This window comes from Nicotiana tabacum, chromosome 16, assembly GCF_000715075.1.
Source record: "Nicotiana tabacum cultivar K326 chromosome 16, ASM71507v2, whole genome shotgun sequence".
Lineage (NCBI taxonomy): Eukaryota > Viridiplantae > Streptophyta > Magnoliopsida > Solanales > Solanaceae > Nicotiana > Nicotiana tabacum.
Window position 1 is genome coordinate 92053367 of NC_134095.1, and position 72089 is coordinate 92125455.

Consider the following 72089-nt stretch of genomic DNA (forward strand, 5'->3'; position numbering starts at 1 on the left):
GGAAGTGACCGTTATGAAATTTAGGTATGCTTTCAAGTTCAATAATTTAAGCCCAACACTGATCAAATATGCCAAGTACAACTACCATGAGGAATGTTACATCTCTATGCCTACATGTCAAATATGCATGTCAAATGTAATGTATCACAGTGATAATCCCAAGTACTCACATAATCAGAGTACTCAATCTGTCTATCTCATTACCCACTCATCATACATAATCACTCGACACTATACGGGTGCTGGGAATCAATGCCCCTCACCAAAGCACGTGTATATAAATCATTGTGTCTGCGTCCACTGCTAGTATGTCAGACTTCGAAGGGATGGATCCTGCCCAAGCACTAATATAAAGCTTATAAGTCCTACTACAGTGTCCAGCCCTGTCACGCCCCGACCTCAGGGAGCGCGACCGGCGCTCAACCAAGACACCCTGGTCGAGCAATCCTGCACAATGTCGTCTACCCAATTCACCTATAAATAAAAGAAAGATACATTTCATTAATTAGACAGTGAGAAGTCATATGAATAACACCAGTTTATTTAATATGAATAACACCAGTTTATTTCCGTCAAGTCTCCAAAATAATACACTATGCATTTGTAGTTGAAGTGGTACAATGATACAATTACAGCACTTTCAATTTAACTTTCCCAAAACTAAATACAACCCACACTATGTCTACGGAGCCTCTAACATAAACAAAAGAGTGCTACAACAGTGCTGGAAACAAGGCCCCAACTATACTTCAAAATATTATGTACAAAGGACAAGAGAAACAGGACCCCAAAATGAAGTGGATCTCACCAAGTCAGCTGAGGAGAGGGTATGCTGCTATCACGGATCAACACCACTTGCTATGGAACCATCAGCATCCTTTAAAGATGCAGTGCCCCCGAAAAAAAGGGACGTTAGTACATATGGAATAGTACTAGTATGTAAAACTAAACACCCTCTCAATATAACGAGTAACAGTAAATGGAGAAGGAAACATGAAATCAATAAGAAACTCATATAGTACCAAGGTGTCAATTTAGGGGAAAAGTAAATTTCAATTAAGTTTCAATATTTTTAAGTTGGGAGATCTTTAGCACCGATACACCACCGTATTTTTAGCATGGAGTCCGATCTTCAGCCCGACCGGTTAAGTCATCTCACCCCGAGACATCCACTCACAATACCACCATATGCGCGTCATGGCATCCGATCTCGGCCCGATCGGCTAAGCCGTCTCACCATAATGTTGTGTGGGTCAACATCCACCACATCTCGCTAGCAATAATCTCATCCCATTTAAGGGAAAACATCTCAACACATCAATCTCATCCCATATAAGGGGAAACAACCTCACCACATTAACACGGGATTTCACCCCTCAATAACTCTTACACTGGTACGTGTAGTTTCAGGGTTAGGTTATTTAGACCTACCCTTCCTTGGTGACTAAACGATTCTCCCAAAACAATTATTATTTAAAGGGATTTACCACTCATTTCATCATCCTTTACATGCCTCTTTGTTCCATTGGCACTAATGGCCCTAAAATGTAATATCATTCTTGGCACGTTAGCCGTATTTCATATTTCATGCTTATAGTTTCACTTTTAACATCATCATGGATCGTCAACAACAAACATTTGTATTCAAGGCTTTAAGTGCACATTTGAGCAATGAAGGGTCTTAGGCACATGTGATTTCTTACACAATTCGACATGATAGCTTTCATTAGAACCACATTTTTAAGTCATAACATATTAACACATAGCCCATACTTAAATCACATTCTCAAATCGTAACACAACATAACAAGAACATTTGGAATACATATTGAACACATATATCTTTTGACACAACTCACAAGGCTTGTTCAGAAGAATCAATTTATAATGAGCACACAGGATTCACAAGGACATTGCGGGGTTCAATTCTAAAAGAGGAGTCTAGACAACATACCTCACTTTGAGCTTCCTTAAATTACAACAATGTTCAGAAATCTTAGCCACTTCGATCTATTTAGAGATATAACAAAATTAAACACAAATTAGGAAGGAGTTCATGGTTCCAGCTCATTTAAGCATTTTATCAAACACTATGTGTATATTATATTTTCTAGCTTCTCCTATGGTGGATTTCCCTTACCCCACAACCCAAGGTCTACAAAGGTAGACCTTTCCCTATCCTATGTGTACATAACAAAGAAAACCAAACAAAGATAGTTAGCATAGATAGGAGTTTATCTCCAGTAGGCATCGGAGTAGATCTACACTAAAAAAACACCAGACATGAAAACAAATGTCTCAAGACACTTATTGAAACCTTCTAAAACTAAAAAAAGTCGACGGACTCTTTTAGTTTTCTCGGGCACCAAGGAAGATTGCCTCCACGATCAGTGCCTGCTACTCCTGGCGTAGTCCCTAGAGTCTTTCTTCTAGTTCCCGAATTCTTTGACGGCTTGCTTCCATTTGGGCTCAACTACCTTCCCAAACTCATGATTATACATGCATGCATAGATACACTCTCATACCCATGAATTGCTTGCCTTATTACCTATTTTTAGTTAAATCGCAAAATTGAGGGTTATGGTGTAAAATCTTACCTCTAGGAAGAAAACCTTGTGACTCTTTCTTTGAATTCTTCAAGACTTGAGCCAAAATTAGTAAACCATCAGTTTAGGCACCACGAAACCCCGGGTTTTAGGTGAAATTTTACGGGGCCTTACAATCCCGATTCACAATAATGAATAAGCCAATAAGGCCTACTGCGGAGCACAACCCGATCCACAATAACACTCACAATCCGCATCTCAGACCCAACTCAATCATCAATCTCTCCAGTCTCACGGCTCACAAGTCTCATACTACCCATCCCAAACAATGATAACATGATACATCAGTAAATGATAATAGAGACTGAGATATGATATGCATATGAATAAACATGACTGGGCACATAATTGCAGTTTAGGAAAATAACTCAATAGTATAAATGACCTCAGTGGGTCCCAACAAAATAAGCACATTGCTTGAACATGATTTCTAACATGAATTACAGCTCAATTACTTTAATACGTAGGGATTACACTGATAAAATAAGACTAGATAACTACACAGTACCACGGAATCAACCGAGTCATAATTTCAACAGTGCAGGCCCACACGCCGGTCACCTAGCATGTGCCTCAGCTCAATACCAACTATATAATACGTATTTCAGGGATTCATACCTCAATACCAAGTTTAGAGTGTTACTTACCTCAAAGTGCGCAACTCAATGCTCCAACAAAAATTGAGTACTATTTAGGCTAAATAACCAAAATACCTTAGCAAGTAAAGGAAGCTAAGTAGACCAAAATTATAAGACTAGCCTAAAAAACTAAATTGCTAAAATAGCCTTCTTGATCTTGACTCCTCTAAAGCACTCCAATGCTATGATGTTTACTTGGAAATCATCCTCGTTAGGTATGCTCAACTCGTGTGTATCACAAGACTTCCTATTATGGAACTAATCTTTAATTTTTGAAATTAATATTTACTAGAATAAATTACGAATTATTCCACTAAAAATTCATAATTCCTTATTCAATTTCAAAATTCACCCATTAAATCTTATTTAATTCCCCATATTAAGCTTCAAATACTAATCAATTAAATTAGTGACAGTTTAATTTATTGATTATTTTCTTTAGACTTTTGCTTAATTTATTTCATGTGTTGGATACAAAATTCACCGATTGGGTTTACACATAAAAACTTATAAGCTTTCATAAAGGTGTATCATCAATCTCTAAATCGAGTCATGGATTTCATCAAATAACTATTACTTCGTCAATATACATTATTATTATCCAATTTACCAGGCATATTATCATATGAAAGAATCTCGCCTTTTAATAAATCAAAATAATAATAATAATAATAATAATAATAATAATAATAATAATAATAATAATAATAATAATAATAATAATATAGAGGAATTAATGTCTAGATAATTTATTTTATTAAGTCAGTATAAAATAATTATCTTTACTTGGTCCATTCAATACATACAAAATGTACTAGCACAAGAAGTTAGAATTAAATCATTCTCATAATCAAGATATATTTAATCTTTTTGTACAATCATGTTTACCTTGAATCTTAGATTTGATTTTGTGGTTCTAAAAATATGCGATCTATTTTTATGCTAGTTGTTAGGCAATAGATGCTAATTGGAAGACTGGAAAATAAGATAAGAGCTTGTAGATAATGTAATAACCAAACCGAATGATCAGAAATCGGGGCCTTCAGCTAACGTATACGGGGCCTCGAGGTCCAATCGGATGCCCGGCTAAAGGCAATCGAGGGAGGGCTAATAGTTATGAGAGCTACGATGGAAGCTCTTTATGATCAATAATGAGCAATAAATGAAGAATAATAAATTGATCACTATGAATATAATCAGTAAATGTAAGTAAAGAAATCAAGAGAATATGTTAGAAAGCAGAGAGAATGTTCTTGTACATTCTATATTGTGTATCAAATCCCCTACAAAATGACAAGGATCCCCTTTATATATGAGGGGGATCCCAACAAAGGACAAGTGAATTTATTATAAAGATATGGGGCTGGTACATCCATTTAATGTCATGATACAGGTTTTGACTAGCCTACTAGACTCTGTCAGCTCTAGCCACGCGCCTTGAGAACTTCATACTTTTTACCATAACTATCGATCTGCACTGCTCCAAGGTTGGACATCGATAAACCCTCGGGTGTGAATCTCGAACATAGCCTCGAACCTTTGGAAACGCACTTATGAAGCGTCGTAATGGCCGAAAATTGGACCATCCAATTTTACCGTATACAGATAGTCCCTGCGTTTCTTAGATAAAAATGATAAGAAATGGTTCTGATACCGATCTCCTCGAGCCTCTTGTGATGATGTCATGTATATGACATTAGCTTTTGTGATAACTAAGATGTCCCATCGATACGTCTTTCCTAGGAACATTCATTACATTGTCAGTTTATTTTTTCAAAGTAATAACGTCGCCGCCTATCCGTCTCCCAAAAAGTATTGATTGTGCATGTTGATACGTTTCCCAAAGGCGTTGACTGCGCTGTTGCTTACACTACCCTCCCTCTATAAATGGAATCTTTCTTAAACCAAACTTTGCTCAATCATTGTTCACCATTTTCCAACTCCTTTCTTCTCATCGTCCTCAACCAATTTTATTTCTCATGTTTAAAGCCTATGGTCGTAAGGTTACACGGCAGCGCTCTCGCCAGTTATGCTATGTCTCTTTCTCAGAGCTCTCTTCCTCCGAGCGAGATTGCACCGATTTGTTGTTATTGTTGTTGTTGGCTCGAGATAATGAGATAGGGGTGCTAATTTCTTCCTACTGAGGAAGGTATTCGAACTTTACACCGCTGCTCAGGAGGATGTTCGAACTATACACCGCTGCTCACCTCCCTACTTTGGCCTGGTGTGGCACTTGATCCCTTTTTCTTTCCAGGGGGTGAAGCGGCACTACCGGCTGCTAACTTGCATAGCATAATGTCCCAAGAAGTGGACTCAAAGTAGCCGTGCAGGTAAGGCCTACGCTCGCCAAGTCTTCAATCGGGCTGTAATTTTCTCGGCCTGGTAAAAACTTTTGCTCTTTAGCGGGCTACGACTTTTTCTTTATCTTTTTCTGCTTCTTCCTCATCCTTGAAGATGCCGTTGGGAAGGCCGAGATGAGGCCCCGAAGAAATTATTCTCGAAGGCATTGCTCCCGAGGATGTATCCACGAGAGTAGATTAGGCTTTTAGCTGTTACTTTTGTTTCTTTATTTCTATGTAAGGACCCTTCGTGGGCTTTTGTAATCATGTGTTTGCTAATGAAAAAGTGTTTCTTTAATTTTGTACATGATTTATGCCGGATTTCTTTTTATTTGCATTTGTGAAGAATTTGAGTGCATAACTCTATCGATCGGTCCGAATACCGAGCCCGGGTTGACTTGATGCAAACTTGGGTCATTTGGACTGATGACTTCGAATTGAGTGAAGGTGAGGCCTTGATTTTTAAAACCTAGGCCCTTTAGACCCCGTCGATGATCCTTGAGAGATAATTCGCTTGGGCTTTTGAGAATAAAAATAGCCTTTAGGTTTCAGCAGATAGTCCCCGGGCGAGAATTCGTTCGAGCACGGGCGACCTGAAAACTTGTTTTGAATTGAGAGTAAAGATAGCCTCAAGGGGTTATAGATAGACCCAGATGAGGGTATGCCCGGATTCGGATAGCCCCTAGGTTAAAGTAACTGAGAGAACGTTTAACTTGATTCGAAGGCGAAAGATAGCCCTAAGGCTTTATTGGTAGTTTTTGAGTGGAAGTTGGCTCGGGCTTAGGTAGCTTGAGGGCCGGAGGATTGGGTAAATGACCCGCACTTGCAATAGCAGATATCCTCAGGGTAGGGTACCACCTCGAGGTCAAGCCCATTAGAGTAGGTTTTTAGAACTTATCTTCTTTTTGAGAGAGGACCTCAAGATCGGGTACCATTTCGAGGCTTGTAATGATATCAATGGCTCCTTAGAGCCTATCTTCTTCTTGACAGAGGTCCTCCAGGTTGGGGACCATCTCGAGGCTTGTAATGATATTAATGGCTCCTTAGAGCCTATCTTCTTTTTGGCAAAGGTCCTCAAGATCGGGTACCATCTCGAGGCTTGTAATGATATTAATGGCTCCTTAGATCCTATCTTCTTTTTGGCAAAAGACCTCGAGATCGGGTACCATCTCGAGGCTTGTAATGGTATTAATGGCTCCTTAGAGCCTATCTTCATTTTGGCAAAGGTCCTCAAGATCGGGTACCATCTTGAGGCTTGTAATGATATTAATGGCTCCTTAGAGCCTATCTTCTTTTTGGCAAAGGTCCTCGAGATCGGGTATCATCTCAAGGCTTGTCGATGAGGGGGTCTCCTGACCCCCGAAATGTCGTACGGCAGCATTAATTGTATGACATGGTTATGAAGCGGCCGAGGCGATCGCGTCGGTACATCTTCCCAAAGCGATATGTATATATATATATGGGTTTGTCTCAATCAGTATTTTTAACTAGCATTTGAGGTAGATGGATAGTCATCGCTTTCTCTCTCTCTCTCTCTCTCTCTCTCTCTCTCTCTCATATATATATATATATATATATATATATATATATATATATATATATATATATATATATATATATATATATATATATGGGTTTGCGTCCCTCCTTTGAAGATCCCACTATTCTGAGTAGCTATCCTCCTTCGCAGAGTTCTTCTTTCCCGCGTTAGGTCCCTCACCACTTTAACTTTGAAACCCTTGCTCAAATTCCCGCGCCAATTCCCTGATTTCACTACAGTTATGGATGCTATTCCAGGATTCGTTCAGCAGGGATGAGGAAGTTCCGCCTCTAGCTCTTGCTTGATTGGTGGAGCACCGCTGATTCCAGGTGAGCCAACCTCAGGGCATTTTGCTTCGAGCGAGGACTTTTTGTCAGAAAAACCTCCCAATGTCCAGGGTCATCGGAAGTATGCTTTGAAGTTTATTTCTTTAATAGGAGAGGGGCACCTTGAGTTAGTGAGGAAAGATTGTGGATGGGGGGAAAAGGTGGTATTGCGGGTACCTTCGATTGGGGATGGATGAGTCGATTCATCCGAGTATGGACTATTGATATTATTCCTGTGGAGTTTCTGCCATTTCCTGAGGAATGGAATTTTGCACGTAAGTGGTACACTTGTGCCTTCGTAGTTTTGCTTGTGGTGGAGGCGAGCTCCTTAAATGTGCCTTTCTTTTCCTTTCTGCAGCGATTCCATGGATGTCGTACGAGGTCCCTAACCTGACGGATTGGGATTGGAAGTTGACGACCCACTCGACTTATAATGAGCGTAAGTGGCGAGCCTTGTCTAAGAGCAGATGGGAGACGAAACACCATGGTACATGCTATGTGATTTGCTCCTTTTTTTGAAAGGCACTTTCTTTTTATGCGTACTAACTCCATCATCGTAGGCATTGGGGAGTTCGTTGAGTCGAGATTGTGCCCTCTCAAAGAGGGAGAAGTATCGTCAGCTTTGGGGTCGGGTGATAATAATATAATAACAATCAGAAAGGGCCTTCGTGGGGCGACGACGATTATAGCAAGACGAGTCCAGCCCGGAGGCTTAGAGAGGGTGTATCAACTGAGCCCACAGCACCCCAGATCTCTAGCTTTAGAAAAATGATCCTCCCTCTGCTGTCGTCTTCTTTTTTCGTCGAAGGTACTTCGAGGAGCGAGGGTTCTCCGCCACCGACTTCTTCTCCTGTCTAAAGCACTTCGAGGGACGTTCGAAGCTAGGGGCCACATATATTGGGCAATCGTATCCCAACTCGGGGCAGTTCTATCGGGGTTGATGGACCTAGACTAGTAGTTATGCGCTCAACTTTCGAGAAAGCTCAACGGCTCTACTCTAAGGTGAGTTTTGGCCGATCATATTGGTTTTACAGTTTTTGCAATCTTTACTCTCTTATCAGGTTTCCCCTTCATAGGCTTTTAACAAACACAAGTCTGAGTTGCTTTATCGTGAGGCTAGGGTGCGAAAAGCCGTGGATGGGGAAAAATCCCTCAAACTTCTTTGCGATGAAAGGGAAGATGAGTTGGCACACTTGCGGTGAGAGGCGAGTCGAAGCCTAAACTACGAAAGCTACCTCGAGGAGCAGGTAATTTTTGTTTCAAGGGAACGCGTGTTTCTTCTTGTATCTTCTAAGGCTAACGTTTTGTTTACTTTAGTTGCAGAAAAAGGCGGAGGACCTGAAACGCCTTCAAAGCGAAGTTGGTCAAGCCAAGTGTGAGCGTGATGAGCTAAAGGGAGTCCCCAAGGGGGACGTAGATTAGGCCTTTCTTTTCTTATTTTGTGTATAGTGCTTTCAAAGAACTTTTTAAATGAAGCTTGTATTCTCTCACATATATGTATAAAAGGAAGCCTCGCGGTTTCATTTTTCATGCACTTCCATTTGCCTTGATGTTTGTTAGTTGTTATCCAGATGAATTGGTTTTCGAGTTAAAAAGAATCCTCAAATTCATAGTATGGCCCTGGGGCTCATTAGGCTGGCCCGCAGGCTCTTACGCGCTTGGTCGGTATGACCTTTTAGTATAAGCCGGCGTTTGAGCTCTTCAGCTTTTGCTCTTAGGCATATTGAGTTAACTGTTTCTGGTTCAGTCTCCAAGTCGGGTTTCAACTCGAGCTCATTTACCCTTAAGTTTTTGAATTTAAAGTTGGTCCTTAGGCTCTTACGTGTTTGGTCGGTACAACCTTTTATATGGGCTAGCGGCAGTGGCTCTTACACATTGGGTCGGTATGACCTTTTATATGGGCCGGCAGTAGTGGCTCTTATGCATTGGGTCGGTATGACCTTTTATATGAGCTGGCGACAGTAGCTCTTATGCATTGGGTCGATATGACCTTTTATATAGGCTTTATTTTTCCCTCGTTAAGGACCTTTTTGAAATTGTGTTTGCCCGACTCTTTCGACGGTTCGATAGAAACCTCGATTGTGAGTCGTTATATGGTGATGATCGAGCACCTCGGGAGGTTTTACTCGGTGGTTGAATGTTTCGAAGCCTATAGTATGGAGCTGACATGGTCGAAACTCTTTTGCCTGTATCGAGGGTAGCCTATTTACCCGGTTCTCTTCGAAGTACATTCGAAGTAATTGAAGGCCTGTGATTTTATAGTGACGGTCAGGCGTCCCCGAGTCGCGTTAGTTTGGCCGGTACAGCCTTGTGACCGTAGTCATTGTATTTGATCAAAGCCTTTCAGTCCCCGAGTGAAGTAGTTTCGGCGTCTACATCGAGGGTATGCTTTGTTAGGGATCTTACAAGTTCGATATACAGCCTTAACTTTAAGATCGGGATTATGCCTTTCGTAAGGTCTTATAAATTTTTGCATGCCTTTGAGGTCTTATAGTTTTGGTTACTTGGTACAAGTATGGTTCATGCCTTGTTTGAGGTCTTACAGTTTTGATTACTTGGTACAAGTATGGTTCATGCCTTACTTGAGGTCTTACAGTTTTGATGTTGCCTTATGAAGGTCTTACGCGCTGGAGGTTGCTCGCATGGGGCCGTATAGCCTCAGATCGATGGGGGCGATAGTTGGCGGCAGTCCCCGAGTCATAGAAATTTTCTTGGCTCAGGATCCATTCCTTTTAAACTTGGTATTGCCTCATTGAGGGCTTACGAGTTTGGAGTTTTCGACCCGGAGGTCATGTGGCCTTGAGTTTTCGATGCCAGTCCCCGAGTGTTCGGGACTTTTTTGGCTTCTAGAGCCATTTTTGTAACTTGATGTTGCCTTATTGAGGGCTTACGAGTTTGAAGCTCCGACCCGGAGGTCATACGGCTTCGAGTTATTGACGTCAGTCCCCGAGTGTTCGGGACATTTTTGGCTCTGAAGCCGTTTTGTGGACTTGATGTTGCCTCATTGAGGGCTTACGAGTTTGAAGCTCCGACCTGGAGGTCATACGACTTCGAGTTGTTGATGCCAGTCCCCGAGTGTTCGAGATGTTTTTGGCTCTGGAGCCATTTTTGCAAAAAAATACCGAACTCCTTAGAAATACGAAATGCTTTGATGGATGGGAAAGTATTCTTTGATTACTTGGTACAAGTATACATGTTTTTGCTGTTAAGGGCTCGGTTATTCTATACGGACACGGTTCGTTTGACCGTTTGGCCTGGTAAGTCATTTTCCTATCGAGACCCCATTTAGTGTATCTTGGCTTCTCCGGGGAGGTGTCATTCCAGGGGGAGGATGCCCCCTAGTATTCGAGGTTGATTAAAAAAGAAGCCTTGAATACTTGTTGGTTCTTCCTTAGGTAGCATATAAATGTTGCCTCATTAAAAACCTTGCTAGTAAACCCTTCTTGGGATAAAAACCTGATCGAAGGAAAAGAGTGCAACGTATGCTTTTGGAACCTAAGGCCTTCGAGTCGGAAAACGCTTCGGCCGTTTCGATCAGATACCTACACTTAGGTTAGTATAAAATGTAACTGAAAAAGGGAGATGATCATACCTTAGTGCTGACGACGCTTTGAACCTTGATATGATTCAATCTTTGTTATGAGGACTCGGTACGGTCCTTCATTTTGTTTAGTCAGGCATAGCCGAGAATGTAGTTTGTTATCACTATATTACTGTTTGCTTATCCTTCGGCTCCTTCGATGGTGGATGTATTGGTGTCGGTGCGACATCGTGCACCGCAAACATCTCTTTTGCTGCATGCTGTTCCCCGTAGACGATTTTTATCCCATCCTTTGTCGAGAATTTCATCATTTGATGGAGGGTGGATGGTATTGCTCTCATACAGTGTATCTATGGCCTCCCAAACAAGGCGTTGTACCTCATGTCTCATTCGATGAAATGGAATTTGGCTTTTTGGGTTGTGCTGACCACGTTGACTGGGAGGGTAATTTCCTCTTTCGTTGTTTCGCTCACCATGTTGAACCCATTGAGGACTCGAGAGGCAGGCACGATTTGGTCAAGCAGTTCGAGCTGCTCTACCACCCTCGACCTGATAATATTGGCCAAGCTACCTGGATCCATAAGTACACATTTCATTTGAAATGTATTTACAAGAAAAGAAATTACCAGTGCGTCGTTATGGGGCTAAGATAGAGCCTCGATGTCTTCATCGCTGAATGTGAGGGCGTCCTCGGGTATGTAGCCTCGAGTTCATTTTTCCTTGGTGATGGATATTTTTGTTCTCCTGACCATGGGTTCCTATGGAGCATCGATACCTCCAAATATCATGTGGATGACATGTTATGGCTTGTATGTTTCATTCTTCTTGGTCGTCTCTCTTTCCCGGAACTAATTTTTGGCCCGGTCGCTAAGGAATTCTCGGAGGTGACCTTTGCTGAGTAGTTGGGCTACCTCTTCGCGGAGCTGCCAACAATCCTCGGTCCTATGACCGTGTGTGTTGTGAAATTCACACACTAAGTTATGGTTCATTTGCGAGGGGTCTGATTGTACAAGCCTTGGCCACCTAGTGTCTCTGATTTTACCGATGGCGAATACGATGTCTGAAACATCGACGTTGAAGTTGTATTCCGACAAGCGGGGCGCCTCCGTCGGCCTTGTGTGCCTATCGAATCCAGCTCTGTTGACAACTCCCCAAGGATTCTGGCCTCGATCCATCCTTCGGTCATTGCGAGGTATGTTGCGCCTTGGGGCATTTTTTCTATCTTCAGTGTATAGTTGGTATTTATCTTTATTTGGCTTTGACTCCTTAGCGGGAAGCCTGCTAGGATATACCAAGCCCGAGGGGACTCCTAGTTGGTCGTCTTCGACCTTGATCTTTTATTGGTATCGGTTATGGACATCCGACCAGGTCACGATGGGATACTCGACTAAGTTAACTTCAGTTGTTCCGAAGCTACCGAGCTTCGCTCGTTCAAACCTTGAGTGAAGGCCTACACCACCCAATTGCCAGAGACTGGTGGTAGTTCCATTCGTTCCATTTGAAAGCGAGATATGAACTCTTGCAGCATCTTGTTCTCCCTTTGCTTGATTTTGAAGACGTCGGATTTCCTTGTAGCTACTTTGATGGCACCAGTATGTGCCTTTATGAAAGAATCTGCCAGCATGGTAAATGAATCTATCGAGTTTGGGGCCAGGTTGTGATACCACATCATTGCCCCTTTTGAAAGTGTCTCTCCAAACTTTTTCAGTAGAACGGACTCGATCTCATCGTCCTTTAGGTTGTTGCCCTTCACTGCACAAGTGTAAGCACTGACGTGCTTGTTGGGGTCCGAGGTTCCATTGTACTTCGGAAGGTCGGGCATTTCGAACTTCTTTGGAATGGTTTTTGGGGCTGCTTCCTATGGGAACGACTTTTGTATGAACTTCTTCGAATCTACACCTTTCAGAATCGGGGGTGCGCCCGAAATTTGATCGACCCTAGAATTATAGGTCTCTACCTTCTTGTCGTTGGCTTCTATCTTCTTCTCGCCCAACTCGATCCTCTTTGTGAGGTCCTCGAGCATCTTTATGATAGCGGGGTCGGCTGCCGACCCGTTGTTGCTTGATCTTTCTAGTACCTGCTCGGCTCGGGGAGCCGTTTCGGAGCTACCGTGCTGGGAGTCTTTTGGTGGCTTTGCAGCTGAGCAATCGCCAGCTATTTTGCTTGTAACATTTCGAAGATGACGTGAAGGCTAACCCCTTGTTCTTCCTGAGCCGAGGTTTTTTGAGCTTCTTGGTGATCTTCCTGGTGTATGCTCCTGTTGGTGTGGGAGCTTATTTCGACGTGTTGAGCGTTGGGCGAGACCACGTCCACGGGAATTGGTTTTGGTGCATTCTCAGGGTTTCGTGGTGGTACACCAACACCTGGAACATCCATGCCATTCTCTCCATAGTCCTCAAGATTGTTGTTTTCACGTGCGTTTACCGAGTTAGACATTTTGACCTGGAATCAAAGATCTTGGACAAGAAAAAGTGTGAAAGATAACTTGCGTTATGTAGTAAACCAGCAAAAAAATAATCACTATTATTTTTAGCCCCACGGTAGGCACCAAACTATATACCTTGAAAATGGTAATTACAATTAGATTTAATTTTGTGGTTCTAAAAATATGCGATCTATATTTATGCTAGTTGTTAGGCAATAGATGCTAAGTGGAAAACTGGAAAATAAGATAAGAACTTGTAGATAATGTAATAACCAAACCGAATGGTCAGAAATCGGGGCCTCGAGGTCGAATCGGATGCGCGGCTTAGGGTTCGAGGGAGGACTAATAGTTATGAGAGCTATGATGGAGGCTCTTTATGATCAATAATGAGCAATAAATGAAGAACAATAAATTGAACACTATGAATATAATCAATAAATGTAAGAAACGAAATCAAGAGAATATGTTAGAAAGCGGAGAAAATATTCTTGTATATTCAATATTGTGTATTAGATCCCCTACAAAATGACAAGGATTTTCCTTATATATGAGGGGGAATCCCAACAAAGTACAAGTGCATTTATTACAAAGATATGGGGCCGGTACAACCATTTAATGACATGATATGGGTTTCGATTAGCCTACTATACTCTGTCAGCTCTAGTCACGCGCCTTGGGAACTTCCCACTTTTTACCATAACTATTGATCTGCACTGTCACGAGGTTGGACATCGATAACCCCTCGGGTGTGAATCTCGAACATAGCCTCGAACCTTTGGAAACACGCTTATGAGGCGTCGTAATGACCGAAAATTGGATCCTCCGATTTTACCGTATACAAATCATTCCTGATGAGTTGTCCTATTCCATCATTAGATTGTGAACTCAAACTTTATATTTATAAAAATCGATAATTTAATCTTCCGTTTATAAGTTAAACCGTATACACTAAATCATCTATTATATAAGCAAAAGACACAAACTAGTATATGATTTATTTAAAATTCTATTAAAATTGAATAAATTATTCTTTCATAATAAATACTATATCCAAACAAAACTCATAGTCAATAGTATATACCCCAACATTGAGAACTATCAGCTCATTTTGATAGTCAATTCAAGAAGAAGTGAGATTACTGTTACTCTAAAACAATGAAGAAGGTACTCTATCCGTTTCAATTTATGTAGCACAGCTTGACTTTGGACGTAATTTAACAAGAAAAAAATAATTTTTAAAATTTGTGATTTTAGAGATGCCATAACATTTGCATGGGTACAGAATTTTTAAAACTTGGAATCTTAAATAGGTCATAATATTTTTGTTACTGTAAAAGCTTTTCATTATAGGATAAAATGAGAAGTTATATTAAATTTCTTTAAATATAAAAATTATATCATTCTTTTTGAAAAAGATAATAATAAGAAAGTATTATTACATATAATTGAAATGGATGGAATATTATTTTGTAAACCCAAAGGCTAAGTGGAATGTATTTTTCTTAATAAAGCAGAAAGAAACCAAAGGAAAAAGAAAAAGAAAAAACAACAACAAAGGAGATTGATCAGCACGTAGCATCAAACAGAGGGGACAATCCGTTTGACATGTCGCGAGTTGATTGGCCCCAACCATGTCAATTTCCTTGTACTCTTTCCCCGTGTTTTGGTTCCACCGCAGCTCTTCCCTTTTTTAGATCTACATATTCATATTATACTTATAAAAGGTTGAGTTGAAGAAGAGTCCCAATCACTTTCACATTCTACAAACAAAAATTCCTTAGTCAACTAATTGTATTGTATTATCGGTAAATAAAAATAGTGTTCAAGATCTCGTCTACTTGTTTGCTTCTTGATGAGGAGATGGGGAAAGGTTCAGTGATAATCTACATCACAATTGCTGTGCTCCTCCTACTCCTCATCTCTCAATCTCCTTCCAATAAAGCTGGTAAGCGACATGGGCATCGCCGCCTCAAGCTTCGCTCCAACTTCACTTTTGACCAACATATTCACCATGAACATGAACGCATTCCTTTTGACCCTTTAGTGGCTAAAATAGAGCGGCATCGTGAGGATAAGGAATGGGAGAAGCAGTACATTGACACCCACCATCCAGAATTACATCATGAACATGCTCCTGGTGAAGAATCCCAGCCTGAATGGGAAGACTTTATGGATGCTGAAGACTATCTTAATGATGAAGACAAGTTCAATGTCACTGATAGGCTTGTGTTGTTGTTCCCAAAGATTGATGTCGACCCATCTGATGGCTTCGTGAGTGAGCATGAGTTGACTGAGTGGAATCTTGAGCAGAGTAGGAAGGAGGTGTTGCATCGGACTGAGAGGGAGATGGAGGTTCATGACAAGAATCATGATGGTTTTGTCTCTTTTTCTGAGTATGAGCCGCCCAGTTGGGTTCGCAATTCAGGTCACTTTTTTTTTTTGCTTCTATTTTGTTCTCTTCTTTTTAATATCCTGCATTGCTTCTTATCGGTTTATTTTGCTGCTGTGTCATGTTACTGTTTGTATAACTATAAAGTCCTCGTATTTTGTCAAATCTTTACCTGTTTTTACAATAGGAAGGAACTCTAGTCTACTATTACAATAGGAAGGATGTCTAGTCTACTATCTTAGGAGGTTGTTAAAATTTGTATCAGTAACGGTCTCTCAATTGATTGTTTCCATCGTTGCTTATCTGAGACCTGGTGAAGCTGTTTCATAGGATATCAAAGTTAGATGTAAGGTCAGGGATGCGTGTGGCATGGCCGCATGGGGGGTGGGGGGCATTGGTCAAACGGTTTGAATAAAGGGCTCTGTGGATGCTAAGTATTTCACCTTCTTCAATTGATTTATGGCCTATATTTAAGGTCACAAGCATGATATAGGTCTACTGCCTCGAAGCAGCTACCCCTAAACCTGATGTGATCCATTAAATTTGTAGTAATAGCTTGCTGAACATGATAAATTGTACCATTCATGTTCCCCAAGTACTACTGCAGTTTACATTGATGAAGAAACTTTCTAGAAATTGTTTTAGGCTGTTGCTTGGATCTTTTGATATGATGAATACTTGAATGCTTACCTTTTCATGTAGAGCAATTGGTATGTCATTCTCTGGGCATCGTCTGAAACTTTGTTAGTTGGTAATTGTACTTTTTGGCACAAATCCTTGTTTCTTCAATCTTCATTTAACAAAGAATATAAGAACTTCAAGCCTTCTATTCCGCTCCTTTTACTTTATTTCCTTTGAGAAAGACTTGAAAACACTAGTTTAAATATAGATTCTTATTTTGTATTGCAGATTGTAGATTTTTGTTTTAATAAGCTTGATATTTCTTAACCCTTTCTTTGTTTTCTTCTTTGTGGCTGAATTAGATTCGGTCACATTTTCTCAGTTATATTCTTTCTTTTGGACTCCCTTCTCAGCAAAGTCCTATATTTGCTTTAGAAAAAGGGTAGCTCGGTGCATAAAGCATCCCACGTTCACGCAGGTTCTGGGGAATGACAACCTAAAGTCCTATATTTGCTTTATATCTCAGAAAGACAGAAAAGAGAGTTCTTCATTAGCTAATGGAAAAAGAGAAAGATGAGGATACTCATTGCTTGATTTGTTTGTTTTCTACACAGATTCAGTGTCCTGAATGACTCTTGAATACGTTACATGCTTGACTTATGTGGACATGCTGTTCACTTTCTTCTTTTTTGTTTTGGGTGCATTTAACATCAAGAGCACAAACAAGTTGCTTCTTATTTTGCTTCCCAAGTCTTTCTACTTAAACTTGAATCATTTCAGTCCATTCATGGGTTCCATTGTTTTGTGCTGTCTACGGCTAATAGGGTTTCATTACTTATAGAGAAGCCATTTTTTGGCCATTGATTTAGTAATTCATCACAATCACAGTGTTTGAAGTGCATATCTGTTCCCTTTCTAGATATATTTCATCCTCTCCCTTACACTTTGACAAATTTTGATGTGGTTATGCTGCAACAGATAACAGTTCTTTTGGATATGATATGGGCTGGTGGAAAGAAGATCATTTTAATGCATCAGATGTAGATGGAGATGGACTTCTGAACATTACAGAATTCAACGAGTAAGTTTCTACTAGGCCTGGAAAACCTTTTACTAACCTAAGCTCCTTTTCTTAATAGTTCTCTGAACTTCATTTGAGGATTTCATCTCATCCAATAACTTTTTGCTTTCTTGTGATGTCATAGCTTTCTACATCCCGCCGACACTAGCAACCCCAACCTACTCAACTGGCTATGCAAGGAGGAAATAAGGTTCAGCAAATTTGCTGCTTTAACATTTTTCTTAAATAAGAGCTTCAATCATTTTGCTGATTTTTTTTTCTCGTGTACAATGGTCTATTTTACCTGTTGTTAATGTGCCAATGCTATGTGTTGTACCTGCCATCAGTTGTTCTTTTCATTTGCTCTTTTGTTTGGTGTCATGATTTTTCGAGAGGGCTGGGAAAATTAAACAGAATGATATTTAGGAGCTTTCAGAAGAATCCATATCAAGCTCAACAAGGCATTTTGTATGTTCATTTCAACTGATCCGACCATTTTGACATCGAATAATCTTTAGATTCCAAGCGATAATTAGCGCCCCCCCCCCCCCCCCACACACACACACAGAAAAAATAAATAGATCTTTCCTTCCTTCCTGTACGCTATTCCTTTATCTCTGAAGTTCGAAGTCTTCTCTGCTCTAGTTTTTCACTTTTTTGGATAACTTGGACTTCCTTTCCCTGTACCTGGTGTTATTAAAACGTTGGTATGTAGGGATATCTTATCTGTCCCTCCAGGAAAATGGATATTTTCAAAAAAGATTTTAAGTTGAATTTGTTTTATTCATGCTCTTCTCAAGGACCCATTTTCTGGGGAAAAGAGTTGCCTGTATGACATTTGCCTTGATGACTCTCCATAAAGTGTTGGAAGAAAGCCATACTGACTCCTTCTGTGCTAGAAGGTAGGAGTTGGTCATATTATACCTACCTAATTAGCCAAACCCTTAGATCAACAGATCCTTCCTTCCTGATCCAGAGCAATAAAAGAGGCACTCAAGTTCTTCTTGGAGATCAGTTTCTGGCTCTGCCTTGATCCAGTATTTTGAGAACAAACTTTCTCGCTGAAAATTTCCTGTCATGCGCAAGAGGTTTGCCTTGTTATCTCCCTCTTTAACTGCATCCCTACTGTTGCTGTGTTTTTTGTTTCCTTACAATCACTTCTTACTTTGACTTTTCCTCCAACATATCCAATTGCCCTCCTTGCTGTGGAAGCATCAGTCTTTTATGTTAAAGTCATCTCTGTTAAACCTTGTTGTGTGCCATTTTTTCAGCTTCTTTTAGCAACTTCAATGTCCTCTTCGGAAGTTTGAAATTTGGATCTCATTACCTGTGATAATTATTTAATCTGCTCTGTGTTATTTTTTGTCTCTTTTGCCTGTATAATTTTATGACCTGATTTTATTGCCCTTTGACTCCCTGCTTTGGAAAGAAGGAAAGAAAGAAGGAAGAGAAAGGGTGAGAACAAAAAGAGAGAGAAAAAGTTGAAGGAAGGATGGAAGAAGCTCTTTAATGTTTAAAAAAAAGCATGGTAGCTATCAAGCATCTCGCAATGTAGTTCAAATGGGAAGTTATAAGTTTGTTTACTCAGTTGAAAAATGGGTACAGGTTTAGGTGGCCACGAGGCAGTTTTGCCAATTATATTAACTTATCTACATGCCAGAAATACTTTGAGCTTTTAAAGTGGCTTGAGAACCTAAACAGGTATCATCGAAGTGGATTCACCAATATTTTTGAGCAAAAAAAAAAAAGCGGATACTAAAGGAAGTTAAAGCATTTGGAAGTTTATGCACAACTCTGAAGGTTTTGCAGCTCTCAAGTACAAAAGAGGAAAAAAAACAAAAGCACCCTGCTAAAGTTTTTCACAACACTAGCAAAAGAGTTCTTCAAACTTACGCTAGAAGAATGTAAGATGAAAAGAAACCCCACCCACACGTTCTTTAATCCCGCAAGATTACAAGAAGCGTTGAATAAAGGAAGAACGATGAAATAAAAAGTAAATCACGTTTTGAAGCAAGAGTGTAGAAAAACTAATCACCAATGTTTATTGTGAGAAAGCATGAGAGAAAATATATTATTAATAATATGTTAAGTGTTTTACAATAGCCCTATTTATAATTATATACAACACATATTCTACTCTTATTCCATGTGGGACAATGGTTATTTAAATAACTATCTAACACTTCTCCTAAAGCCGGTACATACGAATCATATATACCGAGCTTGTTACATATGTAACTAATACGATGACCAGTGAAGGACTTGGTGAAAATATGTGCAAATCGATCATTCAACTTCACAAACGTTATAGCAATATCTCCTGAGTGTATCTTTTCTCTGACAAAGTGAGGGTCAATCTTAATGTATTTAGTTCTCTCACGGAACACCAGATTTGATGCAATATGAAGGACAACTTGATTATCACACACAAGTTCCATCTTGCTGATCTCACCAAATTTTAACTCCTTGAGCAAGTGTTTGATCCAAACTAGCTCACAGATTGCCACAACCATTGCTCGATATTTTGCTTCTGCACTAGATCGAGCAACCTCATTCAGTTTCTTGCTCTTCTAGGACGCCAAATTACCTCCTACTAAACACAATATCCAGGCGTAGAACGTCTATCAGAAGGTGATTCTATCAAGTTAGTATCTGAGTATCCAACAATTTGCTCATGGCCTCGATCTTCAAACAATAATCCTTTGCCTGGAGCTGATTTTATATACCGAATAATGCGGACAACTGCATCCCAATGACTATCACAGGGAGAATCCATAAACTGACCCACCACTCACAGGAAAGGAAATGTCAGGTCTAGTCATTGTGAGGTAATTTAATTTATCAACCAGCCGCCTATATATTGAAGGATTGCTAAGAAGCTGCCCTATCCTGGTAGAAGTTTCAAATTCGGATCCATAAGAGTGTCAACAGGTCTACAGTCTGTCATTCCTGTCTCCTCAAGAATGTCTAAGGCTTTCCGTTGTGAGATCACAATACCTGAGCTAGACTAAGAAACCTCAATACCCAGAAAATAATTTAATATGACCAGATCCTTAGTCTTAAAGTGCTGAAAGAGATATTGCTTCACCTTAGTAATACAATCCTGATCATTACCGATAATAACAATATCATCGACATAAACCGCTAGATAAATACAGAGATTTGAAGCAGAATGTCGATAAAACATAGAGTAATCCGCTTCACTACGAGTCATGCCAAACTCTTGAATAACCGTGCTGAACTTATCAAATCAGGCTCGAGAAGACTGCTTTATACCATAGAGAGACTGACGCAACCGACATACAAGGCCACTAGACTCCCCTTGAGCAACAAAAATAGGTGGTTGCTCTATATAAACCTCATCAGCAGACATAATGTACCGCTGGAGGTCAGGTGAATAGCATCGATATCCCTTTTGCGTTCTCGCGTAACCCAGAAATACACACTTAAGAGCATAAATAGTTAACTTATCTTTTCCTGGAGTAAGGTTATGAACAAAACACGTGCTCCCAAAGATACGGGGTGGAAGAGAAAACAAAGGTGAATGGGAAAACAAGACAGAGAATGGAACTTGATCCTGCATACCTGAGGATGACATACGATAAATAAGATAACAAGATGTGTAAACTGCATTCCCCCGAAAACCCAACGGAAGAAGAGATTGTATAAGTAGGATACGAGTAGTTTCAATTATAGGTGTCAAGGGGCCGGGCCGGTCGGGGGTAGGGAAAAAGGGAATCGGCCGGTTTCGTTACCAGGCCGGTGTCCGGTTATTTGTTATAGGGTTTGCCGATTTCGGGCTTTCCCAGTGCAAAATTTGATCGGAATGGTTCCGGACCTAATGGGTCGGGCAGGGCTAATTTAAATTTTTTTGTATTTTGTATAACAATCGTAATTTATATTAAGATAAAGTAAAAATGTAAAACACTAAAAAGTAACGTATAAAAAGAATGTTTTAATAAATTTCAAAGGCTTTAACAGCCTTATATTTGAAAAATTAATTACGAATTTAAGATAATACAATGAACATGAAACAAATATAACGTACAACTTGATATGTAAGGATCAAACTTGAAGGCTTTCATAATTTTCATTGCATAATAATACTTCAAATTAATCTAACAAACTAAAAACATTAACCTTAAATAAGTCTAATAATTTTAAAATAACACAAATTGTCTCAAATCAACTCAAATACGAATTTCTGGAGGATGCTCAAGACAACTCTTCATATGCCTCCTTAAACAGCCTGTGCCTTCCCACTTTTGATGAAAATTTAAGACTCGAGCACAGTTCTTGCACTTTACTTTGCGAACTTTTTCATTTTCTTCTACTACCTTAAAGTGTTCCCAAATATAAGCGCACTCTAAAAGCACGACGCATGATTTAACTTGAATTGAGAATTGAGGGATGAGTGAAGAAATGAAGGGGGAGGGTATATTTATAGTTTTTCAAAGGCCTAAATTAGTAAATATTAAAAGTGTTTTTTTGAAAAAAAAGCCCAAAAAGGGCTATTCTTGCAAAATAGCCGTTGGGCAACGATCAACTATATTTAAAAAAAAATTGTCGTTGCACCGGTCTGGGCCAGTCCGGTTAAACGACTATTTCTTGACTTGACAGTACCGGTTCTGACCGGTCCGGTTAACTAGTACCTCTATCCTACCCATCACATTCTGTTTCCCGTCCCAACCCAGCCCTGCCCGGCCCCTACCTACCGGTCCGGTCTAAAACTGGTTTGGGCCGGTCCGGAACCGGATCAACCCGGTTCGTTTGACACCCTTAGTTTCAATAAGATGTTTGTTCTTTCTTTCAGCTACCCCATTTTGTTGAGATGTGTATGGACAAAATGTTTGATGAATGATTCCATGAGAGTTCATAAACTACTGAAATTAGGACGAAATGTGCAGACAAAAACCTCACATTGATTTTGAATTTCAGCGTGGAAGGTCTGGAAAATAAAAAACAACTCAGATTGATTTTTCATCAAAAATATCCAAGTGCACCTGGAATAATCATCAATGAAACTGACAAAGTAGTGGAATCCCAAGGTAGAACTGACTCCACTAGGACCCCGAACATCTGAATGGACTAAACTGAAAGGTGACTCTGCTCGATTATTAGGACGCTGAGGGAAACGGGAGCGTTTATGCTTACCGAGATTACATGACTCACACTCTAAAGTGGATAAGTGAGATAAATCAGGTACCATTTTCTGAATCGGTAACAAGACAAGTTAGAAGGAAGACAAGATGTGAGTCCATGTGATTTTGCAAGGATAAGGTAATAAAGTCCATTTGATTCACGTTCGGTACCAATGATCCGCCTCGTACTCCGTTTCTGTATAAAAACAAGGTCATCATGAATAAGTGATTTGACTAAGTGACTAACGGCTATGAGATTAAAAGGACTATCGCGAACATAAAGAACTGAATCTAAAGGTAAGGAAAGAAGTGGACTTGCTAGAGTAAAGAAGGAAGTGTGACTTGTTTGACCTATTCCAGTTGCCACAGTTTGAGACCCATTGGCCATTGTGACTATTGGAAGAGATTGCGAACATGAAATAGTAGTGAAAAGAGATTTATTACCAGAAATGTGATCAAATGCACATGAACCAATGACCCAAGACTTAGAGGTTGAAGATTGGGAGACACAAGTCACGCTACTCCTGTTTGAACAGCGGAAGCTATGTCTGAAGATGTCTGTTTACATGCTTTATACTGAAGGAATTCAATATGATCCGGTAAAGAAACCATCTGGATTGGATTCATCTAGATTGATTGGGTATTTGATTTGGTTTTTGGGTTAGTCATATGTTTATAGTTTTATAAAGTATGATAACATTTTGCTATTAAACGAAATATCTTATGAAAAAGATATTAGGTGTCTGAAAAGAATTAAATTTTAGTAGTTTTTGTTCAATAACTTTAATTTATTGAAATATATACTTATGTATATGTTGTATATTCATTTGTTTGTTGTATCTTAGCACCCGTAGATGTACTCGGATGTGTACCCCCGAAACCTAAAATTTATGTGACGAAGAATTCAACTTCTAGATCCGCACCTGTATTCCGTATTGTATCCGGTACCCGCACCCGAATCCGGGCGACATAGCTCTGAAGCACCAAAATAAAAAAAGAATTGTAAACAGTGACTTTAGCAGCTCCAGCTTTTAGAAATAGCAATTGGATGTCAATTTAAACTTAAATATTCTAACAAGCTCCAGAGGCAAGCTCATGGCCTTTCTTAAGAACTTGTACTGTATCAGATGCAAGTATAGTTTTGTATAGGATAAATGTTACAGTTGTATATGTGCATTAAAATGTAGGTTTGGTATATTATGGGAGATTCTACTAGTTTTGAGTTTCAAATTATATTATGCCTTAAAATTGTTCTTCATGCTAATCTTTGGTTTATTAATGAACCTTAACGGATAATTTTCTGTAGCTAAGCTGTCTTTCCTAGGTGAACATTGTTTATAATCATTTCGTTTCTTTTTTTGGCTGTCATATAATTTCAGGGAGAGAGATAGTGACAAAGATGGTAAAGTTAACTTCAAAGAGTTCTTTCATGGGCTGTTTGACTTAGTGAGAAACTATGATGAAGAGAGTCATGATTCTTCTCATCATTCTGAGGATTCACAAGAGTCTCCGGCTAAAAAGTTGTTTACTGAGCTTGATAAAGATGGAGATGGGTAAGAAACTAGACTTCTCTTTCAATAATTGTCTCGAGTAAATCCATCAACAAATCCTTACATTTGATGTTTATGCAGATATTTGTCAGACGCTGAATTGCTACCTATAATTGGAAAGCTTCATCCATCAGAGCGTTATTATGCCAAACAACAAGCAGATTACATCATACAGCAGGTATTTTCACTCGATCCAAATGCCTATTCCAATAGAATGCTGAATTTGGTCATTACTGCTTGCTGTTACCAATAAGCACTTGCATGTCTGCCTTATATAAGCCTATAACCAAACTGCTGCTATTGATTTACTTTTTGCCTGTTGAGGAGCTATAGCTAGATTTTTGAAGGATAAAATTGCCTTCTTGTAATGCTGGCAAAATATATCTGAAGTACACTTATGTAGTTATGTGTTCCATCCAGTTCTTTCTGCATCTCTAAAAGTTACCTGATAATCTTTTCTGTATGACTATTGTTGAATAATGTCTGTCTGTTTTTTCTCAAAATTTATTGTCATCAAAAAACGTTTGTGCCTAATCAGGTATTCAGGTGCTATTTGCTTTTACTTTTTATGCTGTTTGCAAATTGTTGTGAACGGCATAACTTCCAAGTCATCCAGGATTAGGTGGTGAATTTAACAATTCAACAATTCCGTCTATTCTGTGATGTAATAATTCTCCTAAAGCTTAGGTTTTAATTGGATTGTACTAGGGGTCGCAAATGGACTGTTTGGGCTAGTCAAGATGAGCTGACTCATTAAATGGGTCATTGCCCAACCCTGCCCAAAGTTCACTTGGGCTGGTGAAATGAGTTTGGGTTAATTTTGCCACTCCTAGATTGTGCACTCTGTGGCCAATATTCTCAATTTCAGTATACATTAATAAATCTCGTGGAAAGTACTGGTCTCTTGTTATTGGTGAACATTACAATGTAGTGGTGCTCGTCTTCTTTTTTCTAATATGCGCGTTTAAAGGAGATTGCAAGGAGAAACTCTTACTCTTATTGGTTAAAATGGTTAAAATGAAGAATGTGAAATATATCGAGATAATTGCACTTTACAAGTTCCCCAGTTTTGTTCCTTTTGTGTACTAGTGAAGGAAAAAACCTTAATATGATTGGATCTTACTGTCACATGTAAAATGGAAATGTTCCAAAACAATATAGATTCAGAATGCACATTATTCTCTTCTTTGCTGATTGTGTCGTAAGAGTGTGAAATAGTGGTGTTAAATAATTCTGCTATGTTTTCTCTCAGGCTGATGCAGATAAAGATGGAAGGCTTACTCTAAAAGAGATGATTGATAGCCCATACGTGTTCTATAGTGCAATATTTAACGAGGATGACGAAGACTATGAATACCATGATGAGTTTCGCTAGTTCAGGGCTAGGTTAGGATGGCTTTTCTACTTTCTAACCCTAAGTTGTTAGGCAACATCCACTTCTAGTTATTTAAATTATGCCTTCAACAAGCCCTCTCACGTGCGGGCTTGAATTCTTTTTCATGAGTCGAGCACATAGAATGGGGTCACTAAGGGCAAACTGGATCATATGACTTGGACATCTCGAGAAACTTGTGGCTTTTTCTTTCTGCTTATTTACGTGCAAATATTTGCATTACTTTCTTAGTGGACTTTCTTTTTTTGTTTGCAGGATGGCTCAAGTTACTCGTATATCATACTTTTTAGTTTGGAAATTTTTATACATGTGGTGAGACATCAAAATTTTATTTATCAGATAGTTTTCTTTGTAATCGCCGTCTTGATCAAACCATTATCGACAATATAATCCTACTTCCATTATTTTGTAGAAGAATTCTAGTGGGACAAACTTTACATGCACAACATTTGTTTTAGCCATCCAATTTCTTTATTTTCAGTGTCCCAATTGTTTTTATGTTATACCTTTGCAATTCTATACATAATAATTATTTTTAATCCTACCATCGAAGCTGCGTGCCATCTTGTTGTTCAGTCTGGCATTTTTCAACTGACCCAAGTGATATGGTGTGTTGATATGAGTAAGTTTACTATTCGGGTAACGGATATTTGTTCTTGATACGAGTAAGCTTACTGTTCAAGAAACAGATTTTTGTTTTTGATTGGAAGTTAAGTCTTCCAATAAATTTATTGTCAAGAAAATAAACTCAACGATTTTTTCAGGCTTCACAAAAAATGAACAAGAGAATCAACTAGGTCTTGTTTCAAGTAGTTATTATTTTAAGCTGGGGCTTGTAATTGGATAACCTTTGTACAGGCATGGTATTCTCAAGTGTTAAATAGGTAGTACTTGTGAGCAAGTAGGCACGTACAAAAATTGTGAAATGGATAATTTAGATTGTAGTAATTGCACCTAAGTGTGTGGCCTAGTGGTCTATAAAAGAAAATATGAGATTTTAGGTTTAAATTTCAGTAGAAGCAAAAAATACTAGATGATTTCTTTACATGGAGCATTGTGTAGTTACTCAAGCTAAATCGGATGCCATCATCATTTAAAAAAAAAAACAAGAGATATTGATTGAAGTTAACCATACCAATTAGTTGTTATCATTAGCCTCCAGTAATAACTGTCATTTCATATTGGTGCTTCCTTGAATTCAAGCACTAGAGTTACTGGCTATGGAAAAAATTAGCACTAACGCACACTGTCTAGGGGATAATCCTTAAAAAACTCTGTTTAATTAAATCTCAGTGTGAAACCATGCCTATTCAGATAATCTGAATATTCATCTTTTCTCATTGGTTATTTCATTTCGCAAGAACTGATTGTTTATAATTGAGGGACATTTTGAGCAGTTTCAACACAATCCACCTGTGTTTTTAATTACAGCGATCGTATCTTCCATCATTGGACGATAATAGTGTGAAAGGCAAAGCCAAAAAAATATTCAATTAAACACTCAGCTCTTCATCGTAAATGAGTTTAAGTTCTACGTACAAAGGAGTTTATATATATACCTAGTTTTCTTTCTGGAAGTTATATTCGCATAACGTATTGCACAAAACTTTGCAAGTTTATCCGTTTTAGAATCAATTTCAGACTTGCGAGTCTGAAGCTAGAAAAATTCACGCCTGAAATTGCAAATTTTAGATGCACTTGAGACTGTTTTAATCTTAAGTGCAACTACTTTCTCCATTCACTTAAGACTTTTTTTAGTCTGAAATGCAAAAAAAAAAATGCATTTAAGATGCACTTAATTGGTCTGCAGGGCAGCTAATTTTTGCATGCACTTAAGACTTTTTAGTCTGAAGTGCAAATTGTCCAGAAACAGAAACTTGTTTTTCGAATTTCAACAATCCAACAAACGATTCAACATCCAAATCTACTCAAAAATGAGCTCAAAACTAAAATATAACTTTCAAATATCATAAAGAACCAACTCCAACCATCAATTTGTCAAAATAATAACAAATCTGACAAACTCATTTTGCAACTAAGAGGAAGAAGAAGAAGAAGAAGACACCAGCAATAGCAAAGAGAGGAGCGCCACATCACCACACTACCGTAAAACACTATAAACCACCTTAAAACTTGGTCGCAAACACCATGTAAATCCATCGTCACCTTCATTTTCACATCAACTAAGAATAAAGGTCTGAAATTATCTGTACTTTGGGTACTAATTAAACTTCTTTTAAAAAGTGAATACAAGTTAAATGGGGCCGACCAAATAGCGTGTCCCATGAAATTTTTTATTACGCATAGATCGTGTAAAATATTTACATAATCAGGTCATTTATTAGGCAATTACAAGTAAAATTCAAATAATTACTAATTGATAATTAGGTGAAACTTATAACTATGTTAAAATTCATTAATAGCATAAAAGAATTGTTACATCAATCCATGAAAATTATAGCTCTTTTCCATGTTATAGCCCCACTATTGTCGGTGCACACTAAGGGGTCGTTTGGTAGGATGCATTGGATAAGCTAATGCATGCATTAGCTTTGTGTATTAATAATACATTGTTTGGTAGACATTTTGAACCTATGCATTAGTTATGCAAGCATTAGTTATACATCCTATTTGGTATTATTCTATGCATAACTAATGCATAGAAAACAATGATATTAGCAATGCAATGGGTTTTAATGCATGCATTAGCTTAGTTAAAGACAAAATTGTCCTTCAAAATTTATGCTTGATTAAAATATGCTAGTTAGTATATTAATGCAAGTTCAAAATAATCCAAATAGTGAGAAATAAAATTATATCCCTAGTAAATAAATAAATACTTAACATATTTCCTTTTTTATAAATAAATATTAAATTTTATTTTACAATACAGGTAGACAAATAAAATAATTTTTTAAACTTTTTCACATAAAAACTTTTCTCAACATATGTTTCTTTTAAAAAGTTAGAGTGTGGATTAGTTTTGAGGGCATTATTGTAAACAAACAATTCTTTTAGAAACTGAGCAATGCTTTAATACATCAAACCAAACAATGGATAAGAAATATGTCAACATAACTAATACCAGCATAACTAATGCAAGCATAACTAATACCAGCATTACTAATACACCCTATTCAGCATTATACTTATGCACCCTACCAAACGACCCCTAAGATTTATAAGTATAAAACAAATACCATAAGCAGCCAGCCATGGATATCTCTCTTTGTTATATAGCAATATTGTGAACTGAAACAAGGTTGAAATGGTCACCTTATTTGCACTGGACCAGTCCCCTGTTCAACCAGAGAAAATATCTACGTACACAATTGAGGTTGAAAACATAAAAATCAGTGTACTGATGATGCCTAGGCATTTAAACATATTAGTAAAATATTTGATACGCTGTAAACAAAGCAGTAGATGTGAAAGTTAATGAACAATAACAGTAAAGTAAGAAGATACAGATGCCTAAAGCAATATATATAATAAAAAACAAGGTACTCCTGCTATTTATCACTAACAGTACATATGAGATTTTCTAACTAAATCCTCAGGCTACAAAACTAGCTTTAAGATATTCCATCAACAACACCAGTTATATAAATATTCAATCGGAACTTGTTCTATCATCCAAATGTTACAGGAGTACAATTGCTTTTAAGTTGAGAATTCCAGCGACCAGAAAATCATCCAAATATCAACACAGACCATTATGATGTTTGAACAACGGCAGGGTATTAAAAAGACAACCTCATATTCTAGGTTTCATCTATCAATATTAAAGGACAATCAGGATTACATTTTAACTTTTAGGGGAAGGTATATTACTAAGCCTAATAATGTAAACAAGCAACTTTGGTTAACAGTAAGCATAAACAAGTAGTATCAGCATAGCAATAAGAATGACAATAGATACAAGCGCTTACCAATTTCAAATCTAAACATCCAGCCACAATTCATCAATTAGAAGAAATAACAGAATGCATTCATTGCAAAGACTTTGTAAGTATCAAATATATGAGGCAACCACACCAGGTGAAAATAAAAAATACCACACACACTCATAAATCATTTCCGCTTAGCTGACATCATCCTCACTATTTTCATCTTCATCAGTGTCAGAGGGAGGTGAAGGGTCAAGCCTAGCAGCATCAATGGCCCACTTAATCACCTTCTCAACTTCATCGTCATCCTCTTCATTCTCCTCCGCAGCCTGTTGGTTAGCCGAAGAAGAATAAGCGGGAAGGGAGCTTTTGAGAGCTGCAAATCTGGGAAACAAGTTAACATCGGAAGCTGTAGAGGTTGAACATGGTTGTTGGGGAATAGGGTTTTTGGTTTTGGGGGTTTGCTTGAATTTGAGGGCACGGAAACGTTGATCGAGATCTGGATCGATGAATTGGGTGGAAGAACCACGAGCCATATGGGAATTGAGGCTGAGCTTGAGGAATACGTCATCCTCTGCCGCCCGCAGCAGCTCTTCAACCTCGTCGTCTTCCGCCTTCTTCTTCCTCCTATTGTTGTTGTCGATACCTCTGCTCATTCTCTTCCTGTTGATGACACGGTACCACACTTGGCCAATTCAAACTTCAAAGACAATAGACGATCAGGCTGTATCTGGTTGAAAGAAAGAAAATTACAAGTTCAATTTGTAAAAATAGTACTAATGTAGTATTTGGTTCTAATTGTGTTTGGATATGATTTTCCTGAAAAAACAAGGTTAGATATCTATAAATAAAAATTCTTATTTCATATTCAAAGAAGTGTTTAAATAATACCCTAAAATCCCCCTAAACTATCATATTTTTGTCAATTTCCTACTTAAACTATTCAGTGTCCCCAAAAACCTCCATGAACTATATTGCCCTTCATATTAAAAATCACTCATTGCATTCTTAGAGGTGCGTGTAGTACACTGTCCTATTTATTTAAAAAATGTGACATGTAGCACTACACGTGACTATTCAACTCAGCCTAAAACCCACCTAAACTTTCACCATTTTGTTAGTTACCTACTTAAACTATCTAGTATCCCCAAAACCCCCTGAACTATATTCCCCTATATATTAAAACCCCATGTTGCGTCTGTCTAACTATATTAACTTATGATTTTTAAAGAGTTTTTTATGCAGTTTACTCATGATGTATTATTCTGGGATGATTAATTAATTAATTTTATGAGTTTTGGCCAAAATAATAATTAATGCATTGTATTAATTTTATTTGTGATTATGCTTGATGCTAAACTTCAATTGAATAAGTCATTTATATTCACTTTGTACCACAGAAAAATATAAATAAAGACATATAGTGTTTCTTAAAAATCATCTTATATTACATAAAAAAGATTGCACAAAATAAAATTTCGCAAATAAAAAATCAATTGGCCAACAAATAAAATTATATTCTCTAATTCCAGATTACATAAAGAAGGTTCAAGATATTCAACTTTATTATCTACAAGGTATTGAGTTTAATAAGAATATTTAAATTGGTATTCTTTCAACAATATGTGTAAGAAATGAAAGAAGACTAAAACAAGAAAGAGAATAAATCATTTCAGAGGAAACAAGAGAGGGAGAAATTTTTTCAGAGGAAACTCATATGGCGAAATGAAGAAAAAGGGTTAAAAATAAAGAAGAAATGTTAAAAAATGGAAAAATAGTTAAAAAATGAGGAAGAAAGGTGGATATAACTGAAATATGGAGAATATTTATTAAAAAAATAAATGTGAAAGAGGGTTAGGCTAATTGGCCATTATTTTCTGTCATATAAGCCATTTTGATGGCTTTTTTCAGCTGTCACGCGCTCTTAAGCGAGTGTTTGCACACGTTATGCCAGGTCAGCGACGAGGGGGCTTTAATACGAAGGACAATATAGTTCAGAGAATGTTTGGGGACACCAAATAGTTTAAGTAGGAAATTAACAAAAATGTTATAGTTTAAGGGGATTTTAGGGTATTAACTCTATTTTAATTATACTAAAGTATCTGTGCCAAAGTCAGTATTTATAAATAATTTTTTTTTGGTAATTATAATTTTTATTAATCACCAAAGCAATCGTTATAAAACAGCATAGTTATCCTCGACTTGCGACAATCCATACATAACCCTATCTCTATAACTATACTATATGTAGTACATAAAGCCTCATAGAACTATCTTTGCCTGCCAGTCTTTGTATTGTTACTTTTGCCTTTAGAAATGAAGTTGCTGCATCTTTGTCCTCACTCCCCCTCATGCTCTAATGTTGCATATGCATGCCACTTCTCTAGTTATTTCTACATTCCTTGCTTGATCTTCAAACACTCTAATATTCCTCTTTTTCCAAATCACGTAGGTGTATTCTGCATACATCATCTTGAGTATCTTTGTTTTACATGACTTATCTTTGGATTGAAAAAGCAGCCATGTAAACACTTGTTGCCAAGAATTAGTTGGAGCATCCAATAGTTGTAACCATCTTAACAATCTCATCCATACTGCTTTGGAGAAGCTACACTCACCAAAAGATGGAGATGTGATTCATCTGCAGCCATACATAGAATGCACTGTGAATTCACTTGGATTCCCCATTTGGCTAATCAATCCACAGTTAACAGCCTTTCATGACACTAGAGCCACATTGTAAATACTGTTTTAAGTCTAGCCTCATTATGGAATAACAAAGTTCTCCATTCCACTTTGTCATGATTACCCAGGAGCCCTAAGTATATATGTTTAATGAAGCTCTTCTTCTGCTTTAGAGCTGGTACTCGCTGCATATTTTTCCTAGCATCCAGAATCTTCCTCACCATCCAACTTGCCTGTTGTGGGATAGCCATGTCAAGTATACTTTGCCCTTTGATGTAGTATGCATGAATCCATCTTATCCAAGCTTTATCCTCCTTATGAGCCAGGTCCCAGTGTGTTTTAGTTATTGCTACCTTATTCCACACTTGGAGATTTGTCAAGTTATAGCCCCTACTGATTTAGACAGGCACATCTTGTCCCAAGCTATCAATGCTCTTTTTGTGATTGTATTGGTGCCAGACCATATGTAATTTTTTTTTGGATTTGCAAATTGATTTTTTTATAGCTAAACGATGAATTTTAAGCTAGTCTCTATTTGCAAATACTAAAGTATTTTTTCGGTAAACCAATTTACATTTACGTACAATACACGTATCCATGATAATTAGCGATAAATTTGTATTTAAAGTGATAAAATAATTTTAAATCTTTATCTTGTAAAAATTAATTTAAAGATTTAGAAAAATAAGAAAGTGCATATTGTATACGGGTGAAACCGAGCCCGTCAGACACCTCAATATTTGGTGAATCAAATGGAGCAGAGACGCAACCGTACGAATCAGAGTCAAAGTAAGGATCCCCTCGCATCGAGGTTCGAGCAAAATACCTGCCCTCGGAAGCATCGGGGCCATATATCCCAGGTCCGATTCGAACCACAAAGCTTCGGGGGGCATTATCAAACGATCGCACACGACTAACAAAGAGTCGTGATATTCGTGTCCAACCGAATGTCATGGCGTAAATCTCGGCTCGTATCAGTAGTGGATCAGTGAATAGCAAGAAGAAAGATTTTTGCCTTTCTTAGAATTGTACTTAGGGTAAAATTCACCTATTATATAAAGAGAAAAACTTATTATTCATAGGACACAATGTAACACGTATATCAAGGAACTATCATTATTTTTCTCTGTTCCAACTTTTGTTCATCAGTTCTCCATTATTGTGAGCCCGAGATTGAGGAGGCAGGCACTTCATTAAGCCATTACTGAGTCCGAGATCACTCTCACTATTGGTTTGGAAATTTATTACGTCCTTTATCTGTTTAATCTAACGCCATTAATCGTTTATATTGAATTAACCTACATATCCTTAAAATTACATATAAATTCAATTGTTATACGTTTTTTAGGGTAAATAGTTTGGCGCTCACTGTGGGGCTAAGGATAATAGTGACAATTTGATACAAATTTTCGTAATGCACTCTGCTTTAATCTTGTTCTTTGAGATTTTAATTTCAGGTTAAATATAAGAATATCAAACTCTCAATTTGCTCATTTGAACGTTGATGGTGACTCTAGTCACCATGGCAAGAACAATAAAATAGTGCCCAGCAACGAGGTTTCCTCTGCAAACCCCAACGGAGCCCCGGTCACACACCCAATCGATGCTAACTCCCATGTGGCCATCGACGCTAACTTGTCCACCGACCCAGAAAAAAGCATTCATGGGGGAGCCAGGTCGGTAGCCAAGGATACGCACGACGATGAAGGCGATATGATCAATTTGCGGATGATTTTCGAAATGTTACAAGCTCAACATGTGGCAATAGCCCAGTTACAGAACCAAAGCCACGCCCCCAACAGAGTTGAGCCCGAACCATCCCGGGAGAACACCTGAAGAAATGAATGAACCTAAAAAAGGGCGGGTAATGCTGAAACTAGGGCCAACCCCGAAATAGTAAGGATGCTCGAGGAATTGACGAAGCGAGTAGAATAGCGGGAAAAGAAGATCGAAGCTAACGACAAAAAAGTGGAGACCTATAACTCCAGCGTTGATCAGATTCCAGGAGCACCCTCGATATTGAAAGGCCTGGATTCCAAGAAATTTTTCCAAAAGCCTTTCCTTCCGAGCGCAGATCCGAAACCAATCCCAAAGAAATTCCATACGCCCGAAATTCCGAAGTACAATGGAACAATTGATCCAAATGAACATGTGACATCCTACACGTGTGCCATCAAGGGGAACGATTTAGAAGATGATGAAATTGAATCCGTTGTGCTGAAAAGTTCGGTGAAACCTTGTCAAAAGGAGCTATGATATGGTATCACAACTTACCCCCTAATTCTATTGATTCGTTTATTGTGCTTGCAGATGCTTTTGTAAAGGCGCGCGTCGGGGCCACCAAGGTCGAGACCCAGAAGTCAAACCTTTTCAAAGTAAAGCAAAGGGATAACGAGATGCTTAGAAATTTGTGTCGAGGTTTCAAATAGAATGGATGGATCTGCCTCCGATCGCAAATGATTGGGCCGTTAAGGCATTCACCCAAGGACTTAACCCTCAAAGCTCATTGGCTTCACAGTAGTTGAAACAAAACTTGGTAAAATAACCGGCGGTAACTTGGGCCGACGTCCATAACAGGTACCAATTAAAAATCAGAGTCGAAGATGATCAGCTCAGGACCCTTTCCAGATCAGTATATCCCGTCAGAAGTAGTGACAGATCCAAAAGAGCTGTCGATCATGAACCAAGATCGAACAGAGATCAATACCAACCCTATAACGGAGATCGAAGGGGTAATGGATCCGGACGCAACCCTGCGATGAGTGAAAAAAGGAACGATCGAGGTCACAATAGTCGGGGACTCATGAGCAAGAACTGTTTCGACATGCCACTCGGGGCCAAGGAGGCACTGAGATTATCGGAATACAACTTCAGTGTCGATGCTGCCAATATTGTATCCTCCACCGGACGCATCAAAGATACCAAATGGCCTCGATCGTTGCAGTCTGATCCTGTCCAAAAGGACCCCAACCTAATGTGTAAGTATGATGGCACTCACGGCTACAGAATCGAAGACTGCAGACAGCTAAGAGAAGAGGTAGCTTGGTTATTCAATAACTGACACCTCCGAAAATTTTTGAGTGATCGAGCCAAAAATCACTTCAGGAATAGGGACTCTAACAAGTAGACCGAGCAAGAGGAACCCCATCACGCCATTAACATGATCATTGGTGGAGTCAACGTCCCATCAGGGGCCAATGCAAAGCGCACTAAGGTGTCCATTACAACGAAAAAACGAACTCAAGATTATATACCGGAGGGGACCGTATCTTTCAACGACGAGGATACCGAAGGCATCGTGCAACCACATAATGATATACTGGTAATATCTGTACTCATAAATAAATCTCGAGTTAAGAGTGTGTTAATTGATCCAGGTAGCTTGGCCAATATCATTAGATCGAGGGTCGTGGAACAACTAGGTTTACAAGACCAAATAGTGCCTGCAGACCGAATTTCAAACGAATTCAACATGGCATGTGAAACTACCAAATGGGAGATAAACCTGCCAGTAAACACCGTCGCGACCATTCAGGAAACAAAGTTCTATGGATTGAAGGAGATATGAGATGTAGTGCTCTATTCAGAAGGCCATGGATTCACAACATAAGGGCAATACCCTCAACACTACATCAGGCATTATAATTTGCCACACCGGGAGGGATCAAGACAGTTTACGGAGAACAATCGGCCGCAAAAGAAATGTTTCCGGTCGACAAGGTGACCCCGATATTCGCGCTCTCGACATCAAAGAATTCACATTCGGTTAGGAAGGAAGAAATGAAATAGTAATCACCGACACTAGCCTGATCGAACCGGAGAAGCAGGAGATAGGCGAGGAAGTTGATTACGAAGTTCCTAGGTCGTTCATAGCCCTTGATGATTCTGATGCCACTAAGTCGACGGTCGAGGAGCTAGAGCAAGTCATGTTGATCGAATATTTGCCCGATCGAAAGGTATACTTGGGAACGGGGTTGACTTCCAATCTCAAGAAAAAACTCATTAAATTGCTTATTGCTAACGTGGATTGTTTTGCTTAGTCCTATTTGGATATGACAAGGATCTCGCCAGAAGTAACCACTCATAAGCTAAGCTTGGACCCGAAGTTCCACCTGTTTAAATAGAAAAGGAGGCCTCGATCCGAAGTCAAGCATGCGTTCATCAAAGACGATGTATCCAAACTCCTTAAAATAGGTTCTATTCGGGAAGTTACGTACCGGGATTGGTTGGCTAACGTAGTGGTAGTACCTAAGAAGAGAAATAAAATAAGAATGTGTGTAGATTACAAAAATTTGAACAAGGCGTGCCCCAAGGATTCTTTTCCTTTGCCTAATATTGATCGCATGATTGATGCGACAGTCGGGCATGAGATACTCAATTTTCTCGATGCCTATTCCGGGAACAACCAAATCCGGATGGACCTGGGCGATCAAGAAAACTTCCTTTATCACTAAATTCGGCACCTATCGTTATAACGTAATGTCGTTCAGACTAAAAAATGCTAGTGCCACTTATCAACGCCTAATAAACCGGATGTTCGAAGAACAAATAGGAAAATCAATGGAGGTTTATATTGATGACATCTTAGTTAAGTCCCTGCGAGCAGAGGATCATTTGAAACACTTGTAGGAAACCTTCAACGTATTGAAGAAATACATATGAAGCTGAATCCGGAGAAATACGCGTTCGGGGTCAGATCCGGAAAGTTCGTTGGATTCATGGTATCCAACCGAGGGATCGAGATCAATCCCGATAAAATCAAAGCTATAGAGGACATCATCGTGGTAGACAATGTCAAGGCCGTTGAGAGGCTAATCGGGCGCATAACCGCTCTGGGCCGATTCATATCGAGATCCTTCGATAAGATTCATCGATTTTTCTCGTTATTGAAGAAAAAGAATAACTTTCCATGGACCCCGAAGTGCCAACAGGCTTGGAAGAACTCAAATGGTGCCTTTCGAGTCCACCTTTGCTCCATACTCCGAAGACGGACGAGCAGCTATACATGTACTTAGCGGTATCCGAGATAGCGTAAACGGAGTCTTAGTTCGGGAAGAGGAAGGTACGCAATTTCCTATCTATTATGTTAGTAGAAACCTAGGCGAGGCCGAAACAAGGTACCCTCACCTAGAAAAATTGGCGTTGGCTTTGCTAACCGCCTCTAGAAAGTTGAAGCCATACTTTCAATGCAATCTCATATGCGTTGTAACTTTTTACCCGTTAAGGAACATAATGCACAAACCCGAGCTCTCAGGCCGATTGGCCAAATGGGCCATAGAAATTTAGTGGGTACGATATCGAATATCGCTCCCGGACCGCCATCAAATCTCAAATTTTGGCAGACTTCGTGGCTGACTTCACACCGGCCTTAATACCTGAAGTCGAAAAGGAATTGCTAGTAACCTCAGGGTCTTCCTCGGGAATCTAGACCCTATTTACGGACGGTGCCTCGAACGCAAAGGGGTCCGGACTCAGCATCGTACTGAAGCCGCCTAGGGGTAACGTAGTTAGGTAGTCCATTAGAACTATAAAATTGACTAACAATGAGGCGAAGTATGAGGCCACGATTGCAGGTCTCGAACTAGCTAAAACCCTAGGGGCCGAAGCAGTCGAAGCTAAGTGCGACTCCCTTCGTTTTTTACTTTGTGTTTTCATCGCCGGAAAAGACCCCATTTGAATTCAGATCGAAAAATATTTCAAAATTGCAATCTAAATGATATTCTTGACCAGATATACTTAATCCCTTCTTGTCGTTTTTATTGGCCAAGTTTGTATTTACAAATCAATTCTTCGTGTCACCTTTTCAAATTCTTTTGATAGTACACATTTTCAATTATTTTCTTTTTATTTTTAATTTGAATTTTGATGGTTAATAGTGTCTCGAGAGTCATTACCGCCTAGGCATATTCTTCGGCTCTATCCATATTTTTTAGAGAACTAACTTGATCGTACGATAGCCTTCACAAGTTTTGATTTCACTACTTATGTTAATATGAATTAATGCATAGTTATACAGAGACCCCATTTATAGTTAAATTTTTTTAAGCTAAAAAAAGAAATTCTTTTATCTATAAACTAGAAAAATAATGCAAGATAGAACAGCAAATAAAAGTGAATGGTATTATTAGGACGAGACCGCAATGATACGCAACAACAGTCAATTCATGATATCAACCCAGAACCGCCCCGCACCTGCATGAACTTAAAAAGAAAATATCTCACCCCGCACCACCCCGCACCCCCATACATTCAAATCCGCTTCGCTCTTCACCCACACACACTCAAACTCGCACTGCACAGCATACATCCAAAACCCGCCCTGCCCCGCAGCCGCCCCGACCCATTGCCATCCCTACTCCATATCCACATAAACCTTCTAATTCATAACACACATCCACGGACATCAACCACCCCGGCCCATTCCCCTTTCAAAAACAGAAGCTTTGAATCACCTTCATTTTCACTGCTCTCATTCTCTCTCTTTCAATGCACAAGAATTAATGACCGGCTATTACGTGTATGTTCAAGACAATCATCAAATGAAAAACATTTCATAATGTGACTACTACTGTAAAGATAATCCTTAACAAGATCAAATATAGCAGGGTTTTTCCATGTCTTTTTTGTTTTCAATTTCAAGAATAAAATTGACAACTCCCTGATTTATCTAAGAAGCATAAAGTAACCTCATGTAAAGAGAAAGAAGGAGACCTATAGTCCATTTTAACAGTTATGGAATTGGGAGCTAATGAAGCTATTCTGGCTGAAGAGCTGAATCAAACCATTGAACTTCTGGATGTTTTTCACATGCTGACAGGTATGAGCTTGGATTTGGTGAAACATTAGAATTGAATCTAGTTTCTGATCGTGACACTGATGTCAGCAAATCCGAGAAGAAGACGAAAGGAAAAAGAAAAAGAAAAAGAAAAACTTTACTTAATACTTTTAAGGTCAAAAGCCCATGTGTTGTGATTTCATTCATCTCTTTGACATGTATTTGGCGTGTACGGTCTTATTATTTTCACCAAATGTTAGTGAAGGGCCTAATAGGCAAAATTGAGCTTGGCTTCAGGTGTCTAATAGGAACAACCTTTAGTTCAAGTATTTAAATGAAAAATTCGGGCAAGTGCTATTATACATTTATCCAGCCAATACAAAAAGATTTAAAATGCACATATATAACAAAGTTATTCATTGTGAACCAACTGACTCTAAATTCTGAACTCACTTCTACTTGGAATTATGACTGCTCTACTTTAAAAAATTGTAATAGCACCTGCACCATTTATAATCAGAAAAAATGAATAGCACACAGCTGCTTATCCATATTTAGGAACTTGGAACAAAGTTGTTTACCAAATTAATTGGACAAATGGAAGAAGCTGTAAGTTGGAGAATTAGGTATGTGTTACTCTTCAGTTAATCAGTTTTAGCAGAGCACAAGCAGATACAACAATCACTCTATAAGTAATTCCTGAAAAGAATGAAGGGCAAGTTACAGGTTAATGTTCTTTGTAGCTACAATTCAACTGTCAATATTTATTTACAGCGTGTAAAGTGAAACTCCTATATGAATGTTTGCAGTTCTTCTGAAAACTGTTAGGAGACAACGACGTATCTGAAATACTTAAATGTGCAAAACGGGTAATACCAACTAAGGCAATTCAAAGGTGAAATGACATATCTGCAATTTTGGCCTGATCACCATTGTCAAGTATTTCAGGGACTGTAACTATAACCAGCAACAGCTAATTTAATGTCATGCTCTATATCCCCAGCCGGTGATAAAATGAATAGCCGTTGCAGTCATCAATCCCAACAATCCACCCGCAACAACCTGCAGTGGAAAGCTGTCCAGATTAAAGCTGTGTAGAGTTCACTCTTTGAACTCTTTACAATTAATCATGTGATATGTAGGTAACATAAATCATAGATGTACTCTAATAAAACATTGTGAAGAAGTTCACTCTTGGAGTTGTTAAAGTGAATGGTGAATTCTGAGATTTTCCATTAGCATTATTTCATACAACATCTTTTATATATACTAGTCTAAGGATACGCGTTGCGCGTAAACCCTCTCTGAACGAATACAATTTTTTTAAAAATTACATAAATATTATATGAAAATTTGTGTTTGACTAAGAAATAAAATTTAAAGAGAATTTAAGCTCCTGAATATGATGGATGTTGATCCGATTTAACTAACTCAATAAAGAAAGAAACTTTACCCCACAAAAGGTCCTCAGTTATCTCGGTTAATATATTCAACTTAAGATTTATTTCAGTTTTATAGTTTTATTACTTAAACTTTACAAATTATCCTGCTTCCTTTTTAGTATTAGCTAGAACATATAACTTTTGAAGATTTAAGAGTTTTTTCTAAAAAAATTCTTGAAAAGCTATATATGCATATGCATTCTTTAGTCATTTTAGAAGACACAACACGCCAGCTAACTGACAAGACGCCTTTTTTTCTTCTTGCGAGTAAATGCAACTTGTTCTAGTTTTTTAACTAATACGAAATACTATATGAATTATTTCTAACAAATTAGAAAAGAATAATCACTATCATGAAAGTAGAATCTAGCTGCTATGCTTTGATTATTTCTACTCTTTCTTCATTTTGGAGAGAGCTTTCTTTTTTTGTCCAAGAAGAAAATAACTATGCTTCTGAATTCTACATATATCAAGATTCATCCGGATGTTGTCTTTTTATGGAAGCAAGAGTCTATGATTATAATGAATTACTTGCAGTTGATGAATTCTGAAAGTAATATGTTAATATTATCCTATGTTAAAACCAGATTTAGAACTAATTCTTTCAAGCAATTTTTACGAATATTGTGTTTTAGTTTTCTTGTGTGTCTATAATCAGTTCATGATATAAATTCTAATTTTAATAAGAAGCCTTCCAACAAACAAATCAGGTTTTTATGTCTAAGTCTCATTAAATTCTAATTTTTCATAACATCTGAAATTAGGTATTTGTTTCTCGATTCTCATGTGCTTCTTCATAATGTAGAATGATGTTTGAATGTGTAAGTAATCGTTGTTAGTAATTTATTTTGAATTATCGAAAAATAGGTATAATAAGTTTAACATTTGAATACTTGCATATCTAATATAGAAAACAATAAACAAATTCCATATATTAAAATTAAATATCAACATATAATTGTTCTTGAAGAATTTTTAACTCATTCCAAAGGAAAACAAATAAAGGCCAAGTATGAAAACCAATGTTGCCGGTTTCTGTCTCCTTGTAAGTTCGCTCATATTACCAGTGTGATGCTTATCCCGAGCATGTGAAATCTTATTGTAGTTAATATTTCTCCAATCTTCAATCTCTTATTCTTAACCGCCGTATGTCAAAGTGGCAATAAGGTGGAGCTAGCGATCCTAAATATTATGACTTCTTAGATAATTCAAATAAGAAAAGATATAATAACTCAAATTTTATTTCATTTTAAGGTCTTTAATATTAGAAAAATAATTAAATTATAATTTTATCTAGTGTAAATTATTTCTTAAAGGTTGAAAAAAGCAAAGGTCATTTCGTTAAAGGGTTTTGTGCTTTTAATGTTATATAACTCTTTGACACAGAATAAATTCTCGGTAATATAAGAGTTATTGATGATCCATAAGTTTTTTTAACCATATTTTTAGTAATCTATTACCGGAAAAAGAATTGAAGACGTAACAAAAAAGATAAAGAACTGAAAAATTAGGAAGAAAAGATAAAAATACATACACAAACTTTACATCTGCACGCTGAAGGTATTTCATAGCACAATTCTTTGGTTTCCTTGTGTCTTATAATAGTTGCTACTCCAAATTTCTATCTACCAAGTCCTTTATTTTGTCGAAGTTTTGCATCTTGCAATATAACTAAATCCTATTATTTCCCAATGAATAATAAGAGTACTCAAATATTGTACATTTTACGTATTGGTAAAAGAGTTCTAGACTAACGTGCATAAACCATTATTTAGGACCAGAAATTATAATGATATAAAAGTTCTAGTTGAATTAAATTTCTAAATATTAGGGTTTCAATATAGTTGAAATAAGAAAAAAATTTATTAAGAAATTTTTTAATTGATTTCAAACCCATAAATATTAGGATATATAATAAAATGACTATTTCATCTAGTGTGAATTCAAATTTTAAAGGGTAAAAAAGGCAAACGACATTTCGCTAAGGGGCTTCGTGTTTTTAATATAGTATAGATATAGACGACTTTTTCTTTATGATATCGTGTAAGAAGAGAAAGGTCATAGTAAAACTTGATCTACTGTTGGAAGACGATGGAAAAGAGGTGCTATCTGTAGTCAATTTACCATGAAGGATTCCGAGCTGAGAAGATTTCTCACAAGGACAGTGCATACACACACACATGTACATCATTATCATTCATGTGCACCTTACCCCTCCACCCCTCAGAAAAGAAAATGATCAAGTACAATTCAGAAGCTAGCACAAGATGGAATTATCGAGTATTCACCAATAACTAAATTCATTATATTTTGAAGGTGAAACTGATATTCCCAGACATGAGGAAAATGAAGAGAAGACAGAAAGACACAAGGGATAGAAAACAATGAAACAATACTAAAAGGAAATTTGTGAACATGACAAAATGGGGTGGGGTAGGGAGTTAAATTTCAGAATGCTTTTATTGGATAAGCATTAAAGCCAAATTACAAGAATTTAACGAAACCTGAGGAGGAGTGTGACCAAGGAGTTCTCGTAACGGTCTACTATCTGCAAGAGGATGTTCAGAAGGAAGTTCATATAAAATTTGATTGAGAACCTGAAAAGAAAAGGAACAGAGAGTTTCAGCTGAATTTTGGTAATGTTTACAGAAATCTGCGCAATTGAGTAAAGTGCTATTCCAAAAGAACTAAAAGGATTGTAAGTCTCTGCTTGAGAATTCCTGTAGACAAAATGTTAGCAATGCAGCATGCATGTAAGTTGATAAACATGACTGCATGCTTGTATCTCAAAAGCAGATATCCACATAGCAAAATCAACAGGAGAATCACACCTCTGCTTGACGTCCAGCATGTAATCTTACACCCGTGGCGTCATACATGACCTGCCACAAGATTTACCAAATTAGAGATCTCTTGGTTACCAGAAATACAACAGAAGACCAAATGCTCAATTTCCTCATTAGGGTATAGTATTAGATTATCATGAAAAAGGACATCTTTGGCCGGAAGACAGGACGGAAATACCAGCCTCTAAACTTACCCTTGGAAAATACATAAGAAGAATCTTGACTTACCATGAGGAACCAATTTGATCTAATGTTAATAAACCTTCAAGTGGTTATTGTTGCATCAAACAACCAAAGATAAGTATTATATCTATCCCACCTTCCCAACAAATTAAGCTGAGCAAGAAAGTAAGATAAACTCTACTTTGGAAAAAATATAGACCGGTGAATTTCATAGACATCTTGACCAATTCTAAGTGTCACATGCCTCCCAAACCAAAAGAGCACATGGGAACAAAGGACCCGTCCCATTACCAGTAGTCAGGCCTGCATTTGCTATATCCTTAGGATCATTTTAACAGAGAAGGTAATCCGATGGCAAGCAGTGACATCAACAACGAGGACCTTTGCTATATCCTTCATAGATAGCTGGTAAGACTTAGCCCAATTTTAAGCCATGATCCACATCCTAGTTAGTCAACATGCAAAAAGTAACTTCAAGACTTATGGCCTTAAGTCAACTTTGATGGGATCTTGTTGAGTACATATTGAACTTGGGTTACTCTCTCCCTTTCTCTATCTCTTAATTCCAGAGTAGACATCCCCAGTGATCAATCTGAAAGGTGGTATTTTAGATCTTTTATACTTACACATTTCCCAGTGTACCTGCCGGCTGTCACCAGTGTACAAGTCTAGCACAACCCCTACTCCAATTGAAGGAGTTTTTATTTTCTTTTCACCAAAATTAAAAGCTTCAATTTTTTTGAACATTTCACCTGCTATTCAATAATTCAACAATGATACCAGAAGCTTAACAAGGTTTTAGATCTAGGATAGAGGAAATTTATCGTTGTTTTTACTTTTACTTTTCATTGAGCTTTATTCTTTCTCTTGAAAACATGAGAATAACTCTGTTCTTCATGGAAATTTATTTTATGCTAAATGGTTAAGGTTGTAGGTTAGGAGGCATTTGAGTCATGCATTACTTCGTACATTTGTAAGACTAGTCTAGTAGGGTTTTTTGTCTAAGATAGTTAGTTAGTGGCAATGTTGTGTCTTACTATCTTGCTTTTCAATGCAGGACCTTTTTATTAGCTTTCCTTTTAACTTTGCATCTTTCTTCTACATTTCATATTGTTCCTATTTTTCCAACGATTTATGTGGATTACTAATATTGTCTCCTTTTGTCTTTTTGTTTTCTTGAGCCGAGGGTCTTCTGGAAATAGCCTCTCTACTCCTTCGGGGTAGGGGTAAGGTCTGCGTACACACTACCCTCCCCAGACTCCACTAGAGGGATTTTACTGGGTTGTTGTTGTTGGTTAAGGTGTTACCATGCATATTAATATGCAATGTCGCAATATCAAAGATTCGGCAATCTTGTATTTGATAATGTTTATTCTAACCTTTTTATCTTTTTTAACTCCCCCCTCCCCCCCAATATTTTGACAGAAAAGTAGTATTTATAAAAGCGACAAGTGTAGAAAACTGCCAAAAACTTTCAGAACTTTAAGCACAAAGCGCAATTGAAATATGTGCTCTAGTGAAGTATGTATACAACAACTACTATGCCTCAGTCCCAAACTAGTGAAGTATGTATATATATTATTTACTTGTTTAATAAGAGAGAAAACAATATTCAAAAATCTATGAATATATCAGAATATGAATTGAAGCAATTGCAATTAAGGGAGTTATATGAAGTAAAAACCACATCAATCGTGTCAAAAAGTCATCTATGTGTTTGAGTTTCAGGTCCAAAGATGCAATTTAGTTTTTAAATTTGATTTTGATACTAGGTGTCTTACACAAATGTCTAATTTCCTACTCCTTATAATCAATATTTTTATCAATAAACATTTGCCTAACTATTAATCTATTGGTTTGACCATTAGATTATTTTTGGTGCCCACCTTTTCATAATATAGCTCATGGTCCTCAAAAATTAATCATTTTTTAAATATTTGGGTGCCAAGCTTTAGCTATGATGCATGCCTTTGTTCTTCACACCTTGCTTCAGGGATCAGGCTTTGTTCTAGGTACTACTAGTGAGAGTAAATACACTTCTTGCAGCTTGAGACAATTGCATGGTGTTCCCTTTTCTGCCTTTGTTTCCTTGTATAAATAACATGAGAGATTCAGATTTATTCATAACCTAGGTATTTTAGTGCTACAAAGTCGGAGATTTACAACATTTCAACCTTGCTTTATTGCATAACGAAGAGTAGGATTCCATCGTTAATCTTAAAAAATGTTTGCTAGTTATAAGGTTAGATACAATTACTGTGACTAGCACAGGTAAAATTCCCTTATTCAGGAAGAATATTTAAACAGACTGCACACCATAATCCTATATAACTAATTCCACGAAAGATCTCTCTATTGTATACACTGGCAACCTGAGATGATATTCTGAGTTTTCTCTCATGAGGCATGTACAAAATCTTACAGGCACCAAATATTTACATTTGAGTTCCAGTGATGGGGCATGTACAAGCTGAGAACTGTTTCTTTCTAGCATGCAGTAACTGTTATACGTAGAAGTGGTGGAAGTCCAATAACGAGAGAGAGCGAGAGAGAGAGAGAGATTATACCACACACGCTAAAACCAATGCACAAGCAAAGAGCGCTTCCCCGAAGCCCTCCTGCAAACCAATAGCCACAGCTAGAGCAGTTACAGTTGCCGAATGGGATGACGGCATTCCACCAGATCCAACAAGTTGCTTAAGATCCCATCGTCTTTCCTTGTACCTGTAAGTAATCCTTTTTCATTACCACATTCAAAATGCCTGATCTCTGTCTAAATCATGTAATCCACTTGTAATATAAGCAGAGAATAGTAAAGCATAGATGTTGATATACCTTTGAAATGCCAATGAAAATTAAAAGTACACATGTGACAGTTAAGAAGAAATGTGGCAGAGGCAAAAACAGACATAGATTCTACTCTCCGGCTTGGGCGTTTTGTACCAATCACCTTTGTCAAGTCCCTAACACTCTTCCTTAGTGCAACTGCCCCATTACTACCACAGAGATATCTATTTTAGAGACAATGTTCCTGAAGCAGGTGTGATCTATTATTCTTAATATTTTTTTCACATCTATATACATGATCCAACCGGAAAGCAGGTTGGGTTGAACCATGTGTGAATGGCAAGATCCGCATCTGGATGCAGGATAAGGTCCTAAAGCATTTAATATACAACTAAACTAACAATCTGCATCAGAGTTAACAATGCCGGAGTTTAGAGACCAAATGGTATCAAACATCTTGCCAAACCAACATCGTTCTTGAATTTCCACAAGATATCTTGAATACAATAAAACAGACAGATACATACATACATACATACATACATTAGGGATCAATCAATAATAAGAAAGGGGCGGGGTACCATGAAGTGAAGAGCTTAATGGATTGGGCGAGAGCGAAAGCAATGAGAGCAGACATAAGGGGATAGTTAGTGAAAATTGAAGATGACCCAGAAGACCCCGTTGTCGTTGTTGCAGACGTACCTACTGTTGTACCCGTCACCTTATCCATTTTCCCTCTATCTAAATTGATTTTAAGATTTGTAGCTTTATTATGGATTTGGGTATAGAGCGAAAGTGGAAGCAACGACGAAGGATCCTCTCAAGTCTGAGTCTTGGGATTCTTCTGCTCCTTCCTTCTTTGAGAAGTGGGTGCTTAAGAATTGTATAAAACAAGGCTGTTTCGGGGTTGCGGAAATTGAGTCTAGATCATCATAATCATACGACTTTCATAGAATATTCTTTGGCACCAATTTGAGACTAATTTCAATATCCCAAAGTTTTTGAAGGGCCTTAGGCAGACTGGCAGAGAAACGTACAGGAAACACAAAAGAAAAGTCGGGTCATTTTCACATATACCCATTTTTGGGGTCAACATTCAAGTTATACCTACCTTACACAAAATTTTGCTCCGATACGAAGTAATTCAATTTCTTTAATGTAACATCTCAAAGCAAATTTAAGTTTTTTTCTATCCAATGTAACTTTAGAAATTCGAATATGAAGTTGTTGGATCATTTCAATTCAAACTTCAGAAATCAAATATGAAGTCCTTCTATCTTTCAAATACAACTTCAGAAATTTAAATCTTATCTAGTTCAATCTATTGAATGCTTAGATTTTGAATCTTAAGTTCTGAAGCATAAACTTATTCTTCAAATTTCAACAATCTGATACACTATTCAATGTTCAAATCTGCTCCAAATGGGCTCAAATTTGAAACATAACTTTCAAATATCATAAAAATAAATTTAAATCATAAAATTGTCAAAATAACAATAAATTTAACAAACTCATTTTGCAACTAATGGGTGATGCATATCTGAGTGCCACAATAAATTTTTACAAAAAAGTCTCGGGAGGGAAGAATTTACAAAAGCAAAATACAACCAAACATCTCTATAATAAACTTAATGTTTATATTATTTGATTGTTATAGACAAAAATTATCTATTTTTTCAATGTATATATAAAAGAGAAAAAATTATTCAAATTTAGAATCTCAAAAATTATATATAATTCACTAATTCAATATTGAATAAAACTAATAGATTATTAATAAATAAATATTTGAACCTTTGTGACAACTCAACCGATCGTCTTATGTAGTGCAGCCTCGCTCCCCTGTTTATTGCTTATTCTATGTTCATTTGTGGTTACGTGACTCGCCGGTGTGGTTGGTTTGGTTCCGGGGATGTTTCAAAGTGAATTGGGACACTTAGTCCCAAGGTTGGAAGCTTAAGTTGAAAGAGTTGACCGAATATTGACTTTTGTGTAAACGATCTCGGATGGAGTTTTGATGGTTCTGATAGATTTGTATGGTGATTTTGGACTTAGGTGTATGTCCGGATTTGGAGGTCCGTAGGTCGTTTTAGCTTGATTTGGTGAAAGTTGGAAAGCTGAGGTTTGGAAGGTTGAAAATTTTGACTGAGAGGTGACTTTATTAATACCGGGCTCAGATTTTGGTTCCAAAAGTTGTAATAGGACAGTTGTATAATTTATGACTTGTTTGCAAAATTTGAGGTCAATCGGAGTTGGTTTGGTATGTTTCGGCATTAGTTTTAGAAGTTGGAAGTTCAACAGTTCATTAGGCATGAAATTGGGGTGCGATTCATGATTTCGATGTTGTTTGATGTGATTTGAGGCTTCAACTAAGTTCGTATCGTATTTTAGGACTTGCTAATATGTTTGGATGGGGTCCTGGGGCCTCGGGTAATCAAGTTCGGACTCATTTTGGACTTTGTTGGATTGCTGAATCTGTGCTTCTGGTTTCCTCTTTCACGATTGCGAGAAGAGGGACACGATCGCAAAGATTCGTTTATGGTAGCTGGGCATTTGTTCTATGCGTTCGTGAGGATGTGGACGCGATCATGGAGTTCTGAACATTTGTGAAACATGAACACGGGTGTATGGACGCGTTCGCGAAAAAGGTAGGAAGGGCCTGGGATTTCCAGATGGTTGTTCATTGCAATCACGTGAGGCTGTTCGCGATCACGTAGGTTTGGATGATTGGTCACCGCATTTGCGGTCTTGTGAGCGTGTTGGCATAGAAGATTTTTGTTACTGATGATGTTTGTTCTACACGACCGCGAAGGATTTCCACGATAGCAATGTGTAATCACTAGGCAACAGGTTTAAAATTCTAAATTGAGGGTAAGAGTATTATTTTCAGATTTTGAGTTGGAGAGCTCGGTTTTGGGCAATTTTGGAGGGGATTTTCACGTCTTGGATCGGGTTAAGTATTTATGACTCGGATTTGTTGTTATATCATGATTTATCTTTATTTTTAGCATATAATTATTGAATTAAAGTGAAAAAATTGGTAATTTTGTTGAGACTTTGCAAAACTGAAAAATGGAGGTTTGAAGGTTGATTTGAGGTCGGAATTGGTTGAATTTGGTATGGTTATACTTGTAATTGAATGGGTATTCGGAACTTGTAAATTTTATCGGGTTTCGAGGTGCATGCTTTGGGTTAACTTTTTTATTTTAGTTAAAGATCATAGTTTTATAATTTGGAATCAATTGCTATTGCTTTTATTGATAGTATTACGTTATTTGGACTAGATTCGAGCCTTCCAAGAGTTGATACGCGCCGGAAAGGCTTGTTAAGGGAGTAAATTGGCTTGCTTGAGGTAAGTATCTTATCTAAACTTGGTTAAGACATTAGTTGCCTGAATTATTTGTGATAGCTACGTGTTATGGGCTGTGTATATGTGTGTGGTTGAGCCTATTCGTGCACCGTGGGTACTATTTTCATGATCGGGATAGTGCTTAGGCTACGACATGCCTTAAAATGATTGTTAAGCTCAAAGTTGACATTTTTCTCCTATTTGTACCCCTCTGTGAGCTATTTGTACTATATTTGAGATTTTGTTAAGGCTATTCTTCCGTTTGAACCTGATAAACTGCTAATTTATGATGGAAATTGTATGTTCTAGCTATGATAGCACACATTGCACATGGCTACACTATAGTATATTATTTATACCAGCCCAGACCTGCATATTTACATTCTCTGTGTTATGAGCTGGACTGGTAGCTTGTGACCACGCCGGCCGGATTGTGATTATTAGCTCGTGAGTTGCCCGTGAAGCACGTGAATTGTCTATATAGTTGATTCTATTAGCACGTGAGTTGTCCGTGCAATATGTGAGTTGTCTGTGCAGTACGTGAGTTGTCCATGCGGATCTAGTTATAGATATTATTAGCATATAAGTTGTCCGTGCAACATGTGAGTTGTTCGTGCAGCATATGGATACGGATCCATCCCCCCGGTCACTCTATCATGTTTCTCTCTTGATGGCCTACACGCGGATAATGACGAAAACTGATCAGTGGTTTGGTATGGTATTGGAAAGATTGAGGAACTCTTGCTAGTGTTTCTTTGGATTTTGCATTTCATCTTTCCTTGCAATTTCCGTTGATTATTTACCTGATTTAACTACATTTCATCTGTATATGCCGAACATTGACTGAGCAAAATATTTGAGGAACTATACACATACACACACAGATGCTTTTTCCTGTGCTTTATGACTTGATTTCATTATTGTTCTGTACTTGTTAAAAAGGTGAAGCTGTACAGTTGATAGCTAGCATCATTTATAATTCGTGCTTCTTTTACCTTGTCGAGGTTAGCTATGATACTTATTGAGTACATTTGGTCGGTTTTACTCATACTACACTCTACACTTGGTGCTAGCACCTGCTCGGAGACTTTGAGGTAGCTTCTACGACGCACGCAGACCTTGATTCTCCTTTCTTTTATTTTCTTCAATATTGTTCTACTATTTAGACAGTTATATTAGAGTTTATTTTATGTTGACACTTAGTAGCTTATATACTCGATGACACTAGGTTTTTGGGATGGTTGTAGTAGAGTTTCAGTTATTTTATCAGATATTTATGAGATTTTCTATTATTGAGATTATTAAACCTGTTTTATTCAAATGTTTAGTTGTTATGTGATTGTCGACTTGCCTAGTAAGTGTATTAGGCGCCATCAAGACGGGTTAAGATTTTGGGTCATGACAAGTTGATATCAGAGCACTAGGTTACTTAGGTCTTACAAGTCATGAGCGGGTTTAGTAGAGTCTTGCAGATCGGTAGGAAGACGTCTGCACTTATCTTACAAAGTCTACCAAACTGTTAGGAAACCTCACTTTCTTGTATTCTTATCGTGCAAATTTGTTAGTTCCAGAATCTGAATTTCGATTCTTCTATTCTCTCACAGATGGTAAAGATACGTGTGACCAGATCAAGCGGACGGCTACTAGTACCACCACCTAGGGCTGCGAAAGTTTGGGGCCGCGGTAGAGGCCGAGGTATGGCTCGTACTGCAGCTAGAGCAGCACCCGTGGAGCCACTAGTTGCTCCAGCTCAGGAGCTGGTACCAGATGTGGTAAAGCTAATAGGACCAGCTTAGGCACCAGCTGTGCCCATTGTGTTTCCAGGCCTTCAGGAGGCTTCGGCCCAGATTTTGACTGTATGCACGAGCGTTGCTCAAGCAGTCTCAGTTTTAGCTGCACCAACCACTTCTCAGGCCAGGGGAGGTGCTCAAACTCCCACCGCCCATATTCTAGAGCAGGTAGATCAGGGACTTCAGACACCGGTGGTACTACCAGCTCAGTCGGTTGCTGCTGCTCAGGCCTAAGTTAGCCCATATATGATTGATGAGAAGCAGAAGAGACTGGAGCGGTTTGGGAGGCTTAAGCCTTTAGAGTTCAATGGATCAGAGTCGGAGGATGCTTAGGATTTTATTGACTGGTGTCAGCGTATTCTTTGCAGTACGAGTATTTTTGACAGTAGTGGGGTTTTATTCACTAATTTTAAGCTGACTGGGGAAGCCTACCGATGATGCTAGGCTTATGAGTTAAGCAGACCAGCCGATGTAGCAACACTTACAAGGCATGAGTTCTTAGTTCTTTTCTTATAGAAGTTTGTCCCACAGACTCGTAGAGAGGAGTTGCATAAGCAGTTTGAGAAGCTACTCCAAGAGGGTATGACAACGACTCAGTATGAGATGAGGTTTTTATAGTTGACACGTCAAGCGATATGGTTGGTTCCTACTGAGAGGGAGAGGATTAGGAGGTTCATTGATGGCCTCAACTATGGGTTACATTTTATCATTACTCGGGAGATTGTGATAGGTGCGAGGTTTGACGAGGTGGTTGATATTTCTAAACGCCTAGAGTTAGTTCACAGTAAGGAGCATGAGGAGAGAGAGGCCAAAAGGCCTCGTATTTCAGGTGGTTTCAGCAGTTCCTCATCTGGAGGGCAGTCCCATCACAACAGGGTTCGTCCTTATAGACACGTTCAAATAGTTCACCATGTTCCTTGTGGTTCTTCATTTAGCCACAATTCCTATAGTTCACGCCCAGCTCAGTCATCATTCAGTGCATTACCAGCAAACAATTCTTACCATGCTTTATCTGTCCAGGGTTCCATAGGCAGTTCTTCGAGTTATCAGGTTCAACAGCCTGTCAGGAAGGATTGCTATGAGTGCGAAGACTTAAGTCATCTCAAGAGAGATTTCCCTAGACTATTGAGAAGGGTTCCCCAGTAGAGATTTCAGCTTATGATTCCAGCACTAGCAGCTACACCACTCGCACAGCTAGCTCGGGGTAGGGCCCAGTCAACTCAAGGCTACCTTAGATGGGGAGGTCGATCAGGTGGTGGTTAGGCCTATTGCTATGTATTTCCAGCCAGGCCAGATGCAGTTACCTCTGATGCCGTGATCATAAGTATTGTTTTAGTGTGCCACAAGGATGCTTCCATATTATTTGACCCTGCTTCTACGTATTCATATGTATCGTCGTACTTTGTTCTTTATTTTGATATACCCAGTGATTCCTTAGTTACACATGTTCATGTATTAATGCTGGTGGGTGATTCTATTATTGTGGACCGTGTATATCGGTTGTATGTGGTAACTATTGGGGGATTAGAGACGAGAGTTGATCTTTTACTTCTTAGTATGGTTGATTTTGACATGATTTTAGGTATGGATTAGTTGTCACCATGTCACGTTATTCTTGATTGTCACGCTAAGACTATGACGTTGGCGATGCTGAGTTTTCCTAGGGTTGAGTGGAGGGGTTCTCTAAACTATGATCCCGGTAGAGTGATTTCATATTTGAAGGCCCAATGGATGGTTGGGAATGGATGTTTGGAATATTTGGCCTTTGTGAGAGATGTTGGTGCGATACTCCTACTATTGAGTCCGTTCCGGTAGTGAGAGTCTTTCCGAATGTGTTTTCTGCTGACCTGTCGGGCATGCCACTCGATAGGAACATTGATTTTGGTATTAACTTGGTACCGACACTCAGCCCATATCTATTCCTCCATATCGTATGGCACCAGCAGAGCTGAAGGAATTGAAGAACAACTTGAAGAGATACTTGATAAGGTATTCATTAGGACTAATGTGTCTCCTTGGGGTGCACCAGCTCTGTTTGTGAAGAAGAAGGATGGTACTATGTGGATGTGCATTGATTACATGCAGTTGAACAAACAATTAAGAACAAGTATCCTTTTTTAGCAAATATACCACTAGCCTGGATGCCTAGTGACTAATATATAAATAATAGTCCAAAACTGAAATCCAATGTTTATAATTTGTCCAAAATACAAAGCTAAAGGATTTAAAGCTAAAGTTAGCTACACTATGAAACCTAACTATTACAAGTGATAAGATAGACAACTCCCAATATATGGTGATAAGTATATCCACAAGCCAAGCGCAAAACCTCAATGTAGCACCTCCAAAGCTCTTACCAGGCGCCAAGTTCTACATTCCATAGGGACAAATGCAAATGTGAATCTCCAAGAAACACCATTAAATTCTGGGGCTGACCAAGCATCCAAGAAGTATGCATATGCCAACATCCATAGTCTGAACATCAGACTACAATATGAGAATATTCATCCTCTCTATGTCAATGACACACGTAGAGAAGTAGCCTTTCTTCTGAATCAAAGGATGAACAATGAGCTGCCAGTAGCAACCTGTATGTAGGATGCATTTCATACATTTCAGTCAACCAAAATGCACTGCCATAACACCTCCAGAATGGGCATGTTAACATGCCAATATCCAAAAGAGTTGTGAATATAAATTTTTGCTGGTGGTTGATTGTTTAAATCCTTTGAAAAGTTCCACGGGAATTTACTCCCCTTATATCCAACAATGAGCTTAATATCATTAGGAGGTGTAAAAGATCAAATTTGAAGGTATTTATGGATGCTTCTAGTAATTTGAGGGATAGCAACAATTTCTACCTCTTTTGGGCAATAATTCTGTTGGGTTTTTTTGGGCCTTTTCCTTCCTATGTAGATTAAAAGATATCTTTTTGGACCTAGCCTATTTTGCCCTATAACCTACTAATATCAAGACATATTAATATGACCTATTTTAGGTTTGAAATAGAAAAAGAGATAAAACATAAGTGTACATCCATGTTTGAAGCCTTGTGTGAGAGAACTTTTGTAACTTTTTTTTGATTCATTTGGTGGAGCTTTGAGGACCTTTGGTCTCGTAATTTTTACTCTTCACATTAAAGAGGTTTTCCAAGTAAATGTTCATGTTTCTGTGTTTGATTATTTAACCTTACCATATTCGTGTTAGTTGATATACTTGCTGCCTATATATGTTTTTGCTTGAATTTGTTTATCTTCTCTTGGTTCAAATAGATTGGAGAAGTTAGATTAGGGTATTATTTTGTTGTTGCCTTGTCATTCACATTGTTTGTTCCTTATTTTTTCTAACAAAGTGATATCAGAGCATTGTGATTATATTGATTGGTAATATTTTTATTTGAATGGTGCTAGTCAAATATGTGCAAAATAGTTTGTATAAATGTTAGTAATTATCACCTTTGGAAAGTCAAGTTAAAAGATCTTCTACTTGTTAAGAAAATGCATTTACCTTTGTTTGCTTCCAACAAACCTGAATTTATGTCTGACAGGGATTGAGAATTTGAGCACCTACATGTTTGTGGTTATATTAAAAAATGGGTTGAAGATAACGTGTATAATCATATTGTGAATAAGACACATGCTAGAAGTTTGTGGGAAAAGCTCGAGACACTTTATGCTTCGAAGACTAGCAATAACATATTATTCCTGCTAAAACAATTGATGAGTATTAGATGTTGATACTCAATTTTGCCCTCATATTTTATAAAGTATTCCATATACTTTTAAAATATGATTTATGCATTATTACCCAATTTACAAGAGTCATATACTTATTTTTATAATTTTCTATAATTTTTAAAACTTTAAAATTGATTTTCATGCATTTAATTTGTTCAAATATTTATAAATTATTCCTTTAAATTATTTTAGGGTAATCTAATCATCCAATTTATCATTTTATACCCACATGCATATTATAATATTTCATCGCATTTTGTACATAATTATGTATTTCCATTTTATCTATAATAGTTAAATAATAGCCTATATTCTATACATAATTGTATTTATTATAATATTTATGATAAAATAGAATTTTTAAAATATATTTATAATATTAAGCTATTAGTTTCAAGCATTTTACTGAATAAATAATATTTTTATTTCTTATTAGTCATTTCTAGAATTTAATTTTTTTTTATAAAATTCATGTATTTAATTTGTAGCCCAATTTTAAGCTAATTTGGACCAAAACCAAACCCAATAACACCTAGCCTATCTCTTTACCCATCTGAACCCCAAACCAAACGACCATTTACTATTCCCAATCGCGACCCGTTGAATAAGTTGCCCCGCTTCCCCTTCGATCATGGCCATTGATCTTAAATGATCAACAGTCCATAATAAACCCCTCATTCTCCTTATATTCTTCACCCCTAACCCTAGAGACCCAGTTTTCCTATTTAGCCGACTATGTGTTCTCTCATCCTCTCCTTCTCTCTGGAGAACCCTAGCCGCCTCCCCCTTAAATCACTCTCCTACTCCCGTTGATAATGGGATTTCTTCATTATTTGCTTACCATATCTATATTCCTCCGCTACTGGTCACACGTTTGTGGTATTACCTAGGTACTTGCCCAATTTTGGCAAGTACCATCTCCTAGATCGGACTGGATCGGCCTCAATCTTTAAGATTTGGATAGCATTTCGTCCATATTCATGAAGAATGGCTTGATTCCTCACACCAGTTGTCTGATTTCAAGCATTAAACCCTAACTAGGGTTTGAAATTTGATTTCTTTCCTTACCAGTTACTTTACTGATTGCATGTATATTTTTCTTTCCTTGTTTATGTTTGCTTAATTTCTTTCTATATTTACTCTTTTGATTTAACTATTATAAAAATCCCTCCCCTAATTCCCTTAAACAGACCTTAATGACTACTGTTACTCTCTCACTCTCACTTGTCCTATACTACTCTGAAACTTAATTTCTTGGCCGGCTGAAAGCCAAGGCCACCTGAATTTGATTATTAGACCTTTCTCAGTGTGAGCACTGCCCGGGGTTCATCAAAAAACCCTAGAGGAACGCTAACGCACTGAGATTCTTGGGATGTACTACTCATCTTGCCATTGACGATTGAGATATTGGTGAAATTATTCTTCTTGTTTACTTGTTTGTCAATCGGTAACTGGCAAGTACTTTGGTCTTCACAATTTCATCTTTTCTTTGTGTTCATGAACTTTTTTTGAACCAACGTGTTACCATGCTATCTCTGTTTACAACCCTATTTGCTTTAGAGTTAATTTGTGATTCTAAACTTTTTCTAACACTAGAACTTGCCTAATTTTTAACCCTAATTCTGGATTTCTTAAGCATGTTTAGCTTAATTTTCTATATGTTTGCGAGTACTTATGTCTACTGCCTGCTATGATCCCATCTTCCTACCTTATTTAAGACTCTTGTGAGGAACCACCTCATTGCCCTAAATGTGTTCGTATACATTGTTTCCATTAGGTCATTCATGTGTAACTTGTTAACTTCTTCAATGATCATGTAATTTCTGAATGTCATTACTGCATAAATCTCTAAAACAAGTATGACATATTTTCTCTAATTCTAATGTTTGCTATTTGACCTGCTCAATTTTGTGTTTCTAAGTATTGCCCAAGGCTTTCTAGGGTAAACCTCAATGTATAGTCTCTTCCTATATATGATCAAGTGGCACTAGGCTTGATACAATCTTGGTTGACCTTGGGTTGATATTTTGTCATGACCCGGATTTCCTATCCTCGGGAGTCGTGATGGTGCCTACTCGTGAAAGCTAGGCAAGCTGCGTATTATAGAATTACTAAGTCTTTTATTTAGCCCTTTTAACAATTTAAATTAGCATGCGATCAACAGTGAAATATTAACGATAAATACAAGCGGAAGACGTAATATGATAACTTAGCTAAAACCAGTACGACAATACCAACATGCATCTCTACCCGGAATCCGGTGTCACAATATCACAGACCAACTACGAATACTTCATACAAATGTCTGGAAAGAAAGGTACAATCTATCTCTGAAGTAAATTAAAACAGAATACATATGAAGATAGAAGAGAACACCGGGCCTACGGACGCCTGCAGGACTACCTCGGGATCTCTGACTGGACTGAAGGCAGCCACCCAAAGCTACAGTCCAAAAGCTGCCACTCCGGGATCTGCACATAGTACAGAGTGTAGTATCAGCACAACCGACCCCATGTGCTGGTAAGTGCCTAGCCTAACTCCGGTGAAGTAGTGACGAGGCTAGGACCAGATTACCAGATAAACCTGTGCAGTTATATAATATACATCGGAAAATAAAACAGGAATAAACAAGTAAAGATGGGAGGGGGTACATGCTGTGGGGGAATATCACTACTAACAGTAAATTAAGAGAAAGGCATAAGGGCAATCTAGAATTTACAGCGAAATAATAAGGAACTCGTAACCAATCCATAAACACTTTGTATTCTCAATTGTTATGGCGCGCAACCTGATCCCAAATCATAATAACAATGTTGTGGCGTGCAACCCGATCCCTATTATTTATCACTGTTGTGGCGTGCAACTCGATCCCAAAAAATAATAACATTGTTGCGGCGTACAACCCATTCCCTATTATTTATTACTGTTGCGGCGTGCAACCCGATCCCTATTATTTATCACTGTTTCGGCGTGCAACCCGATCCAATTATATAATATTGTTGCGACACGCAACCCGATCCACATATATGGTTCAACACTAATCACAACAAGAGTCCCAGTAAGGGATCAATAAAGAAACAACACTATCCCAACAAAGGAATCGACAGTATAAGTAAATACGTCCTAGCAAGGGAAAATCAGCTATAACCAAACTTGTTCCAACATCTAACTACCTCAACTAGCACCAATACTCAATCATAAGTAATTCCCACGAGAATAATCATAATCCTTGCTCAACACAGAGAATCAACAACTTAGGCATTTGTAGTATTTATTAAGAACACACCAATTTCAATTTAAGACTCACGGTCATGCTTGACACCAACGTATAGATACTCGTCACCATGCCTATACGTCGTACTCAACAAGTAACATGTAGCAAATAGGACACAACTCCTAATCCCTCAAGCTAAGGCTAGACCAAACACTTACCTCGATGCCACGAACACAATTCAAGTCTCTACTATCGCTTTACCTCTTAATTCCACCACCAATTCGCTCGTATCTAGCCACATGTTACCAAATTACATCAATAAATGCTAAATGAATCAATGCTAATGCATGAAAATAAGTTTTCTAAAGTTTTACCAAAAAAGTCAAAAATCGCCCCCGGCCCACATTGTCAAAACCCGAGGTTCGAACCAAAACTCGATTACCCATTCCCCCATGAACCCAAATATATAATTTGTTTTGAAAGCAGACCTCAAATCGAGGTCCAAATCCCCAATTTTCGAAAAACCTATGTTCTACCCAAAACACCCAATTTCCTCCATGAAAATCATTGATTTTGAGTTGAAATCATGTGAAAAGATGTCAAAGATCGAAGAAAACTAGTTAGAAATCACTTACAATCGATTAAGAAGAGAAGTTGCCTTTGAAAAATCGCCTTAGAGAGTTTATGTTTTGAGAAGATGTGAAAAATGGTTGAAAATGCATCTAAGTTATGAACTTACAGGTTGCAGGTATCGCTATTGCGATCAGGATGCGCAATTGCGATCCCAGGCTCTGCTAAGATCGCATTTGCAAAGGAATTTTCGCATTTGCGAAGTCTGAATTGCGAACAAACTATTGCATTTGCGATAACAGGCCCAAATGGGGAGCATTGTATTTGCGAAGGAAAATCTTGCATTTGTGGGGAGGGGCTGGCCTGGGCTGTTTCGCGTTTGCGACTCAGCGCTCGCATTTGCGAGATGCGAAGCCTACAGGCCTGCAATGAAACAGCTGAAGCCTGTAATTTTTCAAGTCTAAAATCCACTCCATGACCTATCCAAAACTCACCCGAGCCCTCGAGGCTCCAAACCAAACATGCACACCAACCTAAAAACATTATACGGACTCACTCGTGCATTCAAATCACTAAAATGACATCAACAACTATGAATTTAGCATCAAAATCATGCAATTCCTTAAGAACTTCAAATTTTCCAATTTTCTCAAATACAATCCGATTCACGTCATTTCAAGTTCGTTTCTTACCAAATTTCACAGACTCATCTTAAATCACATATAAGACATGTACCGGGCTTCGGAACCAAAATACGGGCCCAATATATACCAATGGTTTCAAACATAAATTCTCTTCTTTACTTCATAATTAATTTAGCAAAATAATTTCTTTCAAAAATTTATTTCTCGGGCTTGGGACCCCGGAATTCGATTCCGGGCATACGCCCAAGTCCCATATTTTCCTACGGACCCTTCGGGACCGTCAAATCACGGGTCCGAGTCCGTTTACCCAAAATATTGACCAAAGTCAACTTAATTCATTTTAAAGTCAAAATTCATCATTTTTCACAGATTTTCACATATTGGCTTTACGGTTACGTGCCGGACTGCGCACGCAAATCGAGGTAAGACAGAAAGAGGTTTTTAAGGCCTCGAAATGCAGAATTTATTTTTAAAACAAGTGAAGGTCATCACATTCTCCACCTCTAAAACAACCGTTCGTCCTCGAATGGACATACAAAGGAGGTACCTGAATCGGGGAAAAGATGGGGATAATGGCTCCGCATATCGGACTCGGCCTCCCAGGTCGATGCATCAGCATGTTGACCTCTCCACTGAACACGAACAGAAGGAAAACTCTTCAATCTCAATTGACGAACCTGCCGGTCTAGAATAGCTACCGGCTCCTCCTCATAAGACAAATCCTTGTCCAACTGGACAGTTCTAAAATCTAACATGTGGGATGGATCGCCGTGATACTTCTGAAGCATGGACACATGAAACACTGGATGCACGGCTGATAAGCTCGGCGGCAACACAAGTCTATAAGCCACCTCTCCCACTCGATCAAGAATCTCAAATGGGCCAATGAACCTAGGGCTAAGCTTGCCCTTCTTCCCAAATCTCATCACGCCCTTTATAGGCCACACTCGAAGCAATACCCGCTCACCGACCATGAAAGCCAAATCACGAACCTTGCGGTCGGCATAACTCTTTTGCTTGGACTGAGCTGTACGAAGCCTATCCTGACCTTGTCCAAGGCATCCTGCACTAGATCTGTACCCAACAACCGAGCCTCTCCCAGCTCGAACCATCCAACCGATGACCGACATCGCCTACCATACAAAGCCTCATAAGGAGTCATCTGGATACTCGACTGGTAGCTGTTGTTGTAGGCAAACTCTGCTAAAGGCAAAAACCGATCCCACGAGCCTCCAAAGTCAATGACACAAGCTCGGAGCATACCTCCAAAATCTGAATGGTCCGCTCAGACTATCCGTCCATCTGAGGATGAAATGCTGTGCTCAACTCAACCTGTGTGCCCAGCTCTCGTTGAACTGCTCTACAGAAATGTGAGGTAAACCGCGTACCTCGATCCGAGATGATAGACACGGGCACACCATGAAGACAAACAATCTCCCGAATATAGATCTCATCTAACCTCTCGGAAGAATAGGAGACTACTATAGGAATGAAATGTGGTGACTTGGTCAACCTATAAACAATAACCCACACTGCGTCGAACTTCCTCTGAGTCCGTGGGAGTCCAAAAACGAAGTCCATAGTGATCCGCTCCCACTTCCACTCGAGAAGCTCAATCCTCTGAAACAAACCACCAGGCCTCTGATGCTCTTACTTAACCTGCTATCAATTCAAACACCGAGCTACATACGCAACGATATCCTTCTTCATCCTCTTCCACCAATAATGTTGCCACAAATCCTGGTACATCTTTGCGGCGCCCGGATGAATAGAGTACCGAGAACTATGGGCCTTCTCTAAAATCAACTCTCGGAGTCCATCCACATTAGGCAAAAAAACTCGACCCTGTAATCTCAGAACTCCATCATCTCCTAAGGTAACCTGCTTGGCACCTCCGTGTTGCACCGTGTCTCTGAGGACACACAAATGAGGATCATCATACTGCTGATCTCGGATACGCTCCAATAAAGAAGAACGAGCGACTGTGCAAGCTAACACACGACTGGGGTTAGAAACATCCAACCTCATGAACTGATTGGCCAAAACCTGAACATCCAAAGCAAGCGGTCTCTCACCGACTGGAATATAAGCAAGATTGCCCATACTGGCTGACTTCCTACTCAAAGAATCGGCCACCACATTGGCCTTTCTTGGATGATATAAAATGGTGATATCATAGTCCTTTAATAGCTCCAACCACCTTCTTTGCCTCAAATTTAGCTCCTTCTGCTTGAACAAATATTGCAGACTCTTGTGATCCGTGAATACCTCACATCCACGCCATACAGATAATGCCTCCAAATCTTCAACGCGTGAACAATGGCTACTAACTCCAAATCATGAACCGGACAGTTCTTCTCATAAATCTTCAACTGCCGTGATGCATAGGCAATGACCTTGCCATCCTGCATTAACACCGCACCAAGTCCAATACGAGATGCATCACAATAAACTGTATAAGGCCCTGAAACTGTGGGCAAAACGAACACTGGTGTTGTAGTCAAAGCTGTCTTGAGCTTTTGAAAGCTCGCTCACACTCGTCTGACCATCTGAACTAGGCCCCCTTCTGGGTCAACCTAGTCATCGGGGCTGCAATAGACGAAAACCCCTCCATAAACCAATGATAATAGCCTGCAAACCCTAAGAAAATCCGGATCTTTGTAGCTGATGCTGGTCTATGCTAGTTCTTGACTGCCTCAAGCTTCTTCAGATCAACCTGAATACCCTCTGCTGATACAACATGACCCAAGAATGCAACTAAACTCAATCAGAACTCACACTTCGAAAACTTGGCATACAACTGACTATCCTTCAGAGTCTGAAGAACCACTCTAAGATGCTGCTCGTGCTCCTCCCGGCTACGGGAATAGATCAAAATATCATCAATGAAGACTATCACGAACGAATCCAAGTAAGGCCTGAACACTCGGTTCATCAAATTCATAAAAGCTGCTGGGGCATTTGTCAATCCGTATGATATCATCAGGAACTCATAATGCCCGTACTGAGTGCGGAAAGCTGTCTTAGGGACATTGGATGCCCTAATCCTCGACTGATGGTAGCCAGATCTCAAGTCAATCTTCGAAAAACCTTGGCACCCTGAAGCTGATTAAACAAATCATCAATCCTCGGCAATGAATACTTATTCTTGATTGTAACCTTGTTCAACTGCTGATAATCAATACACATTCTCATCGATCCATCCTTCTTCTTAATAAACAACACCGGCGCACCCCAAGGCGAAACACTAGGTCTAATGAAACCTTTTTCAAGCAAGTCTTGCAACTGTTCCTTCAACTCTTTCAACTCAGGCGGGGCCATACGATACATCGGGATAGAAATGGGCTGAGTGCCCAGAGCCAAATCAATGCAGAAGTCAATATCCCTGTCGGGTGGCATACCCGGCTGGTCTGAAGGAAATACCTCAGGGAACTTACGAACAACAGGCACAAAATCAATAGAAGGAACCTCGACACTAGAATCACGAACATATGCCAAATAGGCCAAACACCCCTTCTCGACCATATGCCGAGCCTTCATATAAGAGATAACACTATGGGTACAATGACCAAGAGTCCCTCTCCACTCTAAAAGAGGTAAACCCGGCAAGACTAAGGTCATAGTCTTGGAATGACAGTCCAAGATAGCACAGTACGGTGATAACCAGTCCATCCCAAATATGACATCAAAATCAACCATGTCCAGAAGTAGCATATCTACACGAGTCTCAAGACCTCGAATCACAACTATACATGAATGATAGACTCGATCTACCATAATAGAATCACCCACCGATGTAGACACATAATACAGGGGCACTCAAGGAATGACTAGGCATGACCAGATACGGTGCAAAATAAGATGACACATAGGAGTATGTAGACCCTAGATCAAATAAAACTGAAGCATCTCTGCCATAAACCAGAACGGTACCTGTGATAACTGCATTAGAAGCCTCAGCCTTAGGCCTGGCTGGAAGAGCATAACATCGGGGCTGGGCCCCACCACCCTGGACTACTTCTTTGGAAGGCCTGCAGCTGGCTGGCCTCCACCTCTAACACCTCTACCTCCACCTCTAGCACCTCTACCCCAACCCCTAGCTAGTGGAGCGGGCGGCAAAACACCTGGTGCCTGAACCATAGCACGGGAACTCTAGGCGGCAAAACCGAATAACGAGGCCTCTTGTCACACCCCTGACCACCTCCCTGCGACAGAACCATCTCCACTCTTCTGGCCACATTGGCTGCCTCCTAGAAAGAAATCTCACTCCCGGCCTCCTTGGCCATCTAAAGTTGAATCGGCTGAATACGTCCCTTAATAAACCTCCTCACCCTCTCTCTCTCGGTGGGAAGTATGATAAGAGCATGACAGGCCAAGTCGATGAATCTGGTCTTATATTGAGTAACGGTCATAGAACCCTACTGGAGACGCTCAAATTGCCTCAGATAGGCCTCTCTCTGAGTGATGAGGAGAAACTTCTCCAGAAATAGCTAAGTAAACTGCTCCCAAGTCAAAGCTGGTGATCCGGCTGGTCTAGCCAAACACTAGTCTCTCCACCAAGTCTTGGCGAATCTAGATAACCGAAAAGTAGCAAAATTGACCCCATTGGTCTCCACTATCCCCATGTTCCTGAGAACCTCATGACAACTATCTAGATAATCTTGGGGATCCTCAGAAGATGCACCGCTGAAGGTAGTAGTGAAGAGCTTGGTGAACCTGTCCAATCTCCACAAAGCATCGGCAGAAATAGCTACTCCATCACCGGTCTGAGCTACCATACCCGACTGAACTGTTCCAACTGGCTGAGCTGCTGGAGTTTGAAACTGGGGATCCTTTTGCTCCGGAGTGCGAGTAGCAGGAGTCTAAGCTCCTCCTTCAGCCTAAGAGACGACTGGTGCTACAGGAAGTAAGCTTGCTAGGTGAAACTCTCCATAAGGCCCACTAGACTGACCAGAGCATCATGGAGTACTAGGGTAGCAATAAACCCCTCTGGGACCTGAGTTGGGCCCACCAGAACGGTCTAGGCTGAAACCTCATCATCAAAGTCAACCTGACGCCCCGCCGCCGGTGCTGCTGCTCTAGGCTGAGCTCTGCCCCTACCTTGGCCTCTAGCACGGCCTCGGCCTCTACCTCTAGCATGGCCTCGGCCTCTGCCCCTCGTAGGAGCTGCTGTTGGGGGCTCGGGCTACTGGTCGGTGGATGAAGAAGTGCGTGTTCTCGCCATCTGTGAAAGAACAGAGTAGAAATTCAATTAGCATTGAAAAACCAAACCGCACGCCAGGAAAGAATAAATGTGAAGTTTTTCCTAACTCTGTAGCCTCTAGGGGATAAATACAGATGTCTCCGTACCGATCCCTCAGACTCTACTAAGCTTGTCCGTGAATTGTGAGACCTATGTAACCTAGAGCTCTGATACCAACTTGTCACGACCCAAATTTCCCACCCTCGGGAGTTGTAATGGCGCCTACTCGTGAAAGCTAGGCAAGCCGCGTATTATAGAATCACTAACTCTTTTATTTAGCCCTTTTTAACAATTTAAATTAGCATGTGATCAACAGTGAAATATTAACGATAAATAAATACAAGCGGAAGACGTAATCTGATAACTTAGCCAAAATCAGTACGACAATACCAACAAGCATCTCTACCCGGAATCCGGTGTCATAATATCACAGAGCAACTACGAATACTACATACAAATGTCTAGAAAGAAAGGTACAATCTGTCTCTGAAGTAAATGAAACAGAATACATATGAAGATAGAAGAGAACACCGGGCCTGCGAACGCCTGCAGGACTAACTCGGGATCTCTAACTGGACTGAAGGCAGCCACCCAAAGCTACGGTCCAAAAGCTGCCGCTCCCGGATCTGCACATAGTGCAGAGTGTAGTATCAGCACAACCGACCCCATGTGCTGGTAAGTGCCTGGCCTAACCCCGGTGAAGTAGTGACGAGGATAGGACCAGACTACCAGATAAACCTGTGCAGTTATATAATATGCAACGGAAAATAAAACAGGAATAAACAAGTAAAGATGGGAGGGGGTACTTGCTGCGGGGAAATATCACTACCAACAGTAAATTAAGAGAAATGCATAAGGGCAATCTAGAATTTACAGAGAAACAATAAGGAAATCGTAACCAATCAATAAACACTTTGTATTCTCAATTGTTGCGGCGCGCAACCTGATCCCAAAACATAATAACACTATTGCGGCGTGCAACCCGATCCCTATTATTTATCACTGTTGCGGCGTGAAACCTGATCCAATTATATTATTATTTCGGCGTGCAATCCGATCCAATTATATCGTTGGTGCGGCGTGCAACCCGATCCTAAAACATAATAACACTGTTGCGGCGTGCAACCCGATCCCTATTATTTATCACTATTGCAGCGTGCAACCCGATCCAATTATATTATTATTTGCGGCATGCAACCCGATCCAATTATATCATTGTTGAGGCATGCAACATGATCCCAAAACATAATAACACTATTGCGGCGTGCAACCCGATCCCTATTATTTATCACTGTTTCGGCGTGCAACCCGATCCAATTATATAATATTGTTGCGAAGCGCAACACGATCCACATATATGGTTCAACACTAATCACAACAAGAGTCCCAGTAAGGGATCAATAAAGAAACAACACTATCCCAACAAAGGAATCGACAGTATAAGTAAATACGTCCTAGCAAGGGAAAATCAGCTATAACCAAACTTGTTCCAACATCTAACTACCTCAACTAGCACCAATACTCAATCATAAGTAATTCCCACGAGAATAATCATAATCCTTGCTCAACACAGAGAATCAACAACTTAGGCATTTGTAGTATTTATTATGAACACAACAATTTCAATTTAAGACTCACGGTCATGCTTGATACCAATGTATAGATACTCGTCACCATGCCTATACGTCGTACTCAACAAGTAACATGTAGCAAATAGGACACAACTCCTAATCCCTAAAGCTAAGGTTAGACCAAACACTTACCTCGATGCCACGAACACAATTCAAGTCTCTACTATCGCTTTACTTCTTGATTCCACCACCAATTCTCTCGTATCTAGCCACAAGTTACTCAATTACATCAATAAATGCTAAGTGAATCAATGCTAATGCATGAAAATAAGTTTTCCAAAGTTTTACCCGAAAAGTCAAAAATCGCCCCGGGCCCACATGGTCACAATCCGAGGTTCGAACCAAAACCCGATTACCCATTCCCCCACGAACCTAAATATATAATTTGTTTTGAAATTGGACCTTAAATCGAGGTTCAAATCCCCAATTTTTGAAAAATCTAGGTTCTACCCAAAACACCCAATTTGACCCATGAAAATCATTGATTTTGAGTTGAAAACTTGTGAAAAGATGTTAAAGATTGAAGAAAACTAGTTAGAAATCACTTACAATCGATTAGGGAGAGAAGTTGCCTTTGGAAAATTGCACTAGAGAGTTTATGTTTTGAGAAGATGTGAAAAATGGTTGAAAATGCGTCTAAGTTATGAACTTACAGGTTGCAGGTATCGCAATTGCGAATTACGAACCCAGGCTCTACTAAGCTCGCATTTGCGAAGCAATTTTTGCATTTGCGAAGATGGAATTGCGAACAAACAGTCGTATTTGCGATAACAGGCCCAAATGGGGAGCATCACATTTGCGAAGGAAAATCTCGCATTTGCGAGGAGGGCTGGCTTGGGCTGTTTTGCATTTGCGACTCAGCCCTCATATTTGCGAGCCAGGCTTCACAAATGCTAAGCCTGCAAGCCTGCAATGAAACAGCTGAAGCCTGCAATTTTTCAAGTCTAAAATCCACCCCGTGGCCTATCCAAAACTCAACAGAGCCCTCGCGGCTCCAAACCAAACATGCACACCAACCTAAAAACATCATATGGACTCGCTCGTGCATTCAAATCACTAAAATAACATTAACAACTATGAATTTAGCATCAAAAGCATGCAATTCCTTAAGAACTTCAAATTTTTCAATTTTCTCAAATACGATCCGATTTACATCATTTCAAGTCTGTTTGTTACCAAATTTCACAGACTCATCTTAAATCACATATAAGACTTGTACCGGGCGCCGGAACCAAAATATGGGCCCGATACCAATGGTTTCAAACATAAATTTTCTTCTTTACTTCATAATTAATTCAGTAAAATAATTTCTTTCAAAAATTTATTTTTCGGGCTTGGGACCTCGGAATTTGATTCCGGGCATATGCCCAAGTCCCATATTTTCCTACGGACCCTCCGGGATCGTCAAATCATGGGTCCGGGTCCATTCACCCAAAATATTGACCGAAGTCAACTTAATTCATTTTAAAGTTAAAATTTATCATTTTTCACAGATTTTCACATATTGGCTTTCCGGCTACGCGCCTGGACTGGGAACGCAAATCGAGGTAAGATAAAAAGAGATTTTAAGGCCTCGAAACATAGAATTTATTTTTAAAACAAGTGATGAACTTTTGGGTCATCACATATTTTCATCTACCAAGAATCCTAATGTCTACCTGTCCTGTTAGCCTAAAGTCGACATGTTCTTTTACCTATTATTAGTTCTTTAGAATCTTTGTGCTGTAGTTAATGTCCGTCATGTTAAGTTTTATGTTCAACTAAGTATGTTTGTGAAACTATTCTACTAGTATGTGTTATGCCAGGGTTTCATGTTAAAATCCTCATATGAAGATTGCACTCCACCCTCTTCTTGTCTGCGATTCTGCTAGGCTGTCATCTGAAGTTCTTTACGTTGGTTCTACTTTGAGACACTATTTGCAGTAGTTTACTAGCTTATGATATCCTATCTTGTCACTGTTAAATCTTGTTTTCTAGAATTACTTGCCCAAGTGTATCTTTGGTGCCTTTCAACTTAGCATGGCCTTGTTTATTAGTTGAAACTGCAGCTATTTCAGTTATAAGAACTAAGTGTTTAAGTTATTCTATGAGTAGTTCATTTACCTGTATGGCTAAATTTGGCATCCATTAGCTTAATGACTTCAATCGTTTGGGCCTGGTATGCTGGGTCTGCCTTTGGTATTAGGTCTGCCTTTGGTACACTGTCTACACTTCGAGTATTGGCCTGCTGTCCGCATGAAGTTTCGAGTCTATTTGAAGGCCAGATATGTTATTGGGTTATATTTTATTTTGTAATTGGGTCTGTAATTATTCAATGTGGTCTGTAATAACTTGTAAAACTTAATGATGGGGAAATTAGTTAAAAGGGGGAGGGTCGGGGTATTATAATTCTTGCATGAATGGGTAGAAAACCTGTCCATAGGGTTTAATTGCTTTGTTTGCTATTTGTTTGACGTGCTTTAATTCTACACACTAATAGAAATCATGCCTATAGGAACTCAAACACTTTACCTACTCAACCTGTCTAATGCCCGCACATTATCAGAAACATGTTTGTAAGAACCTAAGTGTTTTATCGTGTTTACTTTTATGCACTATTAGATAGCATGGCTATAAAAATCAAATATCATTTACTATTTGCTCAACTTGGGCAATTGCAGTGTGATTATTAGATAACATGCCTACAAGATCGTGTTAAATAATTAATATATGCTTCCAGTGATATTCATCTAAAGACCAAAAATGTATGAATGGCAGTTAACACGACACCGATTGAAAAAATGCTCTCTACTTCTAACTCTCCACCGCTTTCTTCAATCCCTCCAAAGCCACCTGATATCTCCTGTCCCCAACCTCACTCACAATCTTTCCCATCCCACAACTCTACTCTCGATAACACAATGATCATTGATCACATGGAACATGAAGGAGATGCTAACCCCTCCACCAAAAAGTCTTATCTCAATACACTGGTTTCTTCCACTGCTAACCTAGTACCTAATGCATCGACATACATGTCCACTTTAGGATTGCTGCTTAATGATGAATTGGATGCACTAGCTGATCCATGCAACTTTATTCCTATTTCTCTTGAGGAGAAAAATAGAATGTATCAGCCACGGAAGCATGCAGTTATTGTAAAAGTCTATGGTCGAAAGGTAGCACATCAAGTACTATGCCAAAAGAATCTACACACTATGGCAACCTACTGAAAATCTCCCTCTCATTGATTTAGGCTCCGATTTTTTTATTCTTAAATTCCAAAAAGAAGAAAACAAAATCATGCACTTCATGATGGACCTTGGTTCATCTTTAATCATTTTCTGTCTGTGCATCAATGGGAACCTAAGTTTATGGCCTCTGAAACCAAAATCAATTACTCAGCTATATGGTTAAGATTGCCTGAACTACCTACGGAGTTTTATGATTTTCAAATACTTCAAAAAATAGGTAATAACATTGGGAAACTGTTAACAGTTGATACATGCACTTCCTCCACCACTAGAGGAAGATATGCTAGATTATGTGTTGAAATCTCGGTGGATCAACCTTTACGTACACATATATATCTTGGCATGCATAGGCAAAACATCTTATACGAAGGACTAAATTTATTATGTACCCAGAGGAGGATCCGACAAGATCACAGGCTTTCTCCTGCAAACAAATGACGAGCGATGATCTTCAATCAAAGGCACCATCTCTTCAGAAGGACTGGGAAACATCAGACTAAGTTTCAATAGTAAATTATGTACTGGATCGAATGGTTTGAGGAGCCGCGCCCGCGCGGGCCGAGCTCACGACAATGAAATAATGTGTGTTTACACCAAGCAATAAAATGATGTCTTTTCGGCATCTCGTATGCCAAACAAGGAGACCTCAGTATACTCGGAGACTTAACGTCAACAATTTGGCACCCGCACGATCCCAGGGTCGGAACTCCGAGCTCATATGTGAGCATGTGATTTTTGCCTCATACGAATTACTCCAAAAGAATTCCCAAAATTAGGTCTTTTATTTAATTATGTGTTATTTTTAGGAATTATTATGCTATTTTTCTGATTGTTTGCATATGTTTGTGTACATGTTTATTGCATTAAAAATACAAAAATATAGTATCTGCATTTAGGATTTAATTTTATAATTTTTAGATTAATTAAGTGAATTGTTATTTTACAAAAATAAAAAAATTCACAAAAAATAACGTATTTGGTTAATGTCGAAATTTTGTGATTTTCTTTTTAATTTGGTATTTAATTATGTGTGATAATTATTATTAAGCATTAATTAGCATTTTAATTAATTTGGGTTTTTTATAATTTAATTTAAGATTTTAGTTTTAATTTTGAAAAAAAGTGGAAGAAAAGAAAAGGAAAAGAATTTAATAAAGAGAAGGAAATTGGAATTGCGCCAATTCTTCAAGCCCAGACTTTTAGCCCCAATCCCGACCCAAAAATCTGTCCAAACTCGTGTCAAAATCCGGTCCATCCCAGGCCATATCAAACGACGTCGTTTGGTATAGTTTGATCAGGACCGTCGATCTCACTTGATCGAACGGTCCCTGACCTCGCCCATGACCCAAGCCCGACCCATTTGCATCAGAGAATGATTCGGTCTCTATTTAAAACGTCGTTTTTCCATTTAGATTAATGATCCAAGCCATTGATCTCGTTTGATCAAACGGCCTGGATCTAATTCCACCCCCAGTATATAATTACCCAAACTGACCCCACCCCCCTCAGAACCCCCCCATCTCATCACTCATCTTCCTCACCCAAACCCTAGAGACCAGCCACCACCATTCCCCACCGCCTTCCGGTGGCGGCGCCGGCCTCAACCCGCCTGAAAATTACACCATAGAACCCCCTCACTCCCCTCATGCCAAATCCCCACTCCATTTTCCTCGAATCACCCCATAACTCTTCGAATCTTGGATCGAAGATCGACCCCGAACCCTAGACTACCCAACCCGCCCCAAATCGATACCCCAGAACCATCTCACTACCCTCTTTCCAAATCCCCACTTCACGCCCTTCGAATGACACCAGAACTGTTCGAATCTTAAAGGAACCCTAAAATCCCAAACTCTAAATCGGTTAGATATTTGAAGGTTTGAGGTCGAAATCGACCTTAGTTGTGTGTTCTCAGTCTAGAACACTCAATTAAGGTCTATTCCGGCTTCAAATTCAAAAATTGAAGGTCTAATTCAAGACGGGGTTCAATCATTTGGAGGTAGGTGTCCTAATTTTAGTTTTTCTAATTCTTTTTTATTATCTTCCTTTATTCCTTTCTTTTATTTTTAGAATGGTTATTTGGTCGGATTCGATTTGTGATTTTGGTTAGTTTAGTTTCTGTGTCGAACTAAAAATTGTTCGTCGATTTGGTCTTGTTTATTCATGAGATTATTTAGCTATTATTCATGTTATCTGAATTCTTGATTTCTTCTGTTAATTATGGAAACCTCTGAGTCCTTCGTATTCTAGGTTTAGTCAGAATAATTAGGATTAGTTTAATAATTTGGTTTAAATTCTTGTTTAATTGTGTTGATAAGAATTGATTAGTATAAATTTAAAGTGGTCACTCAATTGAGAAGCTTCTATAATGGTAGGGATAACAATTCACTACTGAATAATTTAAAGCCATAAGAATTGAGTGGAATCGAATTTTTAAATGTTGAAAGGGCATTCTGTGAATCCTAAGGGCATTTCTCATTGCCTATTTAAGAAAACAGACTC

General features: G+C 38.7%; 3 protein-coding genes across 4 annotated transcripts; 1 reads left to right on the plus strand and 2 right to left on the minus strand.

The window, feature by feature from the left end:
- The first annotated feature begins 15108 nt into the window (after positions 1-15108).
- Positions 15109-26118, plus strand: LOC107763880 (uncharacterized). 2 transcript variants are annotated; one of them, XM_016582387.2, is made up of 7 exons: positions 15109-15840; positions 17404-17506; positions 17631-17696; positions 24006-24179; positions 24258-24354; positions 25429-25562; positions 25825-26118. In XM_016582387.2, exons 1-6 carry the CDS (start codon positions 15276-15278, stop codon positions 25549-25551), a joined length of 1128 nt encoding a protein of 375 aa, XP_016437873.1. In that variant the 5' UTR covers positions 15109-15275; the 3' UTR covers positions 25552-25562; positions 25825-26118. The 2 variants fall into 2 exon arrangements, with proteins under 2 accessions (XP_016437873.1, XP_075089153.1); XM_075233052.1 differs by lacking the exon at positions 25825-26118 and having other exon boundaries at positions 25429-25821.
- Positions 26119-29653: 3535 nt separating this feature from the next.
- LOC107763879 (uncharacterized) lies at positions 29654-30115 on the minus strand. Its single transcript, XM_016582386.2, has one exon. It carries the CDS (start codon positions 30113-30115, stop codon positions 29654-29656), a length of 462 nt encoding a protein of 153 aa, XP_016437872.1.
- A 9477-nt stretch (positions 30116-39592) lies between these two features.
- On the minus strand, positions 39593-47214 carry LOC107763878 (uncharacterized). The gene is made up of 5 exons (XM_016582385.2): positions 46759-47214; positions 45958-46114; positions 43193-43243; positions 42866-42958; positions 39593-39981 (listed from the first exon to the last, which is right to left on the minus strand). Exons 1-5 carry the CDS (start codon positions 46905-46907, stop codon positions 39904-39906), a joined length of 528 nt encoding a protein of 175 aa, XP_016437871.1. The 5' UTR covers positions 46908-47214; the 3' UTR covers positions 39593-39903.
- Between the last annotated feature and the right edge of the window lie 24875 nt (positions 47215-72089).

Bases quoted from the DNA above. Each gene is read 5' to 3' on its own strand.
- LOC107763880 (XM_016582387.2), top strand. From the start codon at position 15,276: ATGGGGAAAGGTTCAGTGATAATCTACATCACAATTGCTGTGCTCCTC. The intron at 24,180-24,257 runs GTAAGAAACTAG...ATGTTTATGCAG, and splicing joins CTTGATAAAGATGGAGATGG to ATATTTGTCAGACGCTGAAT. The intron at 24,355-25,428 runs GTATTTTCACTC...GTTTTCTCTCAG, and splicing joins CAGATTACATCATACAGCAG to GCTGATGCAGATAAAGATGG.
- LOC107763878 (XM_016582385.2), bottom strand. From the start codon at position 46,907: ATGGATAAGGTGACGGGTACAACAGTAGGTACGTCTGCAACAACGACA. The intron at 46,115-46,758 runs GTACCCCGCCCC...GATTACTTACAG, and splicing joins ATTAAGCTCTTCACTTCATG to GTACAAGGAAAGACGATGGG. The intron at 39,982-42,865 runs GTTTCGTTAAAT...TTTCCACTGCAG, and splicing joins TTGGTCACACTCCTCCTCAG to GTTGTTGCGGGTGGATTGTT.
- LOC107763879 (XM_016582386.2), bottom strand. From the start codon at position 30,115: ATGAGCAGAGGTATCGACAACAACAATAGGAGGAAGAAGAAGGCGGAA.